The sequence below is a fragment of the Oryctolagus cuniculus genome, chromosome 9, assembly GCF_051225735.1.
Source record: "Oryctolagus cuniculus isolate XC-2025 breed Fujian yellow rabbit chromosome 9, ASM5122573v1, whole genome shotgun sequence".
Lineage (NCBI taxonomy): Eukaryota > Metazoa > Chordata > Mammalia > Lagomorpha > Leporidae > Oryctolagus > Oryctolagus cuniculus.
Genome location: NC_142875.1, coordinates 48,121,053 through 48,193,141, shown reverse-complemented (window position 1 = coordinate 48,193,141; position 72,089 = coordinate 48,121,053).

The following is a 72,089-nucleotide window of genomic DNA, read 5'->3' as shown; positions in this document are numbered from 1 at the left end:
TCTCTGGTGTTTTATAATTTCAGAATCACGTTGGGGATATGAGCGTACTTCAAAAAGTTCATGGCAATGGAATTCAAGGATAAATTTACTTTGGTGCAAAAATCACTTAAAACCATCCATTTCCCCAGAATGAAAGCTTCAATAGGCATTCTAACATTCACACTTAAGAGAAATGTTATAAATTCAATAAATATGAAAAAGCACCTTTTCCAGTAGTTACATCTCTACAGACATCAAAATCCACATGAACAGAAACAAACCCTATCAATGCAATGAGTGTGAAAACTCCTTTTGCCATAAGTCATTCTTCAGCAGACATCAAAGAATGCACTGATGAAAAGGCATTTGAATGTAGAAAATCTTTCTATCAGCCATCTTTGTCAGAGAACTTTGAGTAAAAACCCTGTGAATGCAATGGAAGTGTTAAAATCTTTTACTATAAGGCAGAGGTCTACAAACATTAGCAAAATTACACAGAGAAAACACTCTAAAATGTAATGGACATGTCGGGGGAAAAAAGAGCATTTGTTGAAAGCAGCACCTTTGCAAGTAGTCGGGAATTCACATGAGGGAATAGCACTACCAGACAGACTGGCTATGTTTTCTTCAAAATCCACTGTTCTCTCTGTGGCATACTATCTGCATCTTTGGCTTTCCCTTATTGCAAATAGGACTCTGTACTGAGCTCTGCTTTCACATAATAATTTTGTAACAAATAAATATCCAGTCTATAACACTCAAAACAAAATGCCTATCCATGTGGCAGGCATTGTGGCAAAGTAGGTTAAGCCACTGCATGTGATGCCATCATTCCATGTCCAAGTGCAGATTGAAGTTCCAGATACAGTCCACTCCCAATTCAGCTTGCTGCTAATGCACCTGGGAAAACAACAGATGTCCAAAGAGCTTGGGACCCTACCATCCATGTGGGAAATCAGGTTACAATTCTTGTCTCCTGGCTTCAGCCTGGCCCAGATCTGACTCTTGCAGTCATTGGAGAGTAAATCAATATGTGGACGATTTCTCTTCTCTCTATCACTTTCACTCTCACTCTTGCTCTTTCCCTCTTACTCTTTAATAGACTTTTCAAAGTCTTTATAAAATGTTTGAATTCACTGCTAATTTTTTAAAAACACTTTTTTCAATTTTTTTCTAGTAATGTCACATCAAGTTATATGATCAAAGATAATTCCCATCTGTATACTACAAGCAATTGAGTAATGGCAATGGATCCCTGGCATGCATTGATAGACGTAAAGGTTTATAAGCCATTCTGCATTTCTTCCATCTTAAGGATCTAACTAGACCTTATTGTCCACAGTATGGCAGGGAAGTCACCTGATGAAATTCCCAGTATGCTGATGTAATTCAAGGCTTATGATGCCAGTGTTGTTTGATTATCCCATTTTATTTGACAGCAACAAACTGTCTGTATTTAATACAACTTTCCAAAAATCTGGTGACAAAAGTTTATTGCTTTTCTCTACATCCAAAACTTAAAATAGCTCACACTAGTTCCACATGGGACATTATTTTCACATATAGAAACTGTTAACCTATGCATGATACTATGTATGTGTGATCTGAGAAGTTATAATTACTTTCTATAAACGCTCCTTCCACGTTTTTTTTTCTTTTTCCTGGCTACCAATACTTTAATACAGCACCCAGTATGTTTTCAAAAGAAGCTAATTTTGTTCAAATATTGGCATCAAACAGAACACACTTTAAAATAAAATTTGCAATTTGCACCACAGAAGAAATTATAGTGTGGCTCTAAGCATCTCAAACTGAGCTGCAAATGGATCAGATATTGAATCTGAATCTGTTATTTAGACGACATTAGTCAATTTACGTCTGGCAAGGGTGGGGTGGGGGGGAGGAGCCTGCAGCATCTCTGGACATGTAAGTGGTTCTCAGGAGACAGCAACTATCTTCTGAGTGTAAATGTTTTTTGATTTAAAGATTTATTTATTTGCTTGAAAGTCAGAGTAAAAGAGAGTCAGAGGCAAAGGCAGAGAGAGAGAGAGAAAGAGAGAGAGAGATCCTCCATCCGCTGGTTCACTTCCCAGTTGGCCGCAACGGCCTTAGCTGGCGATCTGAAGCTGGGAGCCAGGATCTTCTTCCGGTCACCCACGCAGATGCATGGGCCCAAGGACTTGGTCCATCTTCTAATGCCTTCCCAGGCCATAGCAGAGAGCTGGATCAAAACTGGAGCAGCTGGGACTCGAACCAGCACCTGTATGGAATGCCAGCACTGCAGGTGGCGGCTTTATTCGTACACCACAGAGTCAGCCCCATAAATGTGGTTTTTGATCTCTATTACACAGCAGTCTGGAATTGAGTGACAGCTTAATTATATTAATAACTGTTATTATTACATGAAAATATGACTAACGATTACGTGATTGCCTAAGATTCTGGAATGTAGGCATGGGCTTTGTGGTCCTCTCCATATCTGCTGGATGTGAATGAAAGTACATAAATCTTTAAAAATAAGAGTAATCTACTGATTTTTCCAGGTGACTGAAAACAATTTGAAGAAAAAATATTCTTAAAGTGTAGAAATAATAATCCAGTCTTTTCTGTTGGTCCTAAATTTCTAGTGAAACCAGAGAATTAAGGTCAGCTTCTTCTCTACCTCGCTTAACAATATGAGGACACACTTCAATTACTCTTTGCAATCAACTCATATGATTACTATGAACAAGAAAGGTAATCAATACTAGGCAAGATGAGATCATGGTCAGTGGAGGACTCTTAACCTCTTCTAAGTTTTAAGATGTCTGAATCAAGCATGGCTCTTGGGAGTCTGAAATGAAAAATAAAAGAAAGAGTGAATGAGGAGAAGGTCGCTGGCCTCAATTTCTTTCTTTAATTTGCTTACCACAAAAAGAAGTAAGTGTAAATGACTGACAAATGTTATTTGTGACTGTTTTAGATCTTGTTCTTGTTATGTTGTTGCTTTGTTTTAGTTAGTTTGCCCTTAATGTTATGGTTCTATGTAACTACTAGTTGAGTATCGCACACTATATATCTTGGGTCATAGAATTCTAATTAAGATACCCAGATCGATGCTGTTGCTTCCATTTATATTAATTGGGATTAAGAAAAATTAACATGTTGTTCTGTTAAACGTGCTCAAAGTTATACTAGAATACTTCTTTTGATTTATTAGACTCATTTGAAATTTATTGCTCTTTTATAAAGATCAGACTTATGGGATCCATTCATTTGGGAGATGGATTATAGAACAATACATTGCAAGCTAGCTATCATGATAGGAATCAACGCATAGTATTAAAGAGAGTTGATAGATATGATACTTTAAAACATATGAAGAAATTGTGATTACAGTAATGCATTTAAATGCTTACAAATAAAAAAAAAACATTTTATGTTAGGCACATAAATAGCTCTGGCAATATTTTAGTGGTAGTAAAATATTAAGCTTTGGTAAAATCTCATAATAAGCTGAGTAAGCTGTTTAAACATGAAAAACAAAACATATTAAAACAGACAGATATAATTAAAAGTTTTAAACATCATCCATTTAAATGTCTACCTTTAATTTTTTTCTCTAATGTTTTTTTCCAAGCCTCTCTCATTACTATCTGAGGAGAATTGCTCATACTTCATGTTCATTCATTTTTATCTGTCATCTGTTTGAAATTGTGAAAGAAGTCAATGTAATTGAGGTGAATTTTGTCTTCTTTTCCTCATGCTCCATGTACCCTGAAACTCTATCTCATCAGTGTTGTTCATTGCTCATGCCTCAGACTCTGCTTTTCAGGAGATGAATGAAGAGCTACTAAGATAACTTATTTTCTGTTTCAACCCTTAAGTCACTGAATGAAACTACAAACTCCCGATCAAAGAAAGTAGAAAGGAATAACATTTTAGACTGATAATCGCAAAAAATACATGAGTTTTACTGTTGTGAATCACACATCTAATACACCTATTTTACAAAGATGGGAACTTAAATTAAAATGTAAAATATCATAAATAATAACAATTTTATATTGCAAGCTTAAGTTTCAGTATGTAGACACAAATATTCAGGGATGTAAATGTTATGCTTTTTCTGCTAATATAGCACTGAGGAAATCAGACTTAAATTTGAAAATACCAACAGTTTAGATGAGACAGGCATACAACTTATGTAGTCCTTTGATTTCTTTTTCTATTGTAAGATTCTTTTCTAAGGTGAATGTTAGAGCTTACACTTAAGTACACTTAAGAGACAAATTCTGTTTACATATATGTCTTTATAAAACTATCAATATAGCCAGAAGACTAATAGTAAAACACAAATAACCAAAGATTTTGTTAAACTCCACAAACTCAATTGTGGATCAGCCAGAGAGAACACAGTTTACAATATTTGGTGATATTTCTTTCTAACTCATCGTCGCTCATTTAAATTCCTAAGCAAATGAGAATTTTCACATGCACTGTCTTCATTCTTTTCACAAACATGTGAATGTAACAGGGAATCTCTTTTTTTTCTAAACAATTATGTTTTTAAAGTATTGTCTTCCTAATTGAAGGTAGTTTTCATAAGTTATAACTTTTGAAGAAAATTATATCTGTGATCTTTTCCTATCATGAAATGCATTTTTCTTTCTCTTGAAAATATTCATTGAAGTTTTCTTTTTAAAGATTTAATTATTTATTTGAAAGATACAGTTACAGAGAGGCAGAGGGAGAAAGAAAGAGGTTCTCCATCCACTGGTTCATTCCCCAGATTGCCATAAAGGCCAGAGCTGTGCCAATCTGAAGCCAAGAGCCAGGAGCTTTTTCTTGGTCTCCCATGCTGGTGCAAGGGCCCCAAGAACTTGGCCCATCTTCCACTGCTTTCCCAGGCCATAGCAGAGAGCTCCGTCATAAGTGGAGCAGTCAGGACTCAAACTGGCACACATTTAGGATGCCAGCACTGCGCATAGAGGCTTAAACCACTATGCCAGAGCACCAGCCCCTGAAGTTTTCAATATTTTATACAAATGGATTAAAAATGACACTTACATGCATAAATATCAAATCGTAAAAAGTAAGGAAAAATCAAAAACCACATGTATACACATAAAGACATGCATACTGATAAGTAAATATACAACCTAATGTATCATATTTGAATTTTTTCAAATAATAACTCAAGGACTGAAAGAATATTAGACAATGATTTCATAATTCATGAACTTGTCTTTGACTATCAGTGCATTTTCATTTTTGCAAGCATTTTGTATATTTCTAGTTTATTGTAAATACTTTAAGAATTTTCAGGGTTTAAAAAGCAAAAATTTTAAGGACTTTTCCTAAAATAGTTATTTCACAATTACTGTATCAGATAGCAGTACATAGATACAAACTACTACAGCATTAAGTTTAATGAACATCAGCAATATCTTTATTTTAGATAATCAGATGTCTGGATAGGAGAACAGATAAAGTCTCTGTATAATATACATTAACAAAATACTCATTTGTATTTCTAACTTTCCAAATTTTTAAGCTAATTTATCCTGTTCAACGCAGACTTTACATGTATGTATCAACAAATCCTTTCATCTGTTTTCTACCTCTATCTTCAGGGACACAAATAAACTCTATGTTAACACCATGCAGATTTTTAATTTTCTAAATTTGAATTCCCTTTGCAATGAACTGTGTCATGAACTGGACTACACAATGTTTCCTTACATTGCAATGATAATTCATTGTACTCCTGTGATTTCTCTACAAAATGTTTTTCCTGATCCTTAAGAAATTCTTCAAATGTAAATTTTCAATCAATTAAAATGTGCATACAGAAGTGACTTCCAAGTCTATGTTCTGTTCTCCATAATTTCCTTCACCTTGAGCAAATTCTTTTAGATGGTATTTTTTTCAGCTCTTTGTTCCAAGTTTTTATTATGAGATTTTGACTGTGTATAACAAGATACTATATATGTCTGTGCATGTATTTATATGCATGGTGGTAATTCATGTAGTTAGTGGAATTAGAACAAAAGTTATCTGTTGCAAGAATTTTGAAATCCATGCATGGTTTTTTCAAAGTAGTCAAAAATTTTTAAAGGTACTATAACACATAGATGGACTTACTATTATTTACATTTTTTTTCAATGCATAAACGATGAATTTCTGAGTGCAGCTTCCATCTGAAGCTACACTAAGCTCATTCTAGGCATCTAGTACAAGTAAATTGCTCAGGTTTGATTAGATTATTTGGTGACAACCACAAATTCCAAATTAGTGGCTAAGTACAATAATGTTGTACTAGTCTTTCATATTATGACTCTACCATGGTCGTATGTTGTTCTCTACGTTTTCACTTGAGACAGGATCTGAGGAAGACTTAACACAATATAAACTAAGTCTCTGAAGGACCTGACCTCTTCATTATCACATGTGTCCATGAGAGCACTTGAGAGTCTTCAACTGTCAATGCAGTGCTTTGTTCATTTTACCCACAACATTTTCATAACTGAAATACAGAGTACACTGATCAGTGCTAGTTATGTGGCCTCAATGGTGCAAATGCTTGCTTATTCTTTATTATTAGAAATATCATGAGATAAACTGAAAGAGTTTAGAGAATTTTGCCTTAAGAAACTTGCACATTGGGGTCAGCACTGTGGCGCAGATTAACACCCTGGCCCGAAGCGCCGGCATCCCATGTAGGCGCAGGTTCTAGTCCCAGCTGCTCCTCTTTTGATCCAGTTCTCTGCTATGATCTGGGATAGCAGTGGAGGATAGCCTAGTCCTTGGGCCCCTGCACTCACGTGGGAGACTGGGAAGAATCTCCTGGCTCCTGGCTTCGGATTGGCACAGCTCTGGAAGTTGTGGCCATCTCTTCCAACCAGTGGTTGGAAGACCTCTCTCTCTGTCTCTACCTCTCTCTGTAACTCTGTCTTTCAAATAAATAAAATAAATCTTAAAAAAAAGATGCTGTTTGTTATGTCAACATCCCACATGAGCACTGATCTGAGTCCTGGAAGCTCTGTTTCCAGTATAGCTCCTTGCTAATGCACATAGGAATAGGAATGCCAAAGAGGATGGCCTGAGTACATAAGCCGCTGCCGCCTGTGTTGGAAAAGCGTATGCAATTCTGGACCCCTGGATTAATTCTGGCCCAACCCCTGGCATTGGGGCCTACTATGAAATGAATTATTGGATAGAATGTTTACTTCTGTTTCTATTTCTCCCTTTTCTGCATAACTTTGCCTTTCTAGTAAATAAATCTTTTTTGTAACTCAATTGATTTTATTAAACATCTCATCTTTTATTGTTTTCCTGTTTATATTATTATAATTAACACTTAAAATTTTAGTATTTAATTATGAGTTTTTTTCATCTTTGCATATGGAATGCATGCCTCTCACTAAATTACATTTGTAGAGCATATCTTTTTGCTGATATCGTATATCAGGAAATTGATGTTTTTGTAATGTATTTATGTAGTTGTTTAGAGAAAAGCATATAGTTAAGTTTCAAAAGTTTTAAAGAATCATCCATATTTTTTCTCAAATGCAAAATGTATTCCTAGTACATGTTTCTTTTTAAATTTTATTATTTTATTTTTAAGGAATTTACTAATATATTAGATTCTCAGGAATATGGTAAATGTCTGATAATTGTAATAACACAATTATAATTATAATAACACAATTCTCTTTGACTAAGAAATCACATGCTGTGGTTCAAATGTTTAAAGGAAACTGTAAATAATCCTTTGGCATGTACAGGGTTATTCATAATATTATCTGCTGCATCAGTGCTTAACAACATAGCACAGCTATACCACAATATGACCAATCAAATAAACCATAGATAAGTTTCTTAAATTTGGTCTAAAGTACTTCTGTGTGGTTAAGTTGAATTGTTTAGACAACACTTTTTGAGTGCCTATTGTACTCAAAGCACTATCATAACAGCCCTAAGTGCTGTGCCTGAGTTGATGAATGTAATCTAGTTTAGGAAACAATGAATTTATACATGCGTTTGTGTTGTTTTATAGCTCAGGGGAGTCGATTTTCAGAATTTCATATTGAGATAGAATTATGTTCACAGATATGGGCAAATGTCACCTATGAATGAATTTTGAGTATGCATAATTCTGAAGACAGATTATTTATTTACATTTCAGTCTGGAGTATTTAGTATGATGCAAAACAGTTCAATGAATAATTAGATTAAAGCAAGTCTTGTCTGCCTTATCTGAATGAACTTTTATCACAAACTTGGGCAGAGATGCTCTTTCTGTACTGGCACCAAGGGAAGTTAGCCTAGGTTTAAAAATTCAGGATGCAATATCCTCTAAATGAATAACTACATGTGAATCAGTAAGTAGTTTCCTGCATTAATGGAGCAAATGAAAAAACGAAAGATTATTAACATTCCTGACTTGGAAGAACTGATAATAATGAATGTTGGAAGAACTTTGGCTAAATGCCCATTCACAGATTATATCTTCTGATATGCCATTAGCTGTTATGTTTGAGCTATTTATCAGAAGTCTTGTTTTCAGTTACAAAGGGCTTGTATATAAGAAAGCTGTAGCCTGCTCCATTTCCAAATCTAATCCTGCAAAGTAATATACTTTCCAAAGACTTAACTGTTTTACATATTTATGAATTTCTCCACAGGCCCCCTAAGGGATTCATTTCTCAATTGTGTCGTAAGACACCACAGAATATGCTTGGCTTATTTTCACATCAAGTATTGTTCTACAGCTACACAGTGTTTTCTATTTGTCGTAGTCTGGAGCAAACTATGGATGTAACGTTGACCCAGCCTGTTCAACGTGCAGGACTCATGCCTGCAAGCACTGGGATTCTGTAAGACGTATCACTGTGCCTTTCTGTGTCATATCAGCAAGCTCATCTGCAGAAATACATTCTGACTGAGTAACCCTGAGGTAGACAATGCTTAATTCTCCATTTCAAAATCTTCCAGGAATGGAAAAATGATTTAGCTGGAAGGCATCAGCTCTGTCAGCACCCTATTATCCTAACACAGTGTTTACTCTGATAGTGGTTTCAGCTATCCTTACACAGTTTGATAATCATTTTTGTAGTTGGCCTGGTGGAAAACTTAATACTGGTTCACAGTAGGCTTATGATTGGTTTTAACATAATACCTATGGATTTTCATCTAGCTTTCTGCCTAATTCCTCTATTCTCTACTTTTGAATAAATAAATTTTATTTCTAAAATAAGTCTATAAAAATGTAATTGGAAGGAAATGATTAAAAATGTAAAAGGCATCCATAACAAATATTCAAAAGCAATTTTAAGAATTATTGGTGTATTGAATTAATGTATATATACACGAAAATGTACACATACACAGAAGGAAAGAGATGCTATTTATTGTTTAAATGTGTTCATGTATAAATGTCTCTAAGGTATGTAGTAATAATATTTAAAATTACTATAAGGAACTTGATCTTTCTGGAAAATAAAATAATGAAATTCATCAGTAACTTAATATTACCTAAAACCAAATATTTTAAAAATATGTCATGAGTGCAGAAACTCGTCATCAAGATTTAATTCAATATAAAATATTTATTGAATAAGATTTATATTAATTTAAAATGACATATTTTAAAAAGAACAAGCCAAAAACAATTAGGGAATATTAAAAAATTCAGAAGAAATCAGATTCTCAGTAGCTTTAATGTTAATTTTACATTAAATTTATGTTTTTCTATCTAAATCTAGGTAATATATTACATATATTATCTTCAGAAAAATAAACAGCATTAATGTGGCATTTTTCTAACGCTGGCCTTGGTGAAAATTATTAATTTATAGATTTAAATTTTTAATTTTTTTAACTTTTATTTAATGAATATAGATTTCCAAAGTACAGCTTATAGATTACAATGGTTTCCACCTGACAACGTCCCTCCCACCGGCAACCCTCCCCTTTCCCACTCCCTCTCCCCTTCCATTCACATCAAGATTCATTTTCGTTTCTCTTTCTATACAGAAGATCAGTTTAGCATACATTAAGTAAAGATTTCAACAGTTTGCTCCCACACAGAAACATAAAGTGAAAAATACTGTTTGAGTACTAGTTATAGCATTAAATCTCAATGTACAGCACACTAAGGACAAAGATCCTACATGAGGAGTAAGTGCACAGTGACTCCTGTTGTTGACTTAACAAATTGACACTCTTGTTTATGGCATCAGTAATCATGCTAGTCTCTTGTCATGAGCTGCCAAGTCTATGGAAGCCCCCTGAGTTCACCGACTTTGATCATATTTAGACAAGGCCATGGTCAAAGTGGAAGTTCTCTCCTCCCTTCAGAGAAAGGTACCTCCTTCTTTGATGACCCGTTCTTTCCACTGGGATCTCACTTGCAAAGATCTTTCATTTAGGTCTTTTTCTTTTTTTTTCCCCCAGAGTGTCTTGGCTTTCCATGCCTGAAATACTCTCATGTGCTTTTCGGCCAGATCCACATGCCTTAAGGGCTGATTCTGAGGCCAGAGTGCTGTTTAGGACATCTGCCATTCTATGGGTCTGCTGTGTATCTCACTTCCCATGTTGGATCATTCTCTCCCTTTTTGATTCTATCAGCTAGTATTTGCAGACACTAGTCTTGTTTCTGTGATCCTTTTGGTTCTTAGTCCTATCATTATGATCAATTGTGAACAGAAATTGATTACTGGGACTAGTGAGATGGTATTGGTACATGCCACCTTGATGGGATTGAATTCGAATCCCCTGGTATGTTTCTAACTCTACTGTTTGAGGTAAGTCAGCTTGAGCATGTCCCGAATTGCACATCTCTTCCCTCTCTTATTCCCACTCTTTATATTTAATAGTGATCACTTTTCAGTTAAGTTTCAGCACTTAAAAATAATTGGGTATTGATTACAGTATTCAATGAAAAGTATTAAGTAGAACAAACAAAAAAAATCAAATATTTTAAAATATTAAATCCATAAATTAGATTTAATATTTTAAAATATTTGATAATTTTCTTAATTATTGTATATTTTTTACATTGTATCATTTACCAGCTATTGCTGATTGTGTTTTAATTTAATTATAAAATTACTTTAACTGTATTTTGCTTTAATTTGTATTTCAATGAGCTGAATTTATAAGCATGTATGTATATAATGTTTGCTTAATTTCACGTGCATAATGGTAAGGTTTATATTGCTCATTATCATATTCACTTATATGTAAAGAAGCATGTATTCAGGTAAATCCATGTATATATTTGTCTATGCCATTTCAGGACTGCCATGAAAATTGCCATAAACTTGGTAGCTCAGAAGAACACTTTTGGAGGCAAGAAGTCTGATATCAAGGTGTCGGCAAGATCGGTTCTTCCCAGACGTTCTGAAGGAAAACTTGTTTCACATCTCTCTGCTAATTTCTGGTGGTTGACAACAATTTCCAGTGTTCCTGAATTTGTAGAGAAACTATTCTCATTTCTACTTCTATAATTATATGGCATTTTTTCCTTTTTTGTCAGTGTTTCTTTTGTCATTAGAACACAAATCATGTTTAAGTTACAGCTGACACTAATCCAGTATGAAAATGTCTTAACTAATTACATCTGCAAAGGCCCTGTTTTCCTACAAGGTTACATGCAGTGTTATTGAGGTCAGGATTTCAACATATCTTTTATGTAGATTTGATTCAACCCACTCTTTTTGTGTTCACATCCTTATGCATTTATGCATTTGCATATAAACAAGTACTGTATGCATATAGTGGGTATGTATGCATGAAGAACATTTATAAGTTATACTATGGAGTAATATTTTTCAATTGCTCATTAGAACTGAAGGATATGTCTTTAATATTAACTGCTTTATTTACACTATGTAACCTAACAAATAGATAGAAATCCAATATTATATTAAAATTTCAGTATTTCAGAGCTTTGTATCTTAAATATATTTTAAATTTAGTTAAAATATAATGTTTTGTTGCAAACTGTATGAAGTTTACAGTAGTTTAAATAACTTTTAAATTTATACAGAATTCTAATTAAATTTAAATATTGCTTTTTATTTATTTCTTCCTTCCTGCTAAGTTTGGATTTGGTTTGTTGCTGTTTTTCCAGGTCCTTAAATGCATTCATAGCTCATTTATTTGATGTATTTCCAATTTCTTAACATAAGCAGCAACTGCTTTAATAAATACAAAAGATCATTAAACTGAAGAGCTGCTTTTTTAAAAAATTGATATGCCATTGGCCCAACTAACAAAAAGAAAAAAAAAAGGAGGGAAAAACCCAAATCAATAGAATCAGAGATGAAAAATAGAAGTGTAACAAAAAATAGATACCACAAAAATAAAAAAAGAATCATCAGGAATTACTACAAAGATATATAGGCCAACAAATCGGAAAATTTAGAACTGGATAGATTCTTAGACAGATACAATTTATCAAAATTGAGTCAAAAATACATAGAAAACCTAAACAGACCAATAACCAATACGGAAATTGAATCAATAATAAAGACCTTCCCAACCTTGAAAAACCTTGGACTGGATGAGTTCACTGCTAAATTGTACCAGATATTTAAAGAATAACAATTGTCATAGTTTCTCAAGCTATTCAAAATAACTGAAAGGGAGGGAATCTTCCCAAACTCCTTCTGTGAAGCCAATATCACCCTAATACCTAAATCAAAAGATAACAAAGAAAGAGAACAATAGACGAAAATCCCTGTGAACATAGATATAAAAATCCTCAATAAAATACTAGCAAATAAAATCCAACAACACATCAGAAAGATCATTCACCCAGATCAAATGGAATTTATCAGTAGAATGCATGAATGCTTCAACATTCAAAAATCAATAAATGTGATATATCACATTAACACACTGAAGAACAAAATCCATATGAGTATCTCAATAGATATGGAGAAAGCCTTTGATAAAACACAATATCTTTTCACAATAAAAACATTAAGCAAATTGGGTATTAAAAAAAATTCACAATGCAATCAAAACAATTTATGCCAAACCCATGGCCACTGTCTTATTGAATGGGGAAAAGATGGAAGCATTCCCTGAAGATCCAAAACCAAACCAAGATGTCCACTCTCGTCATTGTTTTTCAATATAGTCTTGGAAGTTTTAGTCAGAGCCATTAGGCAAGAAAAGGAAATCAAAAGGAAACAGATTGGAAAGGAAGAAGTCAAACTCTCCCTATTTGCAGAAGACATGAATCTATGTATAGGGGAACCAAAAGAAACTACTGGAACTCATATAAGGGTTTGGTAAAGTGGCAATAAAATCAACACACACACCCACACACACACACACAATGGCCTTTCGATATACAATATCATGGCTGAGAAAGGACTTCTAAGATTAATCCCATTCACAATTGCTACAGAAACAATTAAATAACTTGGTATAAAATTAACCAAGGAAGTCAAAGATCTCTATGCTGAAAAGTACACAACATTAAAGAAAGGACTAGAAGAAGACACAGAAAATTGAAAAATATTCCATGTTCATGGATGGAAGAATTAATATCATCAAAATGTCCAGACTACCAAAAGCAATTCACATTTTCAATGGGATCCCAATCAAAATACCAATGGCATTCTTCTCGGATCTAGAAAGCAAAGCTAAAATTTATATGGAGATAAAAGAGAACAGGAATAGTTAAAGTAATCTTAAATAACAAAATAAAGCCAAAGGCATCACAATACTACATTTCAAGACATATTTCAGGTAAGTTATAATCAAAGAAGTCTCGTACTGGGACAAAAACAGATGGGTAGATCAATGGAACAGAGTAGAAACTTCAGAAATCAATCTACACATCTACACATCTACAACTAAATTTTGTGTGACAAAGGAGATAAAATCAATCCCTGGAGCAAGGACAATCTCTTCAACAAATGGTGTTAGGAAAACCACATTCAGAAGAATGAAGTAAGACCCTACCTTACACTTTAAACAAAAATCCACTCAAATTAACACACATTTATTCTTAGGTGATGAAATTTAACTGAAGTAAGAACCTACCTTACACTTTAAACAAAAATCCACTCAAATTAACACACATTTATTCTTAGGTGTTGAAATTTAACTGAAAAGTGATCCCTGTTCAATATAAGAGTGGGCATAAGAGGGGGGGAGATGTACAATTTGGGACATGCTCAATCAGACTTGCCCCAAGTGGTGGAGTTAGAAACGTGCCAGGGGATTCCAATAAAATCCCATCAAGGTGGCATGTACCAATGCCATCTCACTAGTCCAAGTGATCAATTTCAATTCACAATTGATCACACTGATAGGTCTAAGAGAAAAAGGGATCACACAAACAAGACTAGTGTCTGCTAATACTAACTGATAGAATCAAAAAGGGAGAGAACGATCCAACATGGGAAGTGGGATACATAGCAGACTCATAGAAAGGCAGATGTCCTGAACAGCACTCTGGCCTCAGAATCAGCCCTTAAGGCATTCGAATCTGGCTGAAGAGCCCATGAGAGTATTTTAGGCATGGAAAGCCAAGACACTCTGGCAAAAAAAAAAAAAAAAAAAAAAAAAAAAAAAAAAAAAAAAAAAAAAAAAAAAACAAACAAACCCTGAATGAAAGATCTCTGCGAGTGAGATCCCAGTAGAAAGAACAGGCCATCAAAGAAGGAGGTACCTTTCTCTGAAGTGAGGAGAGAACTTCCAATTTGACATTGACCTTGTCTAAATAAGATTGAAGTCAGCGAACTCAAGAGGCTTTCATAGCCTTGGAAACTCATGACTAGAGCCTAGGGAGATTACTGATGCCATAAACAAGAGTGTCAAATTGTTAAAGTCAACAACAGGAGTCACTATGTACTTACTACTCTTGTGAGATCTCTGTCTTTAATGTGTTGCCCAATGTGAATTAATGCTATAACTAGTACTGAAACAGTATTTTACACTTTATGTTCTGTGTGGGTGCAAACTGATGAAATCTTTACTTAATATATACTAAGTCGATCTTCTGTATATGGAGATAATTGAAAATGAATCTTGATGTGAGTGGAATGGGAGAGGAAGTGGGAGATGGGAGGATGGGAGGGGTGCAGGTGGGAAGGAAGTTATGGGGGGGGAAAGCCATTGTAATCCATAAACTGTGCTTTGGAAAATTATATTTACTAAATAAAAGTTTTTAAAAAAATCCACTCAAAATGGATCAAAGACCTAAATCTGCTATCCAATACCATCAAATTACTAGAGAACATTGGGGAAACCCTGAAAGATACTGATATAGGCTAAGACTTCTTTGAAAAGACCTCAGAAGAACAGGCAACCAAAGCCAAAATTGACAAGTGGGATTACAATAAGCTGAGAAGCTTCTGTCCTGCAAAAGAAACACAGCAAAGTGTAGAAGCAAGTGACAGAATGGGAGAAGATATTTGCAAACTATGCAACTGATAAAGGATCAATATCCAGAATCCATACCAAGCTCAAGAAACTCAACACAACAAAACCAATTAAGAAATGTGCAAAGCACTTTCATGGGCATTTTTCAAAGGAGGAAATCCAAATGGCCAACAAAGACATGAAAAAAAAAAAAAAAAAAAACAGGATCACTAGTCATCAGGGAAATGCAAATCAATACCATAGCAAGATTTCACCTCCCCCCAGTTAAAATCATTGTCATGCAGAAATCAACATACAACAAAAGTTGGTGAGAATGTGGGGAAAAATGTAGCCTAAGACACTTTGTTGGAAATATAAACTGTTGAAGCCAGTGGGAAATACAGACCTATTATATGACTCAGCCATCCCACTGCTGGGATTTTACCTAAACAAAATGAAATCAGCATATGAAAGAATGATCTGTACACCCATGTTTATTTCAGCTCAATTCACAAGAGCTAAGTTTTGGAATCAACCCAGATGCCCATCAAATGAAGACTGGATAAAGATATTTTGTTATATATACACCATGGAATACTACACATTGGTAAAAAATGATATCCTGTCTTTTGTAACAAAATGGTTGCAAATGAATAGTATTACTTGGCGACATAAGCCAATCTCAAAAATAGAAATATTGCATGTTTTTCCTGATCTTTGGCACATAGTAGAGTACACAGAAGGTAATCTATAGAAATGAAAATTGACATTTTGAGATTTGATAATTGTTTACAGCCCTTGTCTTGACATCTGAGGATCAGTGTTTTTTTTCCTTCATACTATTTGTTGAACTCTTTACATAGTGTAGAGTTAATCTTATGCGTGTAAAGTTAATTGAAAATAGTTCTTTGTAAAAATTAAGAATGGGAATGGGAAAGGGAGGAGGAAGAAATGTGTGAGCATGGGCAGGAGAGAGGGTAGGGGTGGTAGTATCATTGTGTTCCTTAATCTCTTTATGGGAAACATATGAAATTTGTATACCATAAATAATTTTTTTAAAAATTAGCTAGAATATATATTATAATCTTGTTCAATAAAATTAAGAGAAATACGAAGTCACCAAATACAGTATCAAAACAGAAGTGGACATTATAGAAAATAATAAAATAGGGCTGACGATGTGGCATAGCAGGTGAAGACACAGCCTGCAGTGGCAGCATCCCACATGGGTGATGGTTCAAGTCCTGGCTGCTCCACTTCCGATCCAGCTCTCTACTATGGCCTGGGAAAGCAGTGGAAAATAGCCCAAGTCCTTCGGCCTCTGCACCCGTGTGGGAGACTTGGAAGAATCTCCTGTATCCTGGCTTTGGACTGGTGCAGCTCCAGCCATTGTGTCCAATTGAGGAATGAACCAGCAGATGGAAGACCTCTCTCTCTCTCTCTCTCTCTCTCTCTCTCTCTGCCTCTCTTCTCTCTCTGTTAAATCTGACTTTAAAATAAATAAAATGAAATCTTAAAAAAAAAAACAGCAGAAGATGGCCCAAATGTCTTCAGATTGTCACAGCTCTAGATATTGCAGCCAACTGGGGAGTAAACCAGCAGATGGAAGACCTCTCTCTCTGTCACTCCTTCTTTATCTGTTTAACTCTTTCAGATAAAGTAAATATTTAAAATAAAAAGAAAATATGGGGCCGGCGCTGTGGCATAGTGGGTAAAGCTGCTGCCCACAATGTCAGCATCTCATATTGGCGCTGGTTCTAGTTCCAGCTGCTCCACTTCCGATCCAGCTCTCTGCTATGGCCTGGGAAAGCAGTAGAGGATGCCCAAGTCCTTGGGCCTCTGCACCCACATGGGAGACCAGGTAGCAGCACCTGGCTCCTGGCTTTGGATTGGCACAGCTCTGGCCATTGCAGCCATCTGGAGACTGAACCATCGGGTGGAAGACCACTCTCTCTCCCTCTCTGCCCGTCTTTCTCTCTCAGTGTAACTTTTTCAAGTAAAATACATAAATCTTTAAAAAAATAAATATATATTCTGGAATGAAAAAACAAAATACTTGAACATTTTCATGCATCTAACTCATACATACAAAGATATTTTAGAAAATTCATGAAAACATGTAATGGGAAAATTATTTTGTTGCAAAACTGATTTTGAAATTGAAATGTGTTTTTTTCATAATACACATTTTCCATAGTCTCTTTAATATTCTTATTTTATTCATTTGTTTCATCCTTCTGAAAATTATTACAAATACAGAATTAAGATAACTTAGGAAGAGTTAGCAAAATTGATCAAGTCTGTGATTATTATTGCACATCACATAGTTCTTCTGAAAAACATATTCCTAAGTATTTTATCTTTGTTCTCTTTTCAATAGAATACTTTCCTAATTTTATTTTCAGGCTTCTCCTTGTATGTATATAGAAATACAATTGACAATTTTTATATCCATCTTATTTCCTCAATCTTTATTGACCTAATTTTTAAACTTTAATTACCTTCAGTGAATTCATGAATTCAGATGGATATATATATATGATTTCATTGACATGATAATGCATATAGATATTTTTACTTCTACCATACCAATTTTGATACTTGCTGTTTTATAAGTCAACAGCTGATGTTTTTGAAGTAATATCATCAGTTAAAATATAGGGGTTTCTGTTCAACAACTAATATTTGATTCAGAAGTATTATGTCCCAAATATTTGCATGTGATACATTTATAAAAAATTTACATTCATCTGAATTTCTAATTAAAAGATTCAGCTGTATCTTGTTCTTTTTTCATTTATAGGATATATAGAAAGGGGTAAAAATTCTTTAGAAAGTGCCCATACTGAAAATAAGTAGACCAAGATTCTAACCTCACTTTTGCAAATTGCCCTGAGTTCTTCAGTTTCACTTTCCTGTCTTTATCCACAGCTAATGGGGAAGATAATACCTTACCTCATTTTATTTACAGGAATGTTGTTAGAATAAATGAAGCAATATACACATAAACACAGAGCATCTTGGAAGACAAATACTCTATTAAACTGTACTAGCATCATTATTATTATTGCTATATTACAGAGAGAATATCTGAAGAGTCAGCTAGCTGAATATATTATAGTAATTTCCTACAAAACAGAAAATAGAAATATCATTACAATGTAGATTTAATACCTTTGTCTTTCATTTTATTTGGCACAAAAGGATATAGATATTCCCCCTTTAGATTATTGCAATAGTGTATAGTTTTCTGTTTCATGTTGATGTTATTCCTTCTTAACCAGAATCTAAAATATGTCTTCTATTATACCTACATCTTTTCTTATATTTCAAAAAATCACTGAAGCCACAATAGTCAAAGGTGCTAGATTTCTTTCAATTTTATCTTGACTCATTTGCATGTGAGTATGTATAGAAGGAAAATATAATTATTTGTGTATCAATTTAACAAAATCAACTCTATCTACCTCTATGAAGGCTATGTGATGGTTCATATATTTGCTAAAATATCAGTGTGTTAGTATGATTTAAGTTCCAGTTACTGCTTATTATAATGAAAAGATCATATATGTTAAGAGAGATTCCAGTTTAAACAGTAAATCAGGAACAATTATTTTGGCTAGCATTATAACCATAGGCATGTACATCTTCTAAGATTCCTTATGTGATACTTATTATATAGTTAGGTGAATTCATTATTAAGCTTTGTACATGTTCTAACGTCTTTGAAATACATACAGCGTTTAAGACAGGGAGAAGAATGAAGAAAAAACTAACCTGTGGAATTAAGTTATACCAATAATTGAAAAATACACATTACATTATGTTTAATGGTACATTAAGCCTGCAATTATAAAGTAAATTGTAAGTAAGTTATTGCAAAAATTATTGGAAAAAAAGGAAGGCAGATTGAAGGATGGGAGGAGGGAAATATGGTTGTATTAGAATTTTACTTACGAAATGCATGAAATCTGTTATGTTTATATTAGTAAAAATAAATAATAGTTATACCTATTAAATAACTAAAATAATAGTAATATCTATAAAATAAACATACCAATGCAAAACATTGCAAATATTTTAAAACAAAATTTTATAAGTATAACAAGTACACCATTTTCCATACTTTAATTTTCTAAAGCAATTATAATGATGCAATTTCACTACCTGGAAGTTTTCTACATTTTAAAAATAATTTTTGTAACAACATTAATTTACAATTCGCAAAGTAAAACATGTCAGAAAAAGGTTAGAGACAGTTGATGTCCATTCAAGCAGATCCAGCTCCCTGCTAATGTGCCTGGGAAAGCAGTGGAAGATGGCCCAAGTGCTTAGGCCCCTGCACCCATGTAAGGACCTAGAGGAATCTCTAGGCTCCTGGCTTGGATTGGCCCTGCTCAGAGCATTGCAGCCATTTGGGGAGTGAACCAGCGGGTGGAAGATTTCTCTGTCTCACTTTCTCTGAAACTCTGCCTTTCAAATAAATAAAAGTCGTTAAATAACTCTTATAACCAACACGAAACAAGTTTTAGTACTTGATAATTACTTCAATTGAGGCAATTAATGTTTTACTGAATTTAGAATAAGGAAGGAAAGATAGTGAATAGAAATGTAATTTTATGAACTTAAATTATTCTATATTATACTGTTTCTTCTGTTAGAATGCAATGAAGATAAAAGATCATTTACCTCATGAAACTTCTTATTAATTTTGCTAATCTTTTTGTACTGATGAGATATAACACAAAAGCTAGCAAAAATTGACAAAGTAGATATTATGAAAATTTAAAAATATTCTCTGTGAAAGACAGTGTTAAAGGAATGAAAATACCAGTATAAACAGAGATAATATGTTTGCAAAGCATACACCTGATACAATGGTAGTATCGAAAATACAAATAACTCAAGTAAAATGAAGACAAAAAATATGAAGAAATAATTCAGTAAAGAAGACAAACAGACTTCAAATAATCCTACATAAAAATTCAGGAACACTTATTCATTTCTAGGGGAAGAAAGACAGAAAATGATACAACTACTTTAGAATACATTTGCCAGTTTCATTAAAAGCTAAATATGCTTACATGTAATCCTGAATGTACGTTAAAAGCTTGCATCCAGGGTCTGGTGCTATCGCATAGCAGGTAAGGCCACCACCTGCACTGCTCATGTGGACACTGGTTCAAGTCTGGGCAGATCTACCCCCAATCCAGCTCTCTGTTATGGCCCAGGAAAGCAGTAGAAGATGGCCCATGTCCTTAGGCCCCTGCACCCAAGTGGGAGACCCAGAAGAAGACCCTGGCTCCTGGCTTCAGATCTGTGCAGCTCTGGCCATTGCAACCAGTTGGGGAGTGAACCAGCAGATGGAAGACCTCTGTGTGTGTGTGTGTCTCTCTGCCTCTCCGTCTCTCTTTATGTAAGTCTGACTTTCAAATAAATAAATAAATATTTAAAAAAAAAACTTACATCCATACAAAAACTTACAGGCAAATATTTAAAGAGCTCTAAAAACTTTCAATAATTTAAACAACCGAGATATCTTTCAAAATGTGAATTGATAAATTTTAGTGCATCCATACAGCAAAGTAAGTTTCAATGTAAAAAATAAATGAGCAGTCAAGTAAAAATATAGATACAGAATCAAAACATGAGTATCTCTGATTGAAAGAAGCCAGTCTAAAAATGTATATAGTATTTTCTTCAAACTGCATGGCAAGATGAGAAAACTTAAACTATAGTGATAGTAGAAAGATTAGTGATTGCAATTAGTTGGGTGACAAAACAAAGCATGAATGTTGGAATACAAGGGCTTTTTGAGGTCAGCAAAACTATTCTGCATACTATAATGGTATGTACATAACACTTGGACAAACTCATAGAACTGTACTATGTAAGGACTAAACCCTGACGTGAATTACAGACCTGAGTTAGTAATATGTATTAAGATTTGATCATCATTTGTGGCAAATGTACCACATCAAAGCAATAGATTTATGATAGTGGAAGTTGTGGGTGGGGAATAGAAAGTATATGAGAACTCACTTTACTTTATGTCAATTAGTTCAGTATATCTAAAATTGTTCCAAGAACAATTTTAACAAGGTCTTTTGTCAGTGGCTTCAGTAGGTTGGTTGATACTTTGAATACAAAAGGTAATTACATTTGAATTTGTGAGCATTTTGTTTGTAATTACTAATTTCATTAAGTACTGAATTGTTGCAGAACCTTATAGTTGAAATTCAGGGATTATTTTAATTTGTAACACATTAATTCTGCCACAAAAATAAATTATTTATTAGGATTTCTATTCAATTTTCAACTAGTCTATCATTTTACTAAAATGACTTATTGAGGAAAAAACAAAATGTGACACAGGTGTCTGCAACTTTAGTGCAAATCTTCAAGTTGAAAATAAAGGCATTTATTCTTAAGCCTGAAAGTCATATGTTTGTGCATATTTCTCAATGTGAAAATCTTGGGAGATGGAATCTCTGGAAGATAACTGCACTGTGAGAGTAGTTCCCTCATGAATGGGACTATTGCACTGGAAGGGCACCAGAAAGACCAGATTCTGCCTGCTACCATCTGAGGACATAACTAGCAGGTGCTATCTGTAAAGCAGAAGAGGAAACCTCACAGACACAGAACCCTCCAGCATCTTTGTCTTGAACTTACCTGATCACAAAACTGTTGACAATAAATTTCTGTTGCTTCTAATTATCTAGTGTATATAAAACTCCATTACCAAACTCAAGTTTATATAGATTTTCTTTTATGTTATCTTCCAGTTTTACACATTTATTTTTAGGTTTTTGATATGCTTGGAGTTAATATCCACCAAAGATGTACTGTGTTTGTTATAGTTTTGAGAAGATTTGGCCTCCAAACTCATGTAGATGCTTAAACATCAAATTCTGAAGTTAATGATATTCACAGAGTAGAAATGTAGTTCAATTATGCTATTTGAGAGGTCAGTCTAGTGACAGGACCTTAAGGCAGCAAGTGGAGGGTGTCCTTGGAAAATATTCATCAGAGGAATGGTATTCAGGTATGAATAGCACTCAGACTGCTTCTCTGGTTTTTCATTCACCAGGTGACCCTTCCTTTGCAAGGGCTTCACACTCTACCATTGTCACCCACAGCAAAGGCAAGTCTAGGAAGGCACCTGATATTTGAGTTGAACCTCCTTGGAAACCCACAGAAATCAGCAGGAAGCCTCAGATAGCAGGCTTGTAAGTAGAGACCAAGAGAGTTATGGTGGGCTCAAAGCCTCCACCTAGATTTCAAAACATGTTTCAAACAGCCTTGCAACCAAAGAGAGACAAGTTCCAGTAGTGTAACCATTGTAGACAATCCCTATTAGATTAATACAAAAACATGGAGTTGGGGCTGAAGTAGAAAATCCCCGAGAAGGAAATATATGACTGCAGAAATGGGACTTATGCATGTGAGAACAGAAGCACTGGCTATAGTCCTCAAGTCGTAGGTATAGGGCTGCCCATGCAACAGACTGTCCAGGATGCTGGTTATGAAGGTTTAATGTTTATTGCTTTATTTGTTTGGTTTTAGTACACTTTGGTCCAATTCCTTTCCATTTACTATCTTTCTCTTTCGGAAAGGAACTTTGTGCCTTGTGTCTGCCACATCATTGTTTCCTCAATTATGTAATTTGGAGTTTAAGAGCCATAGCTGAAGAAGATTGCTTTGAGATTTTGGACTTTGAACTTTAAATTAATGTTGGACTAAAGTTAAGACACTGAAGGGACTAGAGTGATTATGCATTGAGAGAAGGGAACGGGTTTTTGAAAGTGTTGAATCCTATGGATTGATCAGGATTTTTTTTAAAGACTTATTTATTTATTTGAAAGAGTTACACAGAGAGAGAAGGAGAGGCAGAGAGAGAAAGGTCTTCCATTAGCTGACTCACTCCCCAGATGGCCACAAAGACCGGAGCTGTGCCAATCAGAAGCCAGGAGCTAGGAGCTTCTTCTAGGTCTTCCCATATGGGTGCAGGGGTCCAAGGACTTGGGCCATCTTCTACTGCTTTCCAAGGCCATACAGAGAGCTAGATTGGAAGTGGAGCAGCCAAGACTTGAACAGGCGCCCATATGGGATACCAGCATTGCAGGCGGCAGCTTTTTCCACTAAGCCACAGTGCTGCCCCATTGATCAGGATTTGTCTTTGATGCATGCAGATACTTAATCCCTAATGTCAAGTGTTGATGGTGCTAGGAATGTGGAAGCCTGAGTCAATTATGTTCTCCAGATATGCCTAGTGAGAGATCCCCAGGTCATTGAGGGCATACCCTTAGAAAGTAATTCTCATGAAAGGACTGGTAATATATGCCTGAGTTGTGACAAGCTGTTCTCTATCTCTCTCTGCTTCCTGCACTACCTTTTGATTGTCCCACCACATACATACACACACACACACACACACACACAAAATGTCATTTTCAGCATCTAGCTTCAGAAGGTAGTACAACCAATAGGATTCACCTGATCTTGAATGTAAACCTTCAAAACTGAACCAATATAAATCTCCAACCTTTACGAGCAGCTTGTCTTGGGTACTTTGTTGGAGTAATAAAAACCTTACTATGGCAAATGATTATTCTTTTTACAAAAATGTACTTTAAGTCACAAGTAATGAATCAGCATATTTATGGTGTACAAAGTGATGAATTTAAAAAGTATTTATTCTTGGGGCTGCAGCTCTGGTGTAGAGGTAAAGCCACTGCCTGTAGTGCCAGCATCCCAGATGAGTGCTGGTTCAAGTCCTGGCTGCTTGACTTCCATTCAAGCTCTCTTCTTTGGCCTGGGAAAGCAGTAGAAGATGGCCCATGTCCTTGGGCCCCTGCACCTGTGTGGGAGACCCAGAAGAAGCTCCTTGCTCCTGGCTTCAGATTGGCCTAGCTCTGGCCATTGTGGCCATTTGGGGTGTGAACCACCAGATGGAAGACCCTCTCTCTCTGCCTTTGACTCTCTGTAACTCTGCCTTTTAACTAACTAAATAACTAAATAAATAAATCTTTAAAAATATATCGGAGTTGGTGCTGTGGCATAGCAGGTAAAGCCACTGCCTTTGGTGCTTACATCCCATATGCTCACCAGTTCGAATTCTGGCTGCTCCTCTTCCAATCCAACACTCTGCTATGGCCTGGGAAAGCAGCAGAGTTGCCCCAAGTTCTTGGGCTCCTGCACCACATGGGAGATCCTGAAGAAGCTCCTAGCTCCTGGCTTTGGACCGATGTATCTCTGGCCATTACAGCCAGTTGATGGAACCAGTAGATGAAAGATCTCTTTCTCTCTCTCTCTCTCTCTCTCTCTCTCTCTCAATCTCTCTCTCTCTCCCTCTCCTTCTCTGTGTGTAACTCTGACTTTCAAATAAATAAATAAATCTTTAAAAAAATATATGGACAGTGCAAATTTATTTAAGATTTGCTGAGTATATTGGAGGGACATAAAGGTGATCATGTCATTGGACTTTGTCTTGAACTCTTTATTCAAAATTTAACAAATGTCCCTAAATAGATTTTTTAAGATTTTTTTTTATTTAGTAAATATAAATTTCCAAAGTACAGTTTATGGATTACAATGGCTTCCCCCCCCATAATTTCCCTCCCACTCACACCCCTCCCATCTCCTGCTCCCTCTCCCATTCCATTCACATCAAGATTCATTTTCAATTATCTTTATATACAGAAGATAGATTTAGTATATATTAAGTAAAGATTTCATCAGTTTGCAGGCACACAGAACATAAAGTGTAAAATACTGTTTCAGTACTAGTTATAGCATTACTTCACATTGGACAACACATTAAGGACAGATCCCACATGAGAAGTAAGTACATAGTGACTCCTGTTGTTGACTTTAACAATTTGACACTCTTGTTTATGGCATCAGTAATCTCCCTAGGCTCTAGTCATGAGTTGCCAAGGCTACGGAAGCCTTTTGAGTTCGCTGACTTCAATCTTATTTAGACAAGGTCAATGTCAAATTGGAAGTTCTCTCCTCCCTTCAGAGAAAGGTACCTCCTTCTTTGATGGCCTGTTCTTTCCACTGGGATCTCACTCGCAGAGATCTTTCATTTAGGTGGTTTTTTTTTTTTTTTTTTTTTTTTTTTTGCCAGAGTGTCTTGGCTTTCCATGCCTAAAATACTCTCATGGGCTCTTCAGCCAGATTCGAATGCCTTAAGGGCTGATTCTGAGGCCAGAGTGCTGTTCAGGACATCTGCCCTTCTATGAGTCTGCTGTGTATCCCACTTACCATGTTGGATCGTTCTCTCCATTTTTGAATCTATCAGTTAGTATTAGCAGACACTAGTCTTGTTTGTGTGTTCCCTTTGACTCTTAGACCTATCAGTGTGATCAATTGTGAACTGAAATTAATCACTTGGACTAGTGAGATGGCATTGGTACATGCCACCTTGATGGGATTTTATTGGAATCCCCTGGCACGTTTCTAACTCCACCATTTGGAATCAGTGACTTGATCAGCCCTTGTCCTGACTGTTGATGTACAATGTAATACTTTATCCCTTTTATTATTTTTTTGTTCTAGTACTATTGGTTGAACTCTGTAATTAACACACAATTATTCTTAGGTGTTTAAATTTTAACTGAAAATGATCCCTGTTAAATATAAGGGTGGGAATAGAGAGGGAGGAGATGTACAATTTGGGACATGCTCAATCAGACTTGCCCCAAAATAGATTAAGATATGATTTAAACCAAGGTTTTTCAATTTGGATGAAAATTGGAACCACGAGAGGATCTTTAAAAATGTTAAGGTCTGCATTCTACCCCTAAACATTTAACTTACTTACGATATTGTGTTACATAAGTGTCTGAATTTTTAAAAAGCTTCTTGAATAACTCTAAGGACTAGTAAAATTTGTGAAGTCAGCTGTGTTCCAATTTATCTTTATAACACTTGCCAGTGTAAATATTAAATTATTCACAGACATCACTTGCATGGACTGGTTTCAGTTTCCCTTCCATTTTATCTGACATTGTTTTTTGCTGATTTTTCATCAGGTTTACCAATTCCTTTTCCTTCTCAGTATTTCCAATCATACCTTGGATCTCATTTCTAGTTTGTCCATTCTCCCTTTTTTTGAATGGCTCCCAATTCATTGCCAAATTTCTAACTTCTTTTAGAATTCTATACCTTTTACTAGGCTACTTTGGCCTTTACTCAAGTGTTCTGTTCACACTTTTTGTTTATTCTTGTAGTTTCAGCATAATTATCAAGGATGACTCATTTTATCCATGGAAAACCCTAGTTTGTACCACAAATTATGTGTACATCCTCTCAGTTGTGTTCTCACAGCTCACATAATGCTTATGTTTATCATTTGTTGTGATATATCATAAGTTTTAAGGTATTTTGGATACATTCTTTACTACATTATGAACTGTGTCAGAGGAAGACCACACTATATCCTCTTTACCCTATCAATAACCACATAGGCTATGCCATAGTTGATTTTTATGTAAACTGCTGAATTGATTTAGAGGGTATTTAGCAGTTAATGTACATGAGAGGTGATGCAACATTTGTAAAAACAGTCACCAAATATTCATTTTTTAATTTCAAAATCTTTTTCATTCTTATATGTATTGTTCATCTTCCATCAGCTGTCTAGAATACTGTGGATTAAATTTACACAAATCCAGTTAAGGTCACCTCTGTAACACAGCAACAATGATTTTACCAATATACTCTGAAACAAATTGAGGTCAGTGTACATTTTCTCATAGCCTTGCTCTTAGCTTTCTACCATGAACTGCAGAAGGTTTCAATTTACTGAAGCACCGAGGTAGGTAAGATCCAATCAAAGTAAAAGCAAAATCAATAAATGCTAACCTCGAAGGGCTAAATAGTAGTGACATCAGTCATGAAGAGAAGCTGTTTGCAGGTTTGAAATACTATTGTTCCATAAAGGTAAGAGACTACAACTGCAACTCTGGGCAGTGTGAATTTTGTTTACTGTGATTTATTTAACATGCACACAAGGGAATAACAAGATAAACTGTATTATATGTATAAACTAGTACTTAACAAAGAAAGAAAAATTTTATCTCTCGCCTTAAGAAAATATGTCACTAAACAAGTTTTTATACTATATTCTAGAATCACTTAGAAAATATTTTAATGTTTGTAATAACATATATATAAATGATTACTTCCATTAATGCCTTTAAAGCATATTAGAAAAGATTTTCATGGATTTTACACTTAAAGAAAGAAAATAGACAAAGAAGAAGAGTGAAACTATGACTCAAAAATATGCAGAAAAGTAATTAAAATCATGTATGTTTGAGTCTCAGCTTTACTACTTGTCACTGCATGAATTTGATCCAGTTCATATTGATAATGCAATACTATCTATACTCTCTAATGCCTGTCTAGTTTTTAAAGTGTTCCCTGGGATAATAATTTTAGAGAAATCATTAGAAAATTACTGAAAAATTAATAAATGTAGCATGTAATGGTAAATAGTAAATTACATCTATGTATTTATAGGGGCTTACATTGAGAAGACTCTGGTTTTACATCAGTGATTTTGTAGACGTTAAATAAGTTAAATGGGGTCCTGATTATAACTAAGGACAGTTGATTTCTATTTATTTTATAATTTTAGTATTGTCATTCATTATCCTTTTAGTGATTGATGAATCAGTAGTTTGAACCATCATGCAACTTATTTATTTGACCATTTCGTGTCAGGAGAACAATATCTTTATATTTAACTAGTATTCAATCTTCATAAATTTCAGATTCCTACATATTATTTTCTTGTATTTTTTTCAATCTGTGGAAGGAAAATCAAGGTAAGAATTGTGTATGCCTATATGGTAAATATAATCATATGTAGAAAGAATACCAAACTCATGACAATAATATAAAATGTGATTTTTGTTTTGGTTGTTGGTTTATTTTTGCAAGGATCTATCACATAGTTTATTGCTCCATACCTAGCAGAGCAATCATTATACTTTCATTTATATTTTTCATTGTTTCAAAAAATCTATATTGTCATTAAATACCTCATCTTTAAAGTAACTGCTTGATATAGCATAGCTAAAACTCTAGGATTAACACTGAGTTCATTATAGTAGAGTTAAGCACACTAGGTTTAGGTTTTGAGTAACATTCAGTTTTCACATAGAATATTGCAGTTCATACACAGATAACATGATTCTTAAAACAGGTCCAGAAAACTAGGAAGAGGAGGATTGATATTGTTTAGGAGAAAACAGTTTTCAGGACATATCAAGTGATAAAAAAAGAAAGATTGTACCATATGAAACATGTTGGGATCCATTTTGGTATTGCTCGTCTCAATTCTACTCTTATCAGCTAATATCTGATAAAATTCTGATTCATATCTTGTGTAATTTCATGCATTCCAGAAAAAGATAATAGAATCAAGTAGTTAATTGTACTAAAGCAAAATCAAGGCTCCCTGAGAACTACATGTTATCATAACTGATTGGGAACCAGAATGTGATATGTTGAGGTCTAGATGCAGTTATCCACCAGAATGATTTCCCTTCTTTGAGAACTTTGGTGAATTGACCTTAGTTTTATTTAAAAATTTTAAAGTGAGATTTCCTTCCAACAATAAAGTAATGTTTTCCCACATATAGTTATCATGATAATGACATTTCATTTTTTTTAACTTTTATTTAATGAATATAAATTTCCAAAGTACAGCTTATGGATTACAATGGCTTCCCCCCCATAACGTCCCTCCCACCGGCAATCCTCCCCTCTCCCACTCCTTCTCCCCTTCCATTCACATGAGGATTCATTTTCGTTTCTCTTTATATACAGAAGATCAATTTAGCATACATTAAGTAAAGATTTCAACAGTTTGCTCCCACACAGAAACATAAAGTGAAAAATAATAGATGATTTTTTTAAGTGATGATGAAACCAGATCAGACCAATTGTCATGTTTAATCAAAGTGAGAGTCAAGTTGGGAATTGATAATTACTTCTTTTTTTTTTTTTTCAGAAGATCAGTTTAGTATACATTAAGTAAAGATTTCAACAGTTTGCACCCCCATAGAAACACAAAGTGAAATATACTGTTTGAGTACTTGTTATATAGCATTAAGTCTCAATGTACAGCACATTAAGGACAGAGATCCTACATGAGGAGTAAGTGCACAGTGACTCCTGTTGTTGACTTTACAAATTGACACTCCTGTTTATGGCATCAGTAATCTCCCTATGCACTAGTCATGAGTTTCCAAGGCTATGGAAGCCCCTTGAGTTCTCCGACTCTTATCTTGTTTAGACAAGGTCATAGTCAAAGTGGAGGTTCTCTCCTCCCTTCAGAGAAAGGTACCTCCTTCTTTGAAGACCTGTTCTTTCCACTGGGATCTCGATCTCACTCACAGAGATCTTTCATTTAGGTGTTTTTTTTTGTTTGTTTTTGTTTTTTTTTTTTTTTTTTTTTTTTTTTTTTTTTTTTTTTTTTTGCCAGAGTGTCTTGGCTTTCCATGCCTGAAATACTCTCATGGGCTTTTCAGCCAGATCAGAATGCCTTTAGGGCTGATTCTGAGGCCAGAGTGCTGTTTAGGACATCCGCCATTCTATGAGTCTGCTGAGTCTCTCTTCCCATGTTGAATCACTCTCCCCTTTATTTATTCTATCGGTTAGTATTAGCAGGTACTAGACTTGTTTATGTGCTCCCTTTGACCCTTAGTCCTTTCATTATGATCAATTGTGAACTGAAATTGATCACTTGGACTAGTGAGATGGCATTGGTACATGCCACCTTGATGGGATTAAATTGGAGTCCCCTGGTATGTTTCTAACTCTACCATTTGGGGCAAGTCAGCTTGAGCATGTCCCAAATTGCACATCTCTTCCCTCTCTTATTCCCACTCTTATGTTTAACAGGGATCACATTTCAGTTAAATTTCAACACTTAAGAATAACTGTGTATTAATTACAGAATTAAACCAGTCATATTAAGTAGAACAGACAAAAAAAAACTACTAAGAGGGACATTTCATTAAACCAACTATTCTTCTTTAATGCAAAATAAGGAAATGGCAGGACAAATAAATTCTGGTTTTGAAATTGGTTTTTAGGTAACATGAATTCAAATTCTATTACTATATCTATAGTCAACAATCAACATTTGATGCCAGAAGATACCTCGGTTTAAGGCATCTACAAAGTTATTACCAAAATATTCCACTGCCATCCAAGAAAGAAACAAAAGATGGATTCATTTTCAGAAAAGCAGGGGACTCATCTGCTTTAAATTAGCCTTGTATTCCTAATTTTAAGTGAAACAATAAGCAGTATTTGTAATTTTCATGATTATTTTTAAGTGATTGATTTTAAAGAATGAGCTACAGAGGGAAAGAAGGAGAGAGAGAAGGAGAGAGAGAGCTTCCATCTGCTGGTTCATTCTCCAAATGGCTGCAAACCGAGGGCTACAGTTAGGAGCCAAGCACTCCATCCATGTCATCCATTTGTGGCCCAATTACTTTTGCCATCATCTGCTGCCTTTGTAGGTATATTAGCAGGAGATTAGATTGGAAATAGTGTAACTGTGACTGAAAATGCCAGTCCAACATGGAGTGTAGGCATCTCAAGTAGTGGCTAAACTCACTGTCACAATGCTCCACACAAGTAACCCTATTTTTAAAATGGTGGTTAATGGAAGAAATACATTGCTTAACAGGTAATGAGAAAGGTTTCTGCAGGTCATCTTAGATTACAAATCACTAATTTGCAAACTAGCTATTCTTAATTGCTTAGTAAGTCCTGAAAAAAATTGGTGAACTCAATTCTGTTTTTCTTACAAATTAGTACCCAGGTTAAAAATAAATTCCTTTGATCTGTATCAATCTTTAGTTAAGCAACCCTATTGATTCTTACATTATTTTTCTCTCTTGAACATTTATACTTACATGGAAAGTAAAGTTTTATGGGCGCTTTTCTTAAAACAGTGATCATTTAGCAAAATTTCACTGCTTCACGTGTACATAATTTAATATTTAGTACTTAATGTACTATTTATGAATCCCTTGTGGTACTGATCTCTGGACATAATACCCCATTGCACAAATCCACAAGGTCATAGGAGGATATAATTCTCAAACTCTTTTCAAAAGCAATTAACTTCTTTTCTGGTTCAAACTCCTTGAGTTGAAGCAATATTTCTACCCATGAAAGCCAAAAATGTATTCCCATTTGTTTGAGTGACCCAAGCACATTAGGATTGTATAGATCACTGGTTATTATAGTGTGTATGTCATGTAAAGAAGACCTTCAGCTCTACTGTAATAAGTCTTGGTTCACTCGGTTTTCAAGTGTCCTGTCAATTTTGGTTAAATATTGATTACTTTGCACAGAAGAGAGCATAATGTCCACATAGTGTTTTGTGTGTGTGTGTGTGTGTGTGTGTTTCAGGGGGAGGTTAAATAGCAGATTACAAGTGGAATCAATCTTTATATTCTGTACAAGTTCAGAAGTTATATTCCATACTAACATAACAAAATATCATTACAAAGAGTGCAAATTAGGAAAATAGTCTACATGTAAAGACATGATGTTAAATGAGAAACCCTAATCCCCACCAAAAATTAAAATATTAAAATAAAATAATCTTTAAATTTTTTCTGAGCTCTAAAAGCCATTCATCATAACTTCAGAAAGCATAATTTACTTTTTCACAAGAATTCCAGAAAATCAGGGTATTCACAAGTGGTATTAAACATTACTACTCATCATAACCCAAAGGTAATATCATTTCTGTCTCTGCTATGTATATTGTTTAGAAACAAACATTGCTTATCTCTTAGAGTTATATGCTCAGAGATTATTGGAATCAATTAAATAAACAGAATGTAAATATTGAAGAGTATATGAAACTGGTGAAATAGAATATTTCAGAACAATGATTTCATAACGTGAAGAATGAGTTAGACCTTGGAGTATATCTGTGCTCTCAAAGAGAGGAATACGTTGTACCACAGAAGTTAATCTATGGGTAAGGATAATTCCAGGGTCACAAGATGGAAATATAGATACAGGAAAATCCAAGTCACACGGGGAAAAATAGATAGTTAAAAAGGAGAGAAGATACACATCAGAGATAGAGCCATGGTAAATATTTGATGGGAAGCCCAGGAGAACACAGAGAGTGGTTGGGTCCATGCCAAAAGAGCAAATAATAAAGGGAAGTGGTGGAGAGTCAGACCAGGGAGGATAGCACCAGCCTATAGTTTACCAGGTGAGACAGGAAAATGCAAGCCCACAGAGCTGCAAATAGTAGTTGGATGGGGAGCCTGGTGAACTGCTGTAGAATTTCCACATGGGAAAAAAAAGAGAAGGTATTGAGGAACAAACAGAGAGGTTAGACACCTCCCTACTCACCTACATTCTCCCCCTCCCCACAAGGACCTGAAGCCAGCTGGGAGAAGTCATTTTGTTTGTTTAAATATTTGAACATAAGCAGGGGACTACCACCTTTGACTTTTGCCCACACACCCACCAATTTTGGGGACCACTTCACCACACCTTCTCCCTACCCAGGAACAAGGACCACAATATTTCAGAATTTCTTTGCTAGAAAGCAAGCTGTACAACAAGAAGTCCCCAATATCAAAAGCTCAAGCTTGCTCTGTCCACCATTAAGAAGTAAACCAGGCTAGAGTGGGGGGAGAGGTCTCCATGCACCAGAGCTCATACCCTTCTCCACAAGGATTGATAAGTGAGCTGGGCTCCAGTAGGCAGGGCTTCATGTTTCCATTGGCAATGCAGAAACACATAGCAGCTCATAACAGAGGGAAACTTGACCACAAGAAAATCTCCACAGATTACAGGTGTAGTTCAGTAAGCAGGATGATATAATCCTGAACACAACAGAGACTAACACCAGGGTGTCATGCAGCTGTGAGGAAAAGGACAAGTCACACCAACAGAAGTGAACAATCTTCTATAACCAAAAAACCAGAGGAAGCTACAAAGCCCCCAGAGGGCCTTACATTGGATTACCCTACATTCTGGAATACTGAACAGAGCACCCAGGCCACAGCCAGCAAACACCTCTTGGAACTCACTAAAAGTACAGATACCCCAGCTAAATCACAAAAACACAAATTAAATAGAAGGGAACCAGAAGAAGGGAACCAGAAGACACTATGAGCCTCCCAAAAAAACATTAGAACTCTTCCAGAAATGAAATTCATAAAATTTATTGTCAGTATAAGAGGTATAAAAGCAATCAGAAGCAAATTCACAATCTAAATACAAAGTCCTCACAAGAAATTGAGATATTAAAGAAAAGGCAGAACAAAAAACTAGAAATTAAGAATTCAATAGATCAAATAAAAATTAATGTAGTGGAAAACCTTAACAACAGAATAGGTGAGTCAGAAGAAAGACTATTAGAACTAGAAGACAAATTTCTGGAAATATTACAGTCAGACAAAAAAAAAAAAAAAAAAAAAAAAAAGAGGAAGAAATTAGAAAACTAAAAAACTCAGTTGGAGATCTACAAGACATACAAACCAACACATAGATCCTAGGAGTTCCAGAACGTGTGGAATGAGAGAAAGGATTAGAAGGCCTTCTTAATGAAATAAAAACAGAAAACTTCCCCAATCTGGAGAAAGAAAGAGATATCTAGGTATAGGAAGTACAAAGAACTCCTCATAGACATGACTAGAAAATATCTTCACTGTGACAAATTGTAGTAAAACTCCCCACAGTAAAACATAAATAAAAGATATTAAAATGTGTACAAGATAAACACCAATTCACATTCAGAGGAAACCCAATTAGACTCACTGAAGACTTCTCATTAGAAACTCTACAAGCAAGGAGAGAATGGAAAAATGTATTCCAAGTCCTAAAAGAAAAATAAAAAAAAAAAACCCGTCAACCCAAAATACTGTAACTTGGAGACTCTCATTTATGAATGAGGAGAAATAAAGATCTTCCACACCAGAAATTGAAAGAATTTGTAACTATCTGCCTAGCCCTACAAAAGATGCTCAAGGATGTGCTACACACAGAAACAGGAAGATCACTATAAAAGAGGAATGCAAAATTGGCCCTGTAAAAATACAAAGGAAATCCAAATTAAGAAATAGGAATATTTATGGAAAAATGGGAGGGCAAAGTTATCACTTATCAATTGTCACCTTGAATGTAAAAGTCCTCAACTCTCCAGTTAAAAGACATAGACTGGCTGAATGGATTAAATATAAAAACCCATATATTTGCTGTCTATAAGAAAAACATCAAAAAAGATGCATGCAGACTGAAAGTGAAAAGATAGAAAATGATATTCCATGCTAACAGAAATCATCAAAGAACTAGTGTAGCCATCCTAATATCAGACAAAATAGATGTTAACATAAAAACTGTTAAAAATAGCTGGCGCCATGGCTTAATAGGCTAATCCTCTGCTTGTGGCACCAGCACCCCAAGTTCAAATCCTGGTCTGGGCACCAGATTCTGTCCCGGTTGCCCCTCTTCCAGGCCAGCTCTCTGCTGTAGCCTGGAAGTGTAGTGGAGGATGGCTCAAGTGCTTGGGCCCTGCACCCACAAGGGAGACCAGGGGAAGCACCTGGCTCCTGGCTTCAGATCAGCACGGTATGCCAGCCGCAGCGCGCTGGCCGCGGCAGCCATTGGAGGGTGAACCAACGGCAAAAGGAAGACCTTTCTCTCTGTCTCTCTCTCTCACTGTCCACTCTGCCTGTCAAAAAAAATTAAAAAATAAATAAAAAAATAAAAAAATGCACCTAATTACAGGACACCCAGTTATTTAAAAGAAATGTTAAGGGATGTATAGGAAAATACAGATTCAAATACAAAAGTAATGAGGGATTTCAATACCCTACTTTAAGCAATGGACAGATCAATCAGACAGAAAATCCTCTAGGAAGCAGCAGAGTTATTCAACACTACATATCTAATGACTACGGACTGCAAAGTTAATAAATCAGCAATAATTATTGCACATGATTCAAGAAATTCCCAGTTACTTCTTGAGCAAAAACAAGATAATAGAAGAAACTAAAGTATCTATTTTGAGCCAGCACTGTGGTGTGGTGGCTACACTGCCACTTGGCATGCCAGCTCCCCTTATGGAATGTGATTAGGGTCTAGGCTGCTCCCTTCCTATCCAGATCTCTGCTAATGACCTGACAAAGGCAGTGGAAGATGATTCAAGTGTTTGGGCCCCTGCCACTATGGAAGAGCCCGGAAAAGCTCCTGGCTCCTAGTTTTGACCTGACCCATTCCTAGCTGTTGTGGCCATCTGGGGAGGGAACCAGCAGATGAAATCTTTCTCTTTCTCTCTCTCTCTTTGTAACTCTGATTTTCCAATAAATACATACAGACATACATAAATAATTTTGTAGAAGACAGCACTGTGGCCACTGTCGGGGCCCTGGCATCCCATATGGGGAAGAGTTCAAGTCTGGGCTGCTCCCCTTCCTATCAAGCTATCTGCTAAAGTAGTAGAAGATGGATCAAGTGTTTGAGTCACTGCACCCACGAGGGAGACCCAGAAGAAGCTCATAGCTCCTGGTTTCTGACAGTCTCAGCTTCAGCTGTTGTGGCCATCTAGGGAATGAACCAGTGTACCTAACAGATATCTACAGAACTATCCATCTTACAGTTGCAGAATACACATTTTTTTCTCAGAACTGCACAGAACTTTCTCTAGAGCTGACCACATGCTAGGTCATAAGGCAAGTCTCAGCAAATTCCAAGATATCAACATCATATCATTCTCAGACCACAGTGGAATGAAGCTGGAAATCAGCAACTCAGAAATCTCTAGAACATATGCAAACACATGGAGACTGAACAGCATGCCCCTGAATGAACAACGGGTTATAGAAAAATCAAAAGAGAAATAAAAAATGTCTGGATACAAATGAAGATGATAAGACAACATATCAAAACTTAGGGGATACAGCAGAAGCAGTGTTAAGAGAAAGGTTTATAGCAATTGGTGACTACATCAAGAAATTGGAAAGGCACCAAATAAATGAACTATCAATGGATCTCAAGGATCTAGGAAAAAAAAAAAAACAAAAAAAAACAGGTAGAAGAAAAGAAACAATTAAAATTAGAGAAGAAAGCAACTAAATTGAAACCAAAAAAAAAAAAAAGATCAGAAAAATAAATACTTGTTTTTTTTTGAGAAAAAAAAACCAATTTTGTTCGGAGGGGCTGGTGCTGTGGCACAGCAGGTTAAAGCCCTGGCCTGAAGAGCCTGCTGGTTCTAATCCTGGCTGTTCCTCTTTTGATCCAGCTCTCTGCTATGGCCTGGGAAAGCAGTAGAAGATGGCCCAAGTCCTTGGGCCCCTGTACCTGCATGGGAAAACTGGAAGAAGCTCCTGGATCCTGACTTTGGATCGGCTCAGCTTGGGCCATCTGAGGAATGAATCTGTGGATGGAAGACTTCTCTCTCTGTCTCTACCTCCCTCTGTCACTCTGTATTTCACATAAATAAAATAAATCTTTAAAAAAATTGTTCTGATAAAAAGGAGGAAGTAATTGACAATTCTAAACCATGGAAAACTGTAGGGAGGTAGGTGTGAAAGCTACTATTATTTAGATGTGGAGATTAAATGTCCTATTAGATATATAAATGAAAATGAAAATTGAAAATAGGCAATTAGAGATACCAAGTCTAATCTTAAGTGGAGGCATCAGATTTAGAAATACATTTGGAGAACTACAAATTTAAAGAAAAAACAAAAGTTGAGGCAATAATAAGCAATATATGAAATTTTTATTTTTTATTGTTTTATTTTATTTTATATACAAAATAAATAAAATTAAGTGGCTTGCTGATGGACCACACTAGTAATTTGGAGATTCTCAAGTAAAGAGGAAAATATAAGAATGAATCACACTGTGTCTGATAGGCTTTGTAAGCATCCATCAAGGCAGTGATATATACACGACTTTATGTTAGCCTTTTATTGCCTCTTTAAAAATTTATTCAGTGAGAGAATATTTTCTTTGCCATTAGATGAAAGCTTAAACAGGTTTCGTTACTTCTGGCTATTCTTAAGAAATGGAAATTACTAAGATCTCCTTAAATTTCACTCAGAGTCTGAATTAAGTAAGCATTTCCAATCATAGGAAATATTCAAAATTGTGATGATAATTTAGTGTCAAATATTTCTCTTCCATCATCTGGAGTCCTTTGAAGTGAAGTTTAGTTTAGGAAAGAAGGTTAAATGTGGAATAGAAGTTCTTTTAATTATTTATTAATTTTATTTTATAATTGTACATCTTTATGGGGTACAATGTGATGTTTCAATCCATGTATACATTTTGTCTTGATCAAATCAGGTTATTTAGCATATCCATATACCCATCACTTCAAGATTTCATTATTTACCAAATAAGGTCTATAAGATGATGCCACGAGTGTCTCAGGGAGTCTGGCCAGCAGACTCAACCCAGGGCCCGCAATGATGGTTTCTCGGGTGAGAAGAGAATGAACGACGCTTATTGGTCTTCAGTAGACTTTTTATTAGAGAAAGTAGACGTGACAGAGGTAGAAAGGAAGGAGGAAAGGAGAAGAGAGAGAGCTTCCTCCTTACACCCTCGGCTTATATACAAAATGTGACCAATCAGAAGCAAGCTAGAGTCCATGCATCAGGCACCCCAATCCGGTCTCTGTTCACGTGAAGGGCACGCGTCCTCGGCCAATCAGGTGAGGTGTCACGCAGCAGGCAGGCAGGCAGATTCACTGCTGGGGTCCTGGCACCATCTTGTTTTTTACCGTGACCTTGATCCCTCTGCCTCCAGAGAGCCCCGCCCGTTGGAAAGCCCCAGGTCAAAACTGAAACTAAAAACCTCTGCCTAGCAATGCCGCCACGGACTATTCCCCAACATCTCCCCCTTCTTTATTTTAAATTGGTGGCATGGAAACATGTCTGTCTTAGGAGACCAGGAGTGAAATACCAGCGTACCCGTCATGGGGTCGCCCTGTCTTAGGTTGCTCGGCATGCCTCCCAGAACTTACCCGTCTTTGACTACCATTCCAACATGCTAAGCCACACTCCAGCTTGGGGGTTAGTCATGGGGTATTGTTTGTGCATCGCTAACATGGCTTGTTTAACCACCAGCTGCGTTTGCCTATGGCGGCGTATAATGGAGAACAGGAGGTGAAGTAGCCCAGAACCAAACAAGAGTACCACAATAAACAGGGCCCCGATGGCCACCCATTTTTTATCGTGTTCCAGGATTTGCAGAACCAGGACCCTAGAGTCGCAAAGGGCGACCATATAGTTGTACCAGAAGGAGAGGTTTCCCTTAACCGTAATATATCACGTCACAGCTTATCTAACAGCAGAGTGAAATTGCTATTCCAAGTAGTATTTATCATTTTTCCTAAAGCTTTAGAGTCATTGGCTAAGTGAGAAAATTCTGCTGCTTTAAAGGGAGTAACACAAGTGGACACGGATTGAAGTAAGCATGGCATACCTGCAAGAGCCCCCAATAAGTCCAGCTCTTCCTGCATAACATCTACACGCTGATTTAGCATTTGGAGGCCAGTATAGAGGTGTAGGTCCATTTCTTGTTGATATTCCAGCGCCACGGCCGTGTCCTTAGTAATGTTATCCAGTGTGGATAGGGTGGAAGCCTGAGAGACTGCCATACTGATGGCCGCCACGCTGGCTGACAAGGCTGTAATAATGGCTACAATGATGGCAGTGACACCGAAGTCTCTCCGGTTGTGGAGGGTGACTGCAAAGTCCTGTTCGCGTACCAGTACCTGTACTGGGACCCAAGTTGGAACACGAACCATGACAGCCATGTGGTTCCCTTCCCAGCAGTTAGTCAGATTTCCTGAAAAACAAGTACCATTAATGTCTTGACAAACATACCAAAGAAAAGGCTTGCTCAGGCACACAGGAGAATTGACCCTGCCTTCAGCTTTATGGGATGTGTTATAGTACTTTAACGTTAGGTTAGCAGGTTGGTAGTATGAGCCACAGAAGGTACCATTAGCCCAATGGAATCCTTTAAGGAAAAGTAAGGGTGTGATATCTGTACAAACTCCAGCAGCATTACACATAACAAATGGATCCCACACACTACCATCCTCATCGGTTTCAAACATATTTTGGTTGGACCAAGCCTGTATGCTGTTACTGAGCAGCTGTATGTGGGTGTTATTGGAATAAGGGTTGGAACAGGCCACATTTGTAGTAGTAAAGTGGGTAATGACTGAGTTATTGAGGGCTGTCCATCCCCTGAATAATGCGTGGTGAGTGAGAAAGAATCCATGACCTAACTGCACGTGAAACGTGCTAGATAAGCAAGATGAGAAAGCGGGGCATACAGGGTTGACTGGGGATTTACAATGCTGGATGGGGTCTACAATAGGTAAAGGCTTGTTAGAAGTGCAGTGGAGACAACACAGTGGAATGCTATTAGAGGAGAAAGAGGCCACATTGCCGGAATTATTCTGACATGAAAAGTTGGAGTGGGAAACATTCACAAAATCACTGAGAACAAAAGGGAGTAAAACAATGCATGGTGAAGGGTGGGTGTGATTAAACCCACACTCATCCATACCTTCCTTGCTTATCTGAAAGCAAAGAGATCTGGCTAGAGATAAGGTGAGATTCAGGCTAGCCTAAGCAGAGTTAGGCAAAGCTACCGGGTTAGCAGCCAGAACATTGTAGCGCTGACCAAGAGTAGCATTGGCTAAGTACATTAAAGGGAGGATCTTGGAAGAGTTAGATAAAGGGAGAGGAAAAGGGAGCACCCGAAGGAGCCCCCAATAGGGGTTGCCCTCATCAGAGCTGCTGGTTGCGGTGGATAGGAGGATCTTCAGGAGGAGGTGGTACATCAGCGATCTCCTCGTCCTGTTCCAGATGGTAAGCATCATCCTTCAATGGCCTGTCTAATCTCTTTGTCCTTCTTTCCAGGGTCCACACCAGTTGTGTCGCGTCCTGTGGGAGAAAGCAAACTGTGCCTCGCACCCGTCGTAATATCAGGAATGGGCCTTTCCATTGATTATCCTGTGGATCCTTCCACATCACCCATTCTTTACTTGGCTTCTCAGCGGAACGTGTATGCCGTTCAGCTGGAGTGGTGTCATCCGATTTCTGATTTAAAAAATTTATGGTGTATAGGGCTGTGTTCAAGATATCTTTGGGTGAGGAGGATAATACTCCTACTCCCCCTTTTTGTTTATTAATGATAAGTTTTAGATACTGATTGGTACGTTCTACTATGCCTTGACCCTGTGGATTATAGGGAATTCCAGTTACATGTTGGATGCCGAATTGTATTAAGAAATCTCGAAATTTTGCAGAGGTGTAAGTGGGACCATTGTCTGTTTTAATGACTTATGGGGTTCCCCAGGTGGCAAAACATTGTAAACAATGTTGAATGACACAAGTGGTGGATTCTTTGGCCATGGCCATAGCAGCATGACACATAGCAGCCAGACACAATATCGTCCATCACATCCCGACATATTTTTATGGAAGTGGGAATGTCTTTATGCTGCCAGGGTCTAAGCGCCGTACGGCATGTTTTATTAGCTTGTTCATAGGCCAATCTCCTCAACAATGGGGCGGCTTCATCCACCGACTCAAGCAAATTGCCCGCAGCCTCAAACAGTCTGTTAATAAAGTCTGCATATGGTTCATTGGGACCTTGGATTATTTTAGTAAGACTATATTTAACCTCTCCCCTTTTTGGGACCACTTTCCAAGCCCGAAGAGCTATGTCCCTGACCTGCATCAGTACTTCATTGGGACACCCTGCTTGCACATCCTCGGTGTCAAATGCTCCTTCGCCAGTTAACATATCCTCATTCCAAGTAGGTTGCCCGTTGGCCTTATTGGCCAGTGCCTGTTTTTTTGCTAGCTCCCCATAAGCGGTGGCCCATAGAAGATAGTCACCCCCTGACAAAACTGCCTTAACTATGTTTCTCCAATCTTCCACTATAAGGCCTCCAGTCCCATGCCTTCAAGGACTGCCTTAGTAAAATTTGCATGGGGCCCATAAAGTTGTACTGCTTGCTGCAATTCCTTAAGAAGTTTAAAGTCCACCGGTATCCAACCTCTATTGCCCTGTTGATCTATGAATACCGGGAATATCTGTTGTGATTTATAGAATTGTGACCAATCCGGAATTGGCCTTCGGCGGGATTGGATTCCCCTGCTGACAGGGCTGTCTCGCTCCTCCTCCTCTGGGTCAATGGGAGTCTTGGCCCTTCCCTTTTCCTTCACTGCCATCCTCCCCAAACCGAGTACAACGGGGTGCCACTGTGGGGCACTGCTAGCAAGGCAGCAACAGTGGGGAGAGTCCTCAGGGTAAGGCGGGACGGAAGGCAGCGGAGGATAAAGTGGTGGGGAGATTTCAGAGGGAGGGACGCTCTTCTTACTTGGCGTCCCTCCACCAGCGCCACTTTCCTCCTCCAAATCTTTGCTGCTGCTATCTTTGGAATCCTTGCCTATCTTTTCTAAAATTTTTAAACCTTCATCCAGCAATTACCCTATGGTTTCTGAGTCTGTAGCCAAAATGTTATCAACCAAGTACCACATCCATAAGACCGTTTCTTCAACTTAAGCGGTGCGCATTTCCCTTCCTACCGTGTGCCAGTTCTCCCTTGATAAATCCCCTCCTTCTATGAACCACGGCAAAACTTTTGCCACTGCTCTGGTGAAAGAGCAGACAGTTGCAGCTTTGACAGGCGTCCCCGTCGCTCTCAACAATCGGTTGAGGAGCAGCTGCATTTTGGCAACTGAGGGTGTATTTCCCATGGTTGCAACCTAATTTTCTTACTCAAAACTGTGGTGGTCCTAGGCTTTATCCCCTAGATTTCCGTATATGTACGTTTTAAGTTTTCTTACCTTCTTCCGCCGCTTGTCCCTCGCCGAGGAATCCGAGTCATGGCACCACTTGCCGCGAGCGTCTCAGGGAGTCTGGCCAGCAGACTCAACCCAGAGCCCGCAACGACCATTTCTCGGGTGAGAAGAGAACGAACGATGCTTATCGGTCTTCAGTAGACTTTTTACCTTCCTTTCTACCTCTGTCACATCTACTTTCTCTAATAAAAAGTCTACTGAAGACCGATAAGCGTCGTTCGTTCTCTTCTGGCCTGAGAAACCGTCGTTGCGGTCTCTGGGTTGAGTCTGCTGGCCAGACTCCCCGAGATGCTCACGGCAAGATGAAAACTTTCTTTATGGGCATAGTCATGATTCTGAATTTCTCTTGTGTAATCACTATCCCAAAATGCTAGCTGTACTTCTAACTTAAAAGCAGTTCCTCGTTGACTTTCTGGCTTCCTGTCTTATTTTGCAGACATTCACCTCTGGAGTTCTATTTTTTTCCATGTGTTCCATTTTTGCTGGACCTAAGTCTTCCAAGAGAATCATTACAATTAAATCCACATTTGATTCAGAATAAACATGCTGAAATTTTTTGGCTCAATTTATAGAGAAGCATTGCTATGTGCAGTCACAGTAGACTTATCTTTGCTCCTTACTCAAGGAGTACATCCAATTCCACCACCCTGACTGTTCATATTTCCTTAGCCATGGGGCAAACCTTTGTCTACTAGCTTTGCCAGATTCCATCAGCCATCACTGTTAGACTCTTAGACCGTTAGACTGTTAAACTATGTCTGCTTCTACCAATGTCTTGTCTTTTTGTCTTTTCTACAATTCATGTTTTTATATTCTTGAATTGGGTGAAGAGTTCCAGAATTTTAAAATTTGTTCTTGAAATACTTCTCACTTTCTGTCTTCAGGTATGTCATGGTACATCAGAACGTCCTATCTACTGAATCTAGCTAGCTCAAATTGAACTTTCAAAAGTAATATCCTGTTACTTGTATATTTACTCTGAGATAGAGAATTTAAAAATATAATAGAAAATAATTATATAATAAAATAATCTAGAATAATACAATAGTAATCTTACATAAAATAATGTGGCAGATAGTGTGATGTTAATAAGAAATAATTGAAAATATTTCCAAAGGATAAAATGAGATTTGCTGGTATATTACTCTCAGTGGGACTTATGAAAAGCATTATTAATTACGTGTGTGAGGTTTTAGGTAATATTACACTCAATAATCAGATACCATATTGAATATATATTGATCACTTATAATTCAACTTGGTGGGGCCGACGCTGTGGCACAGCGGGTTAAGGACGTGGCCTGAAGTGCTGGCATCCCATATGGGCACCAGTTATAGTTCCAGGTAATCCTCTTCTGATCCAGCTCTCTGCTATGACCTGGGATAGCAGTGGAAGATAGCCCTAGTCCTTGGGCCCCCTGCACCTATGTGGGATACCCAGAAGAAGCTCCTGGCTCCTGGCTTTAGATTGGCACAGCTCTGGCTGTTGCGGCCATCTGGGGAGTGAACCAGCGAATAGAAGACCTCTCTCTCTGTCTCTACCTCTCTGCATAACTCTGTCTTTCAAATTAATAAAATAAATCAAATATAAGTTCAACTTGGTGATTTCAATTTGCAAATCACAATGAGTAGCAGTAACATGCAATAGTTCCTCTTTTAACCTAACCTAAGTCACTATTCAATTTTTTCCTGACTCTCATATGCTCTAGTTATTAACTAACTAAAAAATAAATGAATTGAAAAAACATTAAAGAGAACTTTCTATGTCTTTTTAATTGAGTCTCAGAAAATGACTTACCTAAAACAAGAACTATAAAAATCTTTCAGAATACCATCATTGGAATAATATAATTTAAAATGTCAATACATATTTAAATGGTTTGCCTTCAGAATAGATGAACTCTGTATGGTGTACAGAGGTGTTGAGGTTTGTTGGAAGAGAAATTTCATCCAATATTATGAAAACGATGGAGAAAAATCAGATGCAAGCAATGGTTTTTAGTAAGGTTACAGAATTTAGGTCTAAAGGATTACAAAAGCTTTCCCAGAATAGAAGACGTATGGATTAAACCTTGAAGCCATTTGAAAAAGTAATGGTATAATTCAAAGTATGAATGGTAAATAATGCCACATGAAGAAGTTTGTGAAGAAATTATGAGACAGCAGTCAGATAATATATACTAAATAATATTGTTCGACAAACCAGGAAGTCTTTTTTTTTTTTAATTCTGCATACAACAGAGGGTAACTTCATAATTTCTATAATGGTGAAATCTCATCATAGTGCTATTTAAAGAAAGGATTTTGGTGGTTGAAGAACTAAATGGAAGAATCCAACAAGAATGCTGATCTAATGATTAGAATAGATTATTTAGAGATAATAAGAAACTGTGACACTTAATGAAATGAGATAGAAAAGGAAAGAGAAACATCAAATTGTCTGGACTTGGCAAATAATAAAATGGAGAAAATGAGAAAGTGCTTAAAATCAATAATAATATTCAAACTTTTTTAACAACTGTATATTTTGGCATCAACTAATATAAAATGAAAAGGGAAGAATTGCAGCAGGGAAGGGATAAGGAAGCAGAAATAATGATGAAAATAATTCAATTTTGTAAATATTAACCTTGATATAATATTCAGATAGATACACAGAGTAAAATACTCTGCATCAAAGTGTGAGTCTCAGGTGGAGTTATAGGAAGGATAAATTGATTTCCTATTCAGCCAGATAAGTATGTGTTGAAGATTTGAGAAGATGTGAGATTATCAACAAATAGCTAGCTTTCTGCTTCTATTTTCTACAAAAGTGATATTGTTTTGTAAGTCATAAAAGATGAAAATATTTTAGTCTTTTATTTGTCTACTTTTTTTTAATTCTCCTTTCAAATAAAACACCAACACATACTCCCTGTAATAAACCAAGAGAGACTTTCTAAAATATCTTGTGGTTTTAATTACAGATAATTTAACAAGTATTATCTTCCTTTCAATCTTTAGATGTCTTTTCATTTCCATCTGTCTGTGGTATTATTTTATGAATCTTATTTTACTCTTCTTTTTCTCAATATTTCATAAAGTACATGGAATGCTTTCAGGCATGTTTACTGTCTACATGAATATTTGCATGTAATTGCTAAGTAGATTTTAAGTTTGAGGATTTTCTATGCTGGAGTTCTTGGAAAACACATTCTGAATTAAATATTGATACATTGGAAGTTTACAGGCATGTACTTGGAAAAAAGTATGAGTGAGGGAAGCAGGACTGGGCAGAGACCAAAGTCAAAATGTTCTGCATGGCTTCAGCTGATCCCAAGGACTGAGCTGTCGAGAACTGATACAAGGAGTCTGAGCCTTTGCCCCCCGTATAAACCAGTTTTTGAATGCAGGCTGACCTTCCAATAAGGACAGTTCCAGGAGAGACTGCACTGTGACTCGACAGCAACCAAAGAAGCTATATGAATGAATGTTTCATCCTGAAGTGGGACACATAAATCTTCCTATGACATACTCACTTGGTGTCGTTTTGATCTACCTTGTTTGGCTCAGGTCCTCCAATGTTACAGTTTATCTAATTTCCTAGAGAAATATGTAGTATAAAGAATTGTGCGATGATTTATTGCCCTCACATTCCTTGTTGCGTTGCTCTCAAGGATAAATGCCCATTCTAGGAGCTTAAAATCTCTGTTGGTCTAGGTGGCTTCCATGAAGGTGAAGCTGTCTTTACGTATCATCAAAATCACCTCATCAGTCTGTGACTGATGTATTTACCACTTAATATTAAAACCAAGACTGAGATGCAACACAAGAAGCCTAAGTGAATATGCTGAAGACCAAAGTTATACTTTGTGACAACCATTTTTGTAACAATATCATTATCACTTACTAAAGATTAGGTCAATCTTCTTTCCAGTATGTTAATTGCATCACTTACAGGTCTCTGGGCACAAGGAAGTTGTAATGACCATCAGGACCACAGTTTAATATGACTATTATTGTGTAATAGTCACATAGTCACTGAGACCTATAGAAAAATAAAGATGGGAAGTAGTGCAAAAGGGGCACTGGGAAGATGGGAATCAGGACTACACCAAATTGATCTCCATTTCTGTCCTTCCTAGCCGTGATAGCTAAAAGCTCACATGCAGATAAACTGATTTGAAGCTTCTGCTGAATATGTGCCTTGAACTTTGTAGGGTTTGAGCTTTCAGTGAGCCTGCTATGGAAGATGCAAGACTTTTTTATCCGAGGAAAATTACTTGATTGTACAGAGCAGAGTGAGCAACATGGGTTTCATGTTTACATGGATTCCCCTTCTTCTTCATTTCTCACGGGGTAATCAAGCTGGTCTAAGTAGCTGCAACACATATAATGAATATGTTTCACAGTGAAGGAATATCAAGATAGAAAAATACATATCTCTTTTTAAAATTTTTATTTATTTTTATTTGAGAAACAGAGTTACAGAAATGCAAAGGCAGAGAAAGAGAGAGAGAGAGAGAGAGAGAGAGAGAGAGAGAGAGATTTCTTCCATCCACTTGTCCATTCTCCAAATGGCCACAATAGCTGGAGCTGGGCCAATCTGAAGCCAGGATCCAGGAGCTTCTTCTGGATCTCCCATGAGGGTGCAAGAACCCACGGACTTAAGCCATCTTCCACTACTTTCCCAGGCTGTAGCAGAGAGCTGGATCGGAAGTGGAGTATCTGGGACTCGAACTGGTGCCCATATGGGATGCCAGTGCTGCAGAGGGCAGCTTAACCTGCTGTGCTACAGTGCTGACCCCTACATCATATTTCTTATATTGGGCAATATGCATGCTTCTGTTCTATCCTGAGTGTAGACATTTTCTTTACTATATTGGATGGTAAATAAATTTGCCATTTGCTTCAAAGTGAGACACAATGTCACACAATGCCACTCAGCTAAGGTTGTTTGTTGCATAATTTTCTTAAAATGATACTATGTAACAAAATAACCACCACTTTTTCTGTCAAGACCTAAAACTGAGGGAAACTGATGGGAAATTGTCTGTCTGGAATACCAGAAAGCTAGAATGCAATAATTTAAATGAAAATAAGGAAGCCCATAACTGATTGGCTATATAAACATAGTGAACACTCCATTCATCAGATCTGGGCTAGGGTTTCATTTTTGTCTGTATTTCATACGCTCTGATTTTTTAAATATGCATTCATTTGAAATGTAGTGTGTCAGAGACAGAAGGAGACACTGAAAAAATGATATTTCATTTTCTGATTTACTCACCAAATGGTTGCAACAGTCAGGGCTGGGATAGGCCAAGGCCAAAAGTCAGAAGCTCCATCAAGTCTCTTAAGTGGGTGACAAGGGCCCTAGTATTTGGACCATCTTCCACTGCCTTCTTAGCTGTACTAGAAGGAAGCTTGATGAGAAACAGGGCAATTGGGCTTGAATTGACACTCTGATATGGGCTACCAACACAACAAGCAGCTGTTTAATCCACTGCACCACAACACTGGCCTCTTTGTGTGCCATGATTTTTAAAAGTCGCAATGGTAATGTTTTCAGTATTCAAGTGCTGGTGTTCTGTGTTTTAGAGTCCTCTACATGTCTGGGTATTTTTTTTACATGAAGAAATTTACATGGGTACTGGCAGAGGAGGGAAATCTTGGACAATCTTTAACAAAAGCTTCTACTTCAGTGATGCAGTGTCTATCTTCCTTGGAAAGGCTGTAACCTGGTTAATGGTTTCAAGGTGAATAGTACATAGTTACCCCTATCAATCCAACTTTCCTCATCATATAACTTCAAGATCATGTCCCTGTTATTGCTAGAATACCTACTAACATAATAATGTCTATTATTGAAGCCATTTTGATACCAAATGTCTTAGAGTACCACAGGATTAAAGAACTAAACTCAAAGTTTGCATGGCAAAGATAGATTGGGGCAGTACCCTGAGCAATGCCACCTATAAATAAGGGAGTGAATTAGGAGTGGGCAAGGAATGAGTTCAATAGCAAATCATTTGCAACTGAGTCCAAAGTTCATTCTACAGGAACCACTGCATCTGGGATTGGACATACACATTGTCCTATATAACTTTCAGAAACCCATTATAAAACAGTACTTAGATTCAGATTGTCCCACACAGGACAGCATAACGTTGGGTAAGACATACTCTTCTCTCATTTGTGTGCCAAGGTCCCAAATACCTGGACCATCATTTGTATCTTCCCAGGTGCAACGACAGGAAGTTGGATCTGAAGGTGAACAGCTGCAACTCGAACTGACACTCCGATATGCGGTGTCAGCGTCACAAGTGGCAGCTTAACTTGTTGCATCGCAATGCCAGCTCCAGAATACTTTTAATGATTTATTATTATTATTTATTATTTAATCATTTATGTATGTATTTGAAAAGCAAAGAGAGAATGATTTGAAGAAGGGAGAGAGGGGAGAAGGTGGAGGGGGGACAGAGAGAGAGATGGAGACAGAGATCTTCTGTTTGCTGGTTCCCTCCCCAAATCATAGCAACAACTGGTGCTGGGTCAAGCTAAGGTAAAGTGCCGAGAACTCTTTCCAGTCTTCCATGTGGGCAGTAGAATCCTAATAACCTGCACCGCCATTGACTGCCTTCCAAGTGTGTAAGTGAAAGCTGATTTGCAACCACAGAGAAGTTGAGACTCAAATAATTCACTCTGATATAGGATATGAGCACTAAAAGAGCTGGTTTAAACTGCTGTGTCACAGACCCACCTTTTAAAAGAAAAGATTATATTTAAGAGGAAGAATAAAAGGAAAAGGAGGAGGATGAGAAAGAGAAGGACCAAAATAAAGGAGAGTAGAGGTGATGAAAGGGAGGAAAGAATAGAAGAAGAAAAAGAAAGGAGAATATACAACTTTGTTCTAAACTACACAGGAAGAAGAGTGACCAGATTTTTAAATTTTCTAAATATTAAGTTCTGACATCCATAACTATTTATCTAAACATTCCAATATTTTTATCTGCAGACATGAGGATATCTTTATCTTGCAACTGAAGTTCTTCCTCTGTAAATTTTAATTTTCTCCTTCTGTCTTGTCTTCTTTATTTCACTTATACATAAAAGACCATGAGGAAGGAAGACAGAGAATGACAAGGAGAAAAGAATGGGGGGGGGGGGAGTGCGAGAGAGAGAGAGAGAGAGAGAGAGAGGATAAGCTTCTCTTTACTTTGAATATTCAGCAACAATTGTTTGATTGATACCAGTGGTGTAAGGGACATGAAGTCACCAAATGCTTTCTGTAACTGTTGACAAATGGCAGTAGGTCTTTGCATCCTGCTGTGAAGAACTCTGTTCCTGCCATCTAATCCCTCAGACTGTCCCATTTGGTAATTATTCTGCATGACTTCTATGGAGTGTGCATCTGTCATAGCTCATTGTAACATCCAGGACATGCACTGCAAAAGAGCAATTGTTCCACTTTCTAGATGACTTAAAAATAAAGAAGAAAACACTGTGGGTGTTTACATTAAATAAAAAAAAGAGGTTCATTTATTGAGCACTTCTTACAGACCAAGCATTCTACTGATGCTTCCCTTTTAATTAATGCAAACAAATCTGCCTATCGTATAACCATTATTTGGTGATGGACACAGATTCATAAATTTAAGTTAAAATGATTAACATATACATCCCCTCAAAAATGTATCAGTTTTTGTAGTCAGAACATTTGAAATTTGCTCTTAATGATTTTGATGTGAATTATATTCTGATGTTTATTACATTCAACACGCTATGAAATAGACCCCCTCTAAAAAGAACCCGCTCTTTCACTTCTCTCTATGATGCTGTATGCCAGTCGATTTTTAAAATTTTATCTTTATTTATTTGAGATGTTAAAAAAAGGGGGAGAGAAGCAGTACTTTCCCATCTGCTGATTCCCTCTCCAAAAGGTCTGCAGTGGCCAAAACTGTACCAAATTGAAGCCACATGGGTGGCAGGGACCCAAATATTTATGAGGCCTCTTGGTAGAATTCTTAATTTTTCTTCACATTTTTAAAAATAAGCACCTTACCTTCCAGGGTACATTGGCAATGGCCATGTGACTTCATACCTTGTCCTGTAAATAACTCATGTTGCTATTCCTCTCTTTTGTCTCTTATCCTCCATTTCCCACATAACATCATTTATATCTACCTGTTGAATTGGTACTTATCTTTCAAAACTTGTGAAATACTCTCATGTTTTCATACTCTTATGATCCTCTGAAATCCATGTTTTTCATTTTCCCTATGTTCCTTATTATCCCATACACATTCTTATAAAGGAACTGATCACATCCCTTTGAATGTTTTTTATCTCATTCTCCCTTTAGACTAATATCCTTCAGAACGAATTTTGCATAACAGTTATTGGTGCAACAATGTAGCCTAGTAACATACATAATATGCAAATGCTCTCACTAATAATCCTGTAAATAAAGGGAGTCATTCTTTCCCAGCATTTTAAATACCACATTGAAAATCCTTATACTACACTCACCCATTAATTATGAAGTAAGGCTTAATAAGAAGTTTTATTTTCTTAATAAAGTAATAAAATTATTGGAGAACTAAATAAAATTTATGATATTATGTGGTAAACTTTAATGTCTTATATGGGATGTTTTCTATAAAATGATATTTAGCAAAACATTATTAACTCTTTTTTGGATACCTACAAAGCAATTTTTAAAAACTTTCATTTAAATGACTATTAAACTGAAAATCTTCCTGATGTTTTTCCTGAAAGTTTATTTACTACCAAAAAAGTGGAAGTAAATCGCCCTATTATTTTTACATTTCATTACTATTTCATTGGATTGTTTGATTTCATTAGCAAAGTTGTTGTAAATTAAATATTGAAATGACAAATGACAATAATTGCAGGGTTTGTAGAACATAATTAGCAAAATATAAAATCTGAGAAAATGATTTTACAGGAAAAATTGAGTCCATATTGAGATTTTATCACCATGTGATCCGCCAAGCATGAATAATTTCCCATCAATTCTTTTATCCAGTGGCAACATAAACACTCACACTTTCTGAAATGAAGGGGTTGGAGTATTATAGCTGCTTCATTCAAGCAGCTATCTTTTGAGGTTGTCTCAGCATTTCCATCATATATCCAGTTTCTTGAAGTTTATAGCTGGCAGTAAAAACTAACCCTTGGGTTGAATCTTTACTTACAGAGGTATTTTTCAGTGCAGCTTATGGAGACCTAGCTGCAAGACTCTCCATTTCTGTTAATAGAAGTCAGGTCATGAATCCCTTCCTGGCACTTTGAACAGATTTATCCTGTAAGTTCTCTACCAGGAGAAAATTATTTTTTATCAAAATGGGAGAAGTATTTCTGTTTGATTTCAGTTAAGTTATAAAGTGTAGTACCCATCCCGTGCAGGTATGAATTTTCAATATCGTTTCTACACTTATGACAAAATCACTTCTTGTTTTCTTTCCAAAGTGACCTTGGTAAGGATAAGTTAGTTACCACTGTTCATGTATGATTAAAAATAAGCTCATTTTTACTCATAATCTATTGAAGTATTTTCTTTCCAGATCCCTTCACATTCATCCAGAAAACGATTTTAAATGTTTTATATTTCTTCTATATTTTGGCTAAGATCAAGTGCAAACATGTTTTGCAAAATAAAGTAAAACCATAGTTGATTATTAAAACATTACAAATCTACCTACATAATGCATAAGTTCCATTCACATTCATTAGGTAAATGTTGATAATTAATATAAACATACGAACATAGTAATCAATATGCTAACATAGATATAAATGCCACAAAACTCTGACATTTGATTTATACTTAAAAGATAACACAAATATGTTACTACAGAAGTTATAAAATTTTACAGTATTTAAAAACAGCATAATTACAACAAGTTAAAATTTTTAAAATATAATTTAATTCTTTTTGACATTTCAGATGTCATGTGGGTGTCATTGTTCAGTATACAAAACTCTCAAAGTGAGTAAGAATCAGTTGGCATGTATTTAAAAACTATAAAGGAAATGTTAAAGTCAATTAAATCAATGATCCTTGAGCTAAAGATAGGTGAAAAGAATAAATTGTAATGGACCAAATCTCCACCAGTTTCAACATCTACCATAAATATTCATAAAATACAGAATGACTGGGAGCAGTGCTGTGGCATAGTAGGCTATGCCTCCACCTGCAGAGCCAGCATCCCATATGGGTGACAGTTTGTGTCCTGCTGCTTCTCTTCTGATCCAGTTCTCTGCTACCACCTGGGAAAGAGTACTTGGACCCCAGCACTCACATTGTAGACCCAGAAGAAGCTCCTAACTCCTGGCTTCGGATTGGCCCAGCTCTGGCCTTTGGGGCCATTTGAGGAGTGAGCCAGAGGGTGAATCTATCTGTCTGTCTCTCCCTCTCTCTGTCTGTAAATCTGCTTCTCAAATAAATAACAAATAAATACTGTATAATTGATAAATAATATAATATTAATAAGGTATATACACAAAATAACATGAAATTGAGATGTATTTAGTGCTCAGCAAAACTACATACAGGCTAATATTAATTTCTGCATTTATAATCTAAACTATACTGTGTTTCTTCAATTAACATGGCAAAAGAATTTGAATAATCTCTAAGTAGTTATACTTTTATTAGTCTACCAGAGTAACTACTATGTATCCTTTCATAATTTATGCATTTCTAATATAGAATAAATTTGGGACTATTGCTTTGCAAGGATACTGGACATTTTGATTTTTTTTTTTTTTTTTTTGACAGGTAGAGTTAGACAGTGAGAGAGCGAGAAACAGAGAGAAATGTCTTCCTTCTGTTTGTTCACCTCCCTAATGGCCGCTATGGCAGGCATGCTACGCTGATCCGAAGCCAGGAGCCAGGTGCTTCCTCCTGGTCTCCCATGTGGGTACAGGGCCCAAGCATTTGGGCCATCCTCCACTGCACTCCTGGGCCACAGCAGAGAGCTGGACTGGAAGAGGCGCAACCGGGACAGAATCCGGAGCCCCGACCGGGACTAGAACCCGGGGTGCCGGCGCCACAGGCGGAGGATTAGCCAAGTGAGCCGTGGCCGCTGCCCGACATTTTGATTTCTATATGCCATTTATGTATGTATATAATTTTTAAAAGTTCATAAGATTTAATGAAGTGGATTTAAATTTGGTTTTTATTCACCCATTCATAAGTGTATAAGTGAGAGGACATAAAAAATGAGTGTTTTTACTGTTAAGATTAAGAAATGTTTATTATATTTCTAAGTTAGAAATAAAAAAAAAACTTGCTCAGAAAGGACAACATTTTCCTAATACATAATTCTTAAGAAAATTCAGTATTTTGTCATCTTTAGGAAATGGAATGATAATTTGTTACCCACACTGCAAACCACATACTTCTATGCCCAAATTTGCTAGTGTTAGAAATAAAACGGATAATGTTATTAGAACAGCAACTGGTTAGACAAAGAAAAAAAAAAAAAACATTGCAATTTTCATTCTGTCGTCTTGTATTTTGCTTTCTGTCAAAAACTGTATTATTTTTATTGAATGGTTTTAGCAAAATTCTTATTACAAATAAAAATTCAACAAAAGATCATGACAAGGGAAACTTTAATGTTCAACCACGTGGTTTCAAGCTAATTTTTCAAGCTAAATGATGATCAGATTTTAGAGCTCTAGTTATAGCCCACATATAGCAGTGGAAAATATAGAACAACTTTCAAAATTGTATTTACTTTTGTCTCACTTTAAATTACATAATGTAACTTTTGGGGCTGGTTTGTATATCAGATAAATTAAACTTCTAGACTTCAAAAGTGTCTTGCACAATTTATTTAGTGTACTTATGGCAAAATTTATCATTGTAGATAGGTTCATGTCATTGCTCAAAATTATGCTTTCTGGGTATTTCAGATTAGTGAGTTCCACAGAAATATTTTGTATGATATTTGAAGAGAAAACAAAAGCAAAACTGAAGCATTAGCTACTGTGTTTTTATATTTGGAAGATTGGTACATGGTTGTTAGGTGCTGTTGCAGAATATGCATATTATAATTTACTTTCAGGATCACCCCAGTGGGAAAGCTGCTTCTCTTTCCCCATGGACACATAGTTTGATTTCATGCTTCCACTACTGTGAATTGTATTGCAATAAACACAAAAACATCTTCCATGTTCCTTTGGATAGGTAACCAGTAATGGAATTGATGGATCATATTGTAGTTCTGTTTTCAATTTCTTCAGCTACCTCTATGCCAGTTTCCATAATTGCACTATTTTCTAACAGTGTACATGAATTCCATTTTCTTCAAAATTTATACATAAATATCAGTTCTACTTCTTCACATTAACAGTGAATAATCTGAAAATAAAACAACAAACCTTTCCATTACAAATAACAATAAAATAATAAAATACCTAGGAATAAATTTGATAGAAAAAAATTGCACTGGAGGCCAGGACTGTGGTGTAGTAGGCTAAGGCTCTGCCTGTAGGGCCTGCATCCAATAAGAGTGCTGAGTCATGTCCCAGTTTCTCTTCTTCCAAACCAGCTCTGCTTTGGCCTGGAGAGCAGTAGAAGATAGCCCAAGTGCTTGGGCCCCTCCCTACTCCTGCATAAGAGACCTGGAGGAAGCTCCTGGCTCCTGGCTTTGGATCGGCCCCATTGTGGCCTTTATGTGCATTAGGGAGTGAACCAGTGGATGGGAGACCTTTCTATCTCTTGCCCTCTGTGTTTATAACGCTACCTCTCAAATAAATAAATAAAATGTTACAAAATACATAACTTGTATTGTGAAGCCCACACAACATTTCTGAAAGAAAAAAAAACTTAATGAAATGAAGAGATAATTCTTAAAATTGGACTAATATAAATATATTCAGATTAAGGGACCACTCCTGGTACTGCCACCTCTGTACTCTAGAATTTGTCTTAAAAGAACTCTCTATTGTTAATTTTATTCTCAATGTTTCCTTTCCTTGCTGTTCTATCATTTCCATTTTTTGCAATTTCTGATTCAAGGGAACACTATGAACTAAGCTATCTTCCTCATCAAATTTCTAAATCATTGTAGAATACTAAAGGGTAAAGCATACAGAGATCGGCATTGTTGATAAATATTCAGAGAGATAACATATCAATAGGCAACTTGGTTCCAAACGCTAACCACAGAATTGGACAGATGGGTCAGCATTGTGGTTTGCGAGTTAAGCTTGGGATGTGGTCCTACCACTGCACTGCTTCTGGCCCAGCTCCCTGCTAATGTGCCTAGGAATACTGCTGATGAAGGCTCATATACTTTCCATCAGTGGTTCTGGAAAATTTTAGATCCTAGGCTCATAACAGCCAAGGGCAACAAGTGAATACCAGGTCCCAAGAGAAATAGGAACAAAGTAATAGGACATAGTAAACATTCCTTTTTCTTCTTCTAAGTACCCCGTAGATGCTTCTTTGGGACAGAGTGTGTGAGTAAACGAAAAGAGTTCAGTAGTGCTACAGTATGTAATGTAACCCTACATCGAAGAAAATATTAGGATATAAGAAAAAAATGACAGTTAAATCCTTCCATTATAAAAGTCCTTTATCTCAAAATCATAAGGATCAAAATAGAACATAGAACTTGTCAAGAAAGATTTCATTTGTTCAGCTTTTAAAATGAAACAGCTCAATATAGCACTCTATGGCAATCTGAGATAATTTACTGCTTCCTAGTCAATTCATTTTCCCATTCTCTATGATGACTAATTCATATTTGATTCTTTCTCCTAAGAGCATCCCACTCTTAGATGATTAACTCAAAAAGATTTTACTGAAGACATGTAATCAGAGGCATATTTCTCATCCCTGCACCACCACATTCCAATGAATTCCAGCTGCGAGTTTGAGTGATTTGTTCATTGTTTCCACTTTATTCAGTTTCTTGGAAGTATTTAGCATGATTGATTATCCTTTCTTTTATAAAGTGCATTTTTCCTAGGATGGATATGTGTGACAGCAGTTAAATCCCACATCTCACATCACAGCACTTGGTTTGCAGATACTCTGCTTCCTTTCCAGCTTCCTGTTAATGCTCAGTCTAGGGGGAAGCAGGTAATGGCTCAAATACTTGGGTCCCTGCACTCACAACAGAGACCCCAGTGGAGTTCTAGTCTGCTGAATTCAGGCTGGAACAGTCTTGCATCTTGCTGACAATTTAGGAGTAAACAGATAAATAAAATATCTATATCCATTTGATTCTTTGAATTTCAAATAAAGGAAATCATTTTTGTTTTTCAAGAAGGGATGTATTCCTCACTTCGCTACAAGAAGATGATATGAGCATTCAACTTATTTTCCCTTTATCATACTGGGTCCTCTTTCTCAACCTTTTTCTCGATTCCTCTTCCACTTGCTCACCTTTGAATGTTCTCATAATCATGGATGTCAACTTCTGACTCTTGTCAATAAACTCTCATGTCCTAGGTAATTTTACTTCCTCTGATGTTCTTAAACACTTCTTCATTTCATTAAGATTTAAACTTTTGTATTTTACCCTACTCATGCAGAAGTATCAGAATTAAAATTACAAATGTCTATTCAACATTTGCCTAAGTAGATATATCAATTGTAACTTTCATAAAAAAATTCTTCATTCCACAAATAAACAAAAATAGACTTTTACTGAAGTGCTCTTCCTTCTAAATGAGTTAACATTTATTTGGAACCATATTGTATTTCCTTAATTGTTTAGTTCTGATTTTAAAACCCTCAGAAAGTCTTACCATTTTGGGTCCAGCAGTATGGGGGAGCAGGTAAAGCTGCCTCCTGCAGTGCCAGCATCCCATATGGGCACTGGTTCAAGTCCTGGCTGCTCCACTTCTGATCCAGCCTGGAAAAACAGTAGAAGATGGCCCAAGTCATTGGGCCCCTGTACCTGAGAGGGAGACTTGGAAGAAGCTCCTGGTTCCTGGCTCTGCATTGACCTTTGTGGTCAACTGGGGAGTGAACCAGTGGATGGAAGATCTGTTTCTTTCTCTCTCTCTCTCTCTCTCTCTCTCTCTCTCTGTCCTGTGTCTCTCTGCTTTTGCCTTTCTATAACTCTGCCTTTCAGAGTAATAAATAAATCTTTGTTTCCTTTTTTTTTTAAGATTTATTTTATTTATTTGAAAGTAAGAGAGGCAGAGAGAGAGAGAGAGAGAGAGAGAGAGAGAGAGGTTCTCCATCCGTTGGTTCACACCCCAGATGGCTGCAATGGCTGGAGCTGTGCCGATCTGAAGCCAGGAGCCAGGAGCTTCCCCCAGGTCCCTCACATGGGTGCAAGGACCCAAGGACCCTGGCCTTCCTCCACTGCCATCCCAGGCCACAGCAGAGAGTTGGATCTGAGGAGGAGCAGCCTGACCAGAACCGGCGCCCATATGAGATGCCGGTGCCCCAGGCCAGGGCTTTAACCCACTGTGCCACAGTGCTGGCCCCTGTAATTTGTTCTTGAACTACAAAAAAGCAGATTTTTGCTTATACATGAATGTGATTCAGTATCATATCTCTTAATTCACTGTACTTATTCTTCCCCATTATTGTCCTCTCCCAAAATAAGGAAATCAGAACAATCTTGTGAATGCCACACTGAAGCAAATTTCTCAAAGACTACAGAGAATTGTTGGTTCTCAAATCACTCCCCATCACTAGTTCTCATAGCTCTTAATACACAATTTCATTATTTTTCATCACTGTCATAATTAAGGTACTCACCATTTTACATACAAAGAGTCTTCAATAATTTCATGGGAAATGAAAATGATGAAAAAGAATACGGATTTCAGAATTTTTCACCAGAATACACATTTTTAATTCTATTTCCCTGAATCCTTTATAGTACTTGTATTCCAATTCAAACAATTTTCTAACTAATATTTCAATTTCTAAATTTTTAAACACACGTTTTATACCGGTGTCAGATTTATATTTCAAAATAAACATTCAAAAGGGTAATTTGGCTATTTTAATATTCTAATAATACTTATCATTAGAGTAAATCTTGTATATTTGAGACATTGCAGAATGAAGTCAAGATCTAAATGTCACTGATGGGTTAATTGATGAGTTTTCTGTTTATTATTTAGGACATGTAAAACTTCTAGAATAGAAATAAACACATTTCAAATTCTTAAGCTATAAAAATTTCTTCTTGGGCTGGCGCCGTGGCTCAATAGGCTAATCCTCCACCTTGCGGCACCGGCACACCGGGTTCTAGTCCCGGTCGGGGCGCCGGATTCTGTCCCGGTTGCCCCTCTTCCAGGCCAGCTCTCTGCTGTGGCCCGGGAGTGCAGTGGAGGATGGCCCAGGTGCTTGGGCCCTGCACCCCATGGGAGGCCAGGAAAAGCACCTGGCTCCTGGCTCCTGCCATCGGATCAGCGCGGTGCGCCGGCTGCAGCGGCGGCCATTGGAGGGTGAACCAACGGCAAAGGAAGACCTTTCTCTCTGTCTCTCTCTCTCACTGTCCACTCTGCCTGTCAAAAAAAAAAAAAAATTTCTTCTTTACAATTTTTGAATTTCAATACAAATTTTACACCACTACTCATAGCTTTTGTTCTGATAATAGCTGTGTTCCTGGAATTTCTCCAGAATATTATCTCTAATTTCATCTTGGTAAATTGTATTTTTCCAAGGTATATTTGCAATACTTCCTTCATTGTGAATTTTTTCTCACCCACTTTGGAACCCTTTTTCTCATGATTCAAGAGTCTTTTGAACATGAGGAAGATAGGTATTGTTGTCTTTCTAGTTTATGAAATAGACTCAATTTTATTCTTTTGAATCACCCTATCTCACTTTCAATTTTGGTAACAAAGCAATAGTTTAAAAAGTTAGAATTTGCAGAGTACTTTAAGCAGAATTGACAAAGAACATGTCCTGGAATGTCTTCAAGGACTCTCCAATCTCCTCTGAGAGCTATATGAGAGAGAACATTTATATAAATACATATTGTGAGTATCAATTCTTTTCTTTAAAGTAGGTCAGGGAGGAGCTTTAACTCCTCCATATCAAGTGCAGGGATTGTCAGCTTCCTGGGAGTTTGATGTGTGCTGCCCTATTTAGGCATATATGAGTTGGTGTTTGACATAAGCATGGAAAAACGAAAAAAACTGTGGTACAAAATGATTAGTGAGATATAATAGAGTGCTGACTTTGAAAGGTAGCTACACTCACAATAACATTGTGAAGTCAGTATTTAATTCTGCCTATTTTGCAGCAATGTACAAGGAGGTGGCTGCCAGCAGGAGGTCATTTTGGGTACAACCTGAAGGGAACATTTTGTGGGTAAACAGACCTCTAAGCTAGGACTAAATTACCACCTTTCCCTAGGTTGAAGAACAAGGGGTAAAAAATTATTGTTTGTTTTTACTACAATGGCCAGAATTTGTTCAATACCCAACATCTCTGAATACTGATTTAGTAGCTATTACACTTTCATGAAAGATGTATGTAGTTAGAAAGTCGTCTGCTAGCCTGTTTTGTTTTCTATTCTGAAAAATAATACACATTCTTAGTATTTTTAAATAAATATACACAATTCATGTATTTTCTCTGAGCTTCTCAGCTTATTTTCAAGGATTTTGAAAATAGGTATATCAAAATATAACTTATGAACAATGTTGTTGGTCAATTCTCAGTGTGCAGTTCTCCATTTTGACAAATATAAACACCCATCTAACATTCATCACAATCAAGTTGAAGACAACTTGAATCACACAAGAGATATCACTAGGGCCCTTCTACAAGTCAGTCTTCACTTCTTACTTCACCCAATCAAATGTTGATAATGATTCTATCACTATAGATTAGATTTGCCTTTTCTTAATTTCTAATAGGCTTTATGTTCTTCATTCTGTTTGTTTCCCTGCTAATCTGCATCTACTTTTCTTATTTTATTTGGGGCTATATTTTCAAATATATATTTCATAATTTTAAAATATGTTTAACTGAATAAATATATATTTAACAAGGGTTAAAATCGCTTCCTTGTTTTCAAACAATAAAAGAAGATCATTTACCTTAGTACATGATATTTTCAAGATGATATTAGGCCAAGTATGTTTTTATTTTGTTTTGTTTTTGACAGGCAGAGTTAGACAGTGAGAGACAGAGGCAGAAAGGTCTTCCTTCCGTTGGTTCACCCCCCAAATGGCCTCTATTGTCCGCGTGCTGCTCCAATCTGAAGCCAAGAGCCAGGTGCTTACTCCTGTTCTCCCATGCAGGTGCAGGGCCCAAGCACTTGGACCATCCTCTACTGCACCCCCGGGCCACAGCAGAGAGCTGGACGGGAAGAGGGGCAACCGGGACAGAATCCGGCGCCCCAACCGGGACTAGAACCTGGGGTGCCGGCGCTGCAGGCGGAGGATTAGCCTATTGAGCTGCAGCGCCAGCTATCCACCTTATTTTTAAGAAGTTCTCTTCAAAGCCATTTATATGTCTTTTGTGTGATCATCTTCCTTAGGTTCCCTGATTTCAATTTTTAAACAATTATAAATTGCTTTTGGGAGAATGGACATTTTGATGATGTTGATTCTTCCAATCCATGAGCATGGAAGATTTTTCCATTTTTTGGTATCCTCTTCTATTTCTTTCTTTAAGGTTTTGTAATTTTCATCGTAGAGATCTTTAACGTCCTTGGTTAAGTTTATTCCAAGGTATTTGATTGTTTTTGTAGCTATTGTGAATGGGATTGATCTTAGCAGCTCTTTCTCAGTCATGGCATTGCTTGTGTATACAAAGGCTGTTGATTTTTGTGCATTGATTTTATATCCTGCCACTTTGCCAAACTCCTCTATGAGTTCCAATAGTCTCTTAGTAGAGTTCTTTGGATCCTCTAAGTACAGAATCATATCGTCTGCAAAGAGGGATAGTTTGACTTCTTCCTTCTTGATTTGTATTCCTTTGATTTCTTTTTCTTGTCTGATGGCTCTGGCTAAAACTTCCAGAACTATGTTAAATAGCAGTGGTGAGAGTGGGCATCCCTGCCTGGTGCCAGATTTCAGTGGAAATGCTTCCAACTTTTCCCCATTCAATAGGATGCTGGCTGTGGGTTTTTTATAAATTGCTTTGATTATATTGAGGAATGTTCCTTCTATACCCAGTTTGCTTAGAGTTTTCATCATGAAAGGGTGTTGAATTTTATCAAATGCTTTCTCTGCATCAATTGAGATAATCATATGGTTTTTCTTCTGCAGTCTGTTAATGTGGTGAATCACATTGATTGATTTGCGAATGTTGAACCATCCCTGCATACCAGGGATGAATCCCACTTGGTCTGGGTGGATGATTTTCCTGATGTGTTGTTGTATTCTGTTGGCCAGAATTTTATTGAGGATTTTTGCATCTATGTTCATCAGGGATATTGGTCTGTAATTTTCTTTCAGTGCTGCATCTTTCTCTGGCTTAGGGATTAAGGTGATGCTGGCTTCATAGAAAGAATTTGGGAGGATTCCCTCTTCTTCGATTGTTCTGAATAGTTTGAGAAGAAATGGGATTAGTTCTTCTGTAAATGTCTGGTAGAATTCAGCAGTGAATCCATCTGGTCCTGGGCTTTTCTTTGTTGGGAGGGCCTTTATTACTGTTTCAATTTCAATTTCAATTTCAAAATGTCCATTCTCCCAAAAGCAATTTATAGATTCAATGCAATCCCAATCAAGATACCAAAGACATTCTTCGCAGATCTAGAAAAAATGATGCTGAAATTCATATGGAGGCACAAGAGACCTCGAATAGCTAAAGCAATCTTGTACAACAAAAACAAAGCCGGAGGCATCACAATACCAGACTTCAGGACATACTACAGGGCAGTTGTAATCAAAACAGCATGGTACTGGTACAGAAACAGATGGATAGACCAATGGAACAGAATTGAAACACCAGAAATCAACCCAAACATCTACAGCCAACTTATATTTGATCAAGGATCTAAAACCAATTCCTTGAGCAAGGACAGTCTATTCAATAAATGGTGCTGGGAAAACTGGATTTCCACGTGCAGAAGCATGAAGCAAGACCCCTACCTTACACCTTACACAAAAATCCACTCAACGTGGATTAAAGACCTAAATCTACGTCCTGACACCATTAAGTTATTAGAGAACATTGGAGAAACCCTTCAAGATATTGGCACAGGCAAAGAATTTCTGGAAAAGACCCGGGAGGCACAGACAGTCAAAGCCAAAATCAACTATTGGGATTGCATCAAATTGAGAAGTTTCTTTACTGCAAAAGAAACAGTCAGGAGAGTGAAGAGACAACCGACAGAATGGGAAAAAATATTTGCAAACTATGCAACAGATAAAGGGTTAATAACCAGAATCTACAAAGAGATCAAGAAACTCCACAAAAACAAAACCAACAACCCACTTAAGAGATGGGCCAAGGACTTCAATAGACATTTTTCAAAAGAGGAAATCCAAATGGCCAACAGGCACATGAAAAAATGTTCAAGGTCACTAGCAATCAGGGAAATGCAAATCAAAAGCACAATGAGGTTTCACCTCACCCCGGTTAGAATGGCTCACATACAGAAATCTACCAACAACAGATGCTGGCGAGGATGTGGGGGAAAAGGGACACTAACCCACTGTTGGTGGGAATGCAAACTGGTTAAGCCACTATGGAAATCAGTCTGGAGATTCCTCAGAAACCTGAATATAACCCTACCGTTCGACCCAGCCATCCCACTCCTTGGAATTTACCCAAAGGAGTTTAAATTGATAAAGAAAAAAGCGGTCTGCACCCTAATGTTTATTGCAGCACAATTCACAATAGCCAAGACCTGGAACCAACCTAAATGCCCATCAATGGTAGACTGGATAAAGAAATTATGGGATATGTATTCTTTAGAATACTATACCGCAGTAAGAAACAACGAAATCCAGTCATTTGCAACAAAATGGAGGAATCTGGAACACATCATGCTGAGTGAAGTAAGCCAGTCCCAAAGGGACAAATACCATATGTTCTCCCTGATCGGTGACAACTGACTGAACACCAAAAAGGAAACCTCCTGAAGTGAAATGGACACTATGAGAAATGGTGACTTGATCAGCATAGCCCTGACTGCTAATGGACAACTTAATACATTATCCCTCATAGTATTTTTTTTTTTTGTCTGTTCTACTTAATATGACTGGTTTAATTCTGTAATTATCACACAGTTATTCTTAAGTGTTGAAAATTAACTGAAATGTGATCCCTGTTAAACATAAAAGTGGGAATAAGAGAGGGAAGAGATGTATAATTTGGGACATGCTTGGGCTGACTTGCCCCAATTGGTAGAGTTGGAAACATACTAGGGGATTCCAATTCAATCCCATCAAGGTGGCATGTGCCAATGCCATCTCACTATTCCAAGTGATCAATTTCAGTTCACAATTGATCATAATGAAAGGACTAAGAGTCAAAGGGAGCACATAAACAAGTCTAGTATCTGCTAACACTAACCGATAGAATAAATAAAAGGGAGAGTGATCCAACATGGGAAGTGAGATACTCAGCAGACTCATAGAATGGCAGATGTCCTAAATAGCACTCTGGCCTCAGAATCAGCCCTAAAGGCACTCGGATCTGGCTGAAAAGCCCATGAGAGTATTTCAGGCATGGAAAGCCAAGACACTCTGGCAAAAAGATCTCTGTGAGTGAGATCCCAGTGGAAAGAACAGGTCTTCAAAGAGGGAGGTGCCTTTCTCTGAAGGGAGGAGAGAACCTCCACTTTGACTATGACCTTGTCTAAACAAGATAAGAGTCGGAGAACTCAAGGGGCTTCCATAGCCTTGGAAACTCATGACTGGTGCATAGGGAGATTACTGATGCCATAAACAGGAGTGTCAATTTGTAAAGTCAACAACAGGAGTCACTGTGCACTTACTCCTCATGTAGGATCTCTGTCCTTAATGTGCTGTACACTGAGGCTTAATGCTATAACGAGTACTCAAACAGTATATTTCACTTTGTGTTTCTATGGGGGTGCAAACTGTTGAAATCTTTACTTAATGTACACTAAACTGATCTTCTGTTAAAAAAAAAAAAAAGAAAAGAAAAGAAACTATCAATTCCCAACTTGACTCTCACTGGGATTAAACATGACAATAGGTCTGATCTGATTTCATCATCATTTAAAAAAAAAATCATCTATTATTTTTCACTTTATGTTTCTGTGTGGGAACAAACTGTTGAAATCCTTACTTAAGGTATACTAAGCTGATCTTCTGTATACTAAGATAATCGAAAATGAATCTTGATGTGAATGGAAGGGGAGAGGGAGTGGGAAAGGGGAGGGTGGTGGGTGGGAGGGACGGTATGGGGGGGAAAGCCATTGTAACCCATGAGACGTACTTTGGAAATTTATATTCATTAAATAAAAGATAAAAAAAAAAAAAAAAAAAAACAATTATAGTTTCACGATTTGCTTTTAATCACTCCTTCAGCTCTGCAATTTCAAAGCTTGTTTTTTTTTTTTTTTTTTTTTTTTTTTTTTTTTTTTCCCCTTGGCAGCTTCTAATTTTTCTCTAGCTTTCACGTCAAGTTCCGCAAATTCCGTTTCATGCTTATAGGCTCCTAATGTTAGCTGACGAGATGATGAGAGACAGAGAGAAAGGTCTTCCTTTGCCGTTGGTTCACCCTCCAATGGCTGCCGTGGCTGGCACACCGTGCTGATCTGATGGCAGGAGCCAGGTACTTATCCTGGTCTCCCATGGGGTGCAGGGCCCACGTACTTGGGCCATCCTCCACTGCACTCCCTGGCCACAGCAGAGAGCTGGCCTGGAAGAGGGGCAACTGGGACAGAATCTGGCGCCCCGACCGTGACTAGAACCCGGTGTGCCGGTGCCGCAAGGGGGAGGATTAGCCTAGTGAGCGCGGCGCCGGCCGCTTTTGTGCAAGTTAAATTGGATTTTCTTCACATATGCCAACATAGCCTCATTTCCATATGGCTTTACATATTCTGTCCACTGATTTGTGTGCCCATCCTCTTCACTTTCCAAAACATAGAGCGAGATTACATAAACTACTGGTTTAACAAGTTACTCCCTTTACTTTCCTGGCAGAGCCAGGCCCAAATTCGGCCAATCTCTTGAACATAGTGTCCCACGTAAGAAGCCGCCCTGCCAGGGAAAGAGACCTGGGCCGGCAAGGTCGTCGCTCCCCTCAGAGGACCCGCTCCTCTCTTGTGGGCGCAGGCGGAGGGTTTCAGGCTAAGGGAAGGCGAGTCTCAGGCGCTCCAGGCACTCAGCAGCTGCCAACCCTTTCAGGTGGACGCTGTCCTTGAAGGCCATTCAGCCCCTCACAAGTGCAATTCTAAGAAGAAAACCATAGTTCCCTCCACTCCCTCAATTTCCTTTGTGCCTTCCTTTTTATTTTTAATTTTTGCAAAATTAATAACTTCAATCCACTCTTTAATCACAGTCTTAAGGCACCAATAATCATATATTCAACAACTAAAAGAAAAACCACAGCTCCACAGAGTGTAAAAAAAGGCCAAAACTAACAATCAGATCACAAGATGAGCAACATGCTCCATTTTTTGTGTTACAAATTAACCATTAAAAGATAGTCATGCATGATTTATGAATCTTGGTTGACAATTACTTATATTGAAAATTAAAGACACTATCCCATTGTTTTATAGCTTCCTTTGTTGTTGAGAAAATGACTGTCAGTAAAATACTCCTCCTTACTTCATATGAAATAACTTATTTGCTCTCTAAGTGCTTTTGTAATCTCTGACTTGTAGCTTGATTTGAAGAGTGAATGTCTTCTATTTTTCTGTCCTCAATGTAATTGATCTTCCTGATTAAACTCCTTTATCCATTTGAATGAATGCTGAATGATTTCTAAAAATCCAGTGGACCATCTTGCTTGCCCTTTGTGCCTCTTAGAAACTCTTTCCTTTATTGGTCAATGATGCATTTTAAATGATTTTTCTGCTCTAATTACTAATTCATTATTTTTGTAATTTTATAATTCCTCCATATCTAGAAGAATATTTCTTTTGATTATCTGAGTTTTGAATTTCAATATTATATTTATAATGTGCTATTTAATTGCTTTAAGAGTTGTCAACTAATTTTTGTTACTTTCTCCTTATTTTTTTCAAGTTTTTATTTATCAAAGGTGCACAAATTTCATGTATTTCATATACAAACATTTAATAGCATAGTGATACTTCCTACCCTACCCTGTCTCTATCTCATGGTCCTACTCTCTCTCCTCCTTTCTTTGTTATTCTTTCTTTTAATTTTTACAATGACGTGCTTTCAGTTTATTTTATAATCATTAGTTTAACCATACACTAAGTAAAAAATTCAACAAATAGTAAAAACACAAAATACTGCTCCTAAGCAGCAGAAATAAGGGCTATAAAAATAATCAAATCTCAAAGTGTCAATTTTGCTCATATACATTCCATTTTATGTACTCTTGTTAATTACCACAAATCAGGGACAACATATGGTATTTGTCTTTGTTGAACTGGCTTATTTCACCAAGTACAAAGGTTTCCAGTTGCATCCATTTTATTGCAAAAGACAGGATTTCATTCCTTTTTCTGATGGCTGAGTAGAATTCCATAGTATATAAATACACCACATTTTCTTTATCCAGTCATCAGTTAATGGACATTGCGTTGTTGATTGCATAACTTAGCTATTGTTAACTGAGCTACAGTAAACATGAGGGTACAGAAAACCTTTTATATGCTAATTTCATTTTGTTGGGTAAATTCTCAGGAGTGGAATGACTAGGTCATTTGGTAGATCTATTATCAGCTTTCTGAGGTATCATCATACCTTCTTCACAATGACTGTACTAGTTTTCATTCCTAGCAACAGTGGATTAGGATACCTTTTCCTCACATCTGTTAGGAAACTGGCACAGTTTTAGCCAGGTGGCAGCATGGCCCAGCTACCTGAGCCAGGCTCCACCCCCATCCTAATGGGATTCGCTGTTCCTGCTTCCCTGCCCACCCTCAGGCAAAGTTTTAAAAGGGCCTGTTCCTGCACACGTGCTCTCTTGGTTCTTCTCTCATGCACTCTCTTGGCCTCTCTTGGCTCCTCTCCTCCTCTCATCTCTCTTCTCCCTCCTTTCTGTCTCTCTCTCTTATAATCTCCTTCTCTTTTTTCCTTCGCTGCCCCTTCACTCTGGTCTGTTGGGTGTTCCCAAAAAAACCCTTTCCCTTACTCTGGTGTTCGGTGTGTTTTGTGACAGCTAACATTAATATTTAACAACATCCTCACCTGCATTTATTATTTTTTGATTTCTATATGACAACCATTTGAACTGGGGTAAAGTGAAACCTCATTTTGCTTTTGATTTGCTTTTCCCTCATAGCTAATTATCCTGAGCATTTTTTCATGTGTTGTTGGTCATTTGGAATTCATCTTTTGAAAAATGACCCATTTGGTATTTTTTAATCTTTTATTTTTTTAAATACATTTAAACATGTAAAATATTTATATGGTATTTTATTTCTCATCATTTCAACACTAAAAATTGCATGTGCTATGATTGAACACTTTTTTTTCTTCTTTCTCTACATAATCTTTTTGATTTGGATATTGGATTTTATTTTAGATGCATTTGAGTTATAAGCGTGTACCCCACTAGAGAGGATTCTGATTTGTTCCAATCATGTAACTGCAGATCATTGCAAGGAAAACTTAACCTTGAAATCATTTAACACACACTGGAGATGAGAACTTAAGTTCATAGTTTATTTCTTTTCTTATGACCAAATAATAAGCTAGGAATATATGTTTCTTCCTAAGTTATTTTCACATAGTGTTTCTGTTTATCCCATCATTAGATGAGGATCTCTTCAGAATCCCAATTTACGTGAGCTGCAGTTTTGATCTTTTTATTTTATTTATTGTATTTTTTTTTTTTTTTTGGTCCATAGAATCAGGGATGTGGCATATCTCTTGGCTAACATGGATTTGAGTGTCATTTAGCTTTCTATGTTTTAAATTTCTTTTAATTTTAAAATATTTATCTTATTTATTTGAAAAGCACTGTGATAGAGGGAGACTGACAGTAAAATAGAGGAAGTGAGAGAGACACACACACAGAGAGAGAGAGAGAGAGAGAGAGAGAGAGAGAGAATCTTCCACTCCCCAGGTGGTTGCAATGGCCATGGATGGTCCAAGCTGAAGACATGACCCTGGATTTCTCATGGGTGATAGGCACTTAAGCACTTGGGCCATTTTTTTTTTTTTTTCTGTTTTTCAAAGTACATTAGCAGGGAGCCAGATCAGAAGAGTAGCAGCTGGGACTTGAACAATTACTCAAATATGGAATGCTGGCATCTTGTGCAGTGGCTTAACATGCTGTGCCACAACATGAACCCCAGTGTTTTAATTATTTTGGAATGTTTATTTATTTTTAAACATTTACTTGAAAGACAAACAAAGGGTTAAGAGAAGGAGAGAGAGAGAGAAAGAGAGAGAGAGAGACAGAGAGGGAAGAGAGAGTTAATCTGTTTCACCACAACACACACATTGGAATATTTTTATACAATATTTATCATCACTTTTAGTTATTTATTGAAATCCCTACTCAAGGGACCTGCTATAAAATGGGTACAGAAGTAACATATGATTTGCAAAGACAGGTTTTATGTTTTCTGATTACATGGATACTTTCACCACCTTGTTTATAACAGCATTGCTCACAATAGCCAAAATTTGGAATTGACCAAGGTGTCCATTATCTGATGAATGGATAAACAAAATGGGATATATATACATCATGGAATATTATTCAGCTATAAAAAATAATGAAATTCTAACATTTGCAGTAAAATGGATGCAACTGCAGGACATCACATTGAGTAAAATAAGCTGGGCCCGAAAAGACAAATACCACATGTTCTCCCTTATATGTGAGAGCTAAAATATAAAAAGGGAACTGTGTGTCAGTGTTGCTCAAATATATATTTGTAAAATTTGTTTTATACCTTGCAAAACTAATGGTTAAGAATGTTATACTACTCCTATCATTTTAATGATCTATGATTACTTTAAAATTTACTGTACATGTATATGATGGTCATTTTCCAATTCAATAATTGGCTTTGGCTATTGTCTATATTCTCACTTAACTAGGGTCTTTTTACTTGCTAAACTTCTTATCTGGTGAAGTATTAAGCATTTTTACTGTAATGTAAATTTAAAATAAGTTATTTCAAAAACTAAAAAACGAAAAGGACAGAAAGAGAAGGTAAGAGGATGAAAGGGAGAGGGATAGAACGGGAGATTGGAAGGGAAAGAGGAAACAAATATCATGTTCTTATAATTATATCTACAAATCACATTGAATCTATTATAAACTAATTAAAAAATAAAAGAATAATAAGTAAAATATCCTGGTATTCATGAAACCAAAAAATATGAGACTTTTGCTAGATTTGTTTCTGAGTTTCTGAGCCATAGGGTGCTTAACCAAAATTAGGAAAAAATGATCAAATCCTTTTGAACATTTTATCCTAATAAGAAGATGAAATGTTTTGAAAATTGCTTTATTTGTACTTTTTTTTTTTTTTTTTGACAGGCAGAGTGGACAGTGAGAGAGAGAAACAGAGAGTTCTTCCTTTTTCCGTTGGTTCACCCCACAATGGCCGCTGCAGCTGGCACGCTGCGCTGATCTGAAGCCAGGAGCCAGGTGCTTCTCCTGGTCTCCCTTGCGGGTGCAGGGCCCAAGAACCTGGGCCACCCTCCACTGCACTCCTGGGCCACAGCAGGGAGCTGGACTGGAAGAGGAGCAACAGCAATGTTTGCATAGTATAAATTGATACCCACAATCATCATGGTAAATATTTAACATTGAAAAATACTAACAGTAATAAGCTTACATGTTCTTTTATTTTTAAATCAAGAGAACACATATTTTCAGTGAACCAGACATGATAAATAATTTTATAGTTTCTTGTGATTAGTAACCTTCATACATATAAATGCTGAAAATCAATCTCAATTTAAGATGTTCTATAATTATATCAAATTTGTGTCATTAAATTTAGGAATAAAGTATTAATTACATATTACCACATCATATGCAGCTCATATTTTGTTTTCCAATTTTAATAATATCTAAGTATTTTACTTTTTTGGCATAATTAGTGTTATTACTGTAGTGCAGCATGTATTACTGTACCATCTCAGAGAGATTTCATACATTCTGTGAGAACTGTATTTTTCTATCAATAAAGTAGAGATTTTATGTATAATCTCATATTGTTATTTTGATATGTTTTATTTTTGGTAGTCAATGTACAGTGTATAAAAATTGTGTGAACATCAAATTACTTGATATATAGTTATAAATATTGCTTCACTGAATCATACCATGAAGTGATAATATAATCTCTCCCACCTTAAAAAATGGGTTTTGGGTTTCCTTTTATGTTAAGGAAAATATTTTGGAACTCTGTAATGTTGATGGTTGCATAATATTGTGAATGTACTAACCATCTGAATTATTCATTTTAAAATTTTAGAATGAAAAATTTTGTTATGTTTATCACAGCATTTTAAATTAAAAATCGGAAGTCAATTAAGTATGATATTAGGAAAAAAAACTGTTGCAATGTTATACATAGAAAAAGCTGAAACTTCTAATTTTCCTTTTCTTAATTCTAACCCAAGTTGCTATCTTGAATTCTAGTAGAGAGGAAATTAGACTTTAATGCATCCTCATTACAATCCATTTCTTCTAATGTGGCCTGCAGTTGTTAGGCACAGCATAAAGAAATTCATGTTAGGTATTCATAATTTAATCTGAGAAGATGCCATCTCTCCTGAAAGCCAAGACAATTTAAATGCAGAAAATGTGTGACCTGAGGCCAAAGCTAACTCTTGGCATATAGCCTCTTATGTATGGCTAGTGCTAGACAAGAAGAAAATATAAGTTTTGGAAAAATAGATAAAACAATGTATGTCTCATACTGTAGAAAAATATAATGCAAAGGGAGAAACTGATTTAATAGCTGTGAGTAGAATCCTAATGAATAGTTAGTTCAAATTAATTGATAACTCTAGCAACAAGGATCAACTAGGTTAGTTGTCATCATCTTTAAGTCATGGGGATCACTAAGGATTAAAGGATTTAATTATATTGTCTGAAATTAATTCTAAATAGTTATGAAATTCTTGTGAACATTTTCTTAGCTTTGTTAGAATGAACTTAATTATAGAAGCAATCTTATATGCATGAATATGTATTAAATATATATATATATAATTTGTTTCACTATTCCAATTAGAAAGACTTACTTTTACAAGATGGAAACTAAAACATGTGTTTCATATTTATTTAAACATTTATTATATACCCAGATTCTATACCAAATAATGTCCAATTGATTAAGCATGTGTATAATTTCCAGTTTTGATCTACTAATCTATTTTTAAATAAATGACTGAAATAAAACTATACAAGTGAAAAGATAAAACTTAAAATAAAATTTAAAACATATGTAAGAATAACAATAGATAGAATTAAAAAGGTGTGAATGTTCCAACATGGGAAGCACTCCATATAGCAGACTCATAGAATGACATCTTAAATAGAACTCTGACCTCAGAATCAGCCCTTAAGGCATTCTGGTCTAGCTGAAAAGCCCAGGGGAGCATTTCAGGCATGGAAAGCCAAGACACTGTGCCAAAAAAATGTTCTACAAGAAGGAACTCTGTGGGTGAGACTCCAGTGGAAGGAAATGGTCATCAAAGAAGAATGTACTTTTCTCTGAAGGAAGGAAAGAACTTCCCCTTTGCTTATGGCCTATTTGAAATACTGATGG